Source organism: Lactuca virosa, chromosome 9, assembly GCF_052849685.1.
Source record: "Lactuca virosa cultivar CGN04683 chromosome 9, Lactuca_virosa_CGN04683_v6, whole genome shotgun sequence".
NCBI lineage: Eukaryota > Viridiplantae > Streptophyta > Magnoliopsida > Asterales > Asteraceae > Lactuca > Lactuca virosa.
The window spans coordinates 132,677,853-132,749,941 of NC_136434.1; the positions used below are offsets into that span (position 1 = coordinate 132,677,853).

General features: G+C 37.0%; 4 protein-coding genes across 8 annotated transcripts; all 4 read right to left on the bottom strand.

Moving 5' to 3' along the window:
- Positions 1-31,678: 31,678 nt before the first annotated feature.
- Positions 31,679-38,608, bottom strand: LOC145138490 (uncharacterized). Of its 3 annotated transcripts, none has more exons than XM_079072579.1 (10): positions 38,474-38,608; positions 33,856-33,942; positions 33,620-33,773; positions 33,258-33,342; positions 33,042-33,175; positions 32,856-32,937; positions 32,688-32,778; positions 32,455-32,610; positions 31,987-32,381; positions 31,679-31,918 (listed from the first exon to the last, which is right to left on the bottom strand). In XM_079072579.1, the coding sequence occupies exons 2-7, from the start codon at positions 33,937-33,939 to the stop codon at positions 32,688-32,690; spliced, it is 630 nt and encodes a 209-aa protein (XP_078928705.1). In that variant the 5' UTR covers positions 33,940-33,942; positions 38,474-38,608; the 3' UTR covers positions 31,679-31,918; positions 31,987-32,381; positions 32,455-32,610. The 3 variants fall into 3 exon arrangements, with proteins under 3 accessions (XP_078928705.1, XP_078928703.1, XP_078928704.1); XM_079072577.1 differs by having other exon boundaries at positions 33,856-33,988; XM_079072578.1 differs by lacking the exon at positions 38,474-38,608 and having other exon boundaries at positions 32,455-32,778; positions 33,856-33,939.
- LOC145138488 (uncharacterized) lies at positions 34,854-38,464 on the bottom strand. 2 transcript variants are annotated; one of them, XM_079072576.1, is made up of 3 exons: positions 36,852-38,464; positions 35,846-36,763; positions 34,854-35,773 (listed from the first exon to the last, which is right to left on the bottom strand). In XM_079072576.1, exons 1-3 carry the CDS (start codon positions 38,299-38,301, stop codon positions 34,854-34,856), a joined length of 3,288 nt encoding a protein of 1,095 aa, XP_078928702.1. In that variant the 5' UTR covers positions 38,302-38,464. The 2 variants fall into 2 exon arrangements, with proteins under 2 accessions (XP_078928702.1, XP_078928701.1); XM_079072575.1 differs by having other exon boundaries at positions 34,854-36,763.
- Positions 38,609-39,632: 1,024 nt separating the features above from the next.
- On the bottom strand, positions 39,633-40,370 carry LOC145139802 (uncharacterized). The gene has a single exon (XM_079073501.1). It carries the CDS (start codon positions 40,368-40,370, stop codon positions 39,633-39,635), a length of 738 nt encoding a protein of 245 aa, XP_078929627.1.
- Positions 40,371-42,098: 1,728 nt separating this feature from the next.
- LOC145137011 (tropinone reductase homolog At5g06060-like) lies at positions 42,099-43,446 on the bottom strand. 2 transcript variants are annotated; one of them, XM_079071150.1, is made up of 4 exons: positions 43,045-43,446; positions 42,728-42,944; positions 42,557-42,663; positions 42,099-42,461 (listed from the first exon to the last, which is right to left on the bottom strand). In XM_079071150.1, the coding sequence occupies exons 1-4, from the start codon at positions 43,354-43,356 to the stop codon at positions 42,285-42,287; spliced, it is 813 nt and encodes a 270-aa protein (XP_078927276.1). In that variant the 5' UTR covers positions 43,357-43,446; the 3' UTR covers positions 42,099-42,284. The 2 variants fall into 2 exon arrangements, with proteins under 2 accessions (XP_078927276.1, XP_078927275.1); XM_079071149.1 differs by having other exon boundaries at positions 42,099-42,470.
- Positions 43,447-72,089: the final 28,643 nt, after the last annotated feature.

A 72,089-nucleotide genomic window follows, 5' to 3' on the forward strand; every position in this document is an offset into this window, starting at 1 on the left:
TCCTTAGAGCCCAAGAAAAGCACTAGAAAATCTCTAGAAACCCTCTAGAAACCGTCACATCTATGGTAGGTTCTACAATTGGTCAATATTCAACTTTTGAACATTGTCATATTTAGTCATTCTACTTTTAATTAATCCAATTAATCCCAAAATTAATTCAAACTAATTTCTGATTACATTTTAATTAAACAATAATATTTCCAATTAATATATTATCTCATAATATATTAATAACTCATTTATTTTATTTCTAATTAACTTATTAATCATAAAATAAATTAATAAACCAGTCTCTCTCTCTCTCCAAAATTCATCCTATTTATTTACCAGGTTTGAGGGCGACCTAAAAGACTTTGTTAATAATTCAAGTATATACCAAATTAGTTATTGTCTTAGACACCTAATCCAACAAGATAATAATGTATAATAGAGGTGTTAAAAAAACAAAGCGAGAAAAACGACGTTTGGTGCCCGGAATCTCGAAAAATGGAAAATCCATCGGTAATTACCGACAGATTTTCCTTATTTTCGAGATTTCAGGCATATTGTTTTTTAACGTTGTTTTTTTCACACCTCTATTATACATGATTATCTATATTTTCCCAAAATTATACATAATATCTAAATGTATAAAGCGGTGTGCACCTTTTCGATCCGTTACTCCTTTCACATACATTCACACATACACACATATACATACATATACATACACAAATATTCACATATACCCATAGACACATACATACACATACATATATATACATACACATATATTCATATATACACACATTCACACATACACATACATTCACATATACATACACATCCATTGACACATACACACATATAAAAACATATACATTTGTTGGGTTTAGAAGTGTTGCGTCATTGGGCCTCTTGTCTAGGTCTATTGTGTTCTCGGTTATGGGCCTGTCCAGCCGTTTTACATTTATCAGGGTTTACTTTATATAGTGCATGCATGCACCTTAGTATGTACGCTTTTGATAGTTTTATTCTTTTGATCGTATTGTAACCCTAACACACCTTTACAGTAGCAATTCTTCATAGAGTTCTTTTGAGGTCGTGAGTGATTAATCATTCGACACAAGCATTGATTCATCTGGTGTTATTATTTTCATTGTGTTCTTGATTTATCTGTTTAAGAATCTTATCGATCTAAACGTTTTAATCTCATCAATTGGTATCAGAGCAGGAGACTGTGTAAATAATTCGCATCTCTTCTGTTTGAAGAATATTTGTAGGGTTTCCGCTTTTATTGAATCTGTTGAGCCGTCATCTCTTCATTGGCGTTGTTCAAAGATATCAATATTGCCCTAATACCTCTTTACAAGTCTGATTCTTGACAGGTAAACAGATCAAGTCATTATGTCTCACGACGAATCTCAAACCAATCCCATTAACATCTCCAACAGCATTGGATCGACTACAAGGATTCCAATCTTGTATACTCAAGAGTATGAAGTCTGGGATCTTCACTTTGAAGATTATGTCCTGGGTTCAGAGGACAACAGATATTTAATCTGGGAAGCAATTACTGTGGGTCCTTTTTCTCATACTGGAACCGAAAGAACCATCAAGACTCAAAAGGAGTATAATCAGCTGATGATTGACGTGAAAGATGTTACTCAAGACGAGAAGGACAAGTTGCTTAGCAACATAAAAGCAATGAGGATGATCAGATTCGCTTTACAATCTGACACCTTTCGTCTGGTGAGTGCATGTACCACTGCAAATGAGATTTGGGATCGACTTAAGGAGTTGTATTCCACCGATGAGGATCTCGAACACTCTACTCAAACTCTTCTGCTTTCAGAGTTCGATGAGTTCAAGCAAAAGCAAGATGAAAGTCTCATTCAAACATTCAATCGTTACAACCATCTTCTCAGCAAGATGATCAAGCATGGAATTGGCAGAGAGGTGATCGAGCAGAAAGTCACCTTTATGAATGGTCTAAGGCCAGAATGGATGGCTGTGGTTTCAACTGTTAAAGCTCATGAACAGTCTAAATCCTATTCGTTGGAGAAGCTCGTGGGAATTCTCAAATCTCATGAAAGTGTTGTGACCAAGGAAACGAAAGTGGTTTCCGGAATGGGATTATTGGCTCTTATCTCAAAGGGTAAGAATTTGATTGAAGTAGAAACTGAATCTAACCTTTCTGAATGTGATCTGACAAATGATGAATATGCACTGATGGTATCCAATCCCAAGCAGTTTGCAAGAAAGAAGTTCCCAGCCAAGAACCGAAACTGGCAGGGAAGCTATAGTTCGGAGAAGGCGAAAGAGGAGATTAAAAGTGCTCCTCAGAAAGAAGAGGAAGAGAAAGAGAGCAAACTTGTGGGTGATTCGGGCTATGACTGCAATTATTTTCATGGCAAAAACCATCTAGCAAAAGAGTTCATGTTAAGAAGAATGAATGAGAAGAAAGAGAATGAAGACGATGAAGGTTACCACACTCGTAAGCTTGAAGAAGCCAAGAAAAAGAAGTCTAACGATAAATCCATGCATGTGTTACTTGTGCAGGAAAATGTTGAAGAAAACGAGTTCAGGGGAGTAGAGATTTGGTCTACTGATTCGGAAGATGAGGAAGTACGCAAGCCCACTCATCGCAGGGCATTCGTAGCGAAAGAAGAAGGTTCTGGTTTGGCAGGAAAGTGTTTGATGGTGACGGCTGGGGTGTCACAAGTGAGAGGTTACACTACAGATGGCGGGGATGATGAAGCAAAAGAGAGGGGGGATAGATGCTTCACAGCGAAACCAGTTGGAGAACAGATCAACGAATGTGATCAGTTGATCAAGAAGGTAAATTCTATTCTCACAACACTCAAAATACCCGTTTCTATCTATGAAAAGGAATTAAATGATTTAAAATCTAAATTTTCTAATCTAAGTGGTAGCCTAAAACAAACTTGCCTCACAAATGCTAACCTAACTGATCAAATTAGCAGGGTGTCGTCCAAGAATGAGGAGCGAAGGATGTGGATAGAGCAGAAGGAGTTAGAGTTGGTTAGGGCAAGAGATGAATTGATATATTTGCAAAGAGACAATTTGAAATTATTGAAACAAAGGAATATTTTTTGTTTAATTGCTAAGCGTATTTATACAAATATTACTCAGTTGCATCTAGATTGCGATATAGGCAAAAAGATTCACCAAATGATTTTGCCTTTTCTTGAACTAAAGGAAGACGAAATAGATGCTGATTGTTATAATTGTGAATCAATTGTCTCATCAGAAGAAACCACTGTTGCCTATAGGATTGGTCTGGACAAAATTGAGTCCTTTATTAAGTCAAAAGACCACAAGGACATGCTTAAAAACGTATTGGATGAAAATGATAAGTTGAAAATTAAAACCGAAACCGTACAGATTTTTGATTCATTGACTACCAAGTTAAGTTCAGAGAACAAGATTGATGTCAACAATACTTCTGAATTTGACGAGGAAGATGATATGAGTGAAATTTCTGTATAAGACGTGGTTGACTGTACTGAATTTGTTAAAACCGAACCCGAACCAGCAAAAGTCCTTATATCTGAAAACTCTGTTGAGTTCGCTCGATCGTCTAAAGACCAGAACAAAGTCCTGAATGAAAAGGCTGTGGTATACCGAAAGGTACAAACTGTACCGAATCAAGTATACACCACCACTGGAGTTACCAAGAAGAAAACTGTTGAGCTAACTTCCTTGGTAGATGAAGATAATGCTGATGGCTGTGATGAGTACTTTTGGTCATCCCCGATTGATAATGCAGATGAAACGAAAGGATTATCGGAACGAACCTCTTGGATGGTGAAAGGTAGATACGTGGCTGAACCAATCAATAAGCCATCTAACTTCGCTAAAGCAAGTACAAGTGGTACAAAAGAAGCTCAAAGAGAGACCAAAAGGACAAGAGAATCTCAGTCAGTAAGGAGCGAAACTCATGCAAGGAAACCGAAACCGAATGTGAATATTCACAAATCTTCCAAGCAACTTGTAGAGCAAAAGCATCAACGAAACAGGAGATATCAGAAGAATCTCAACGAAAGGAAGCAGTTTTGGCAATCCCAGAACTCTAACTATGTGCATAAAGAAAAGTCTTCCTCTCAAAGAGTGAAACTAAATTCGCATGCGAAACCCAAGCAGTGTTCTCATTGTCATTCTTGTGCTTCACAGAAACAAAAGGGACAACTTGCTCACATGTCATTATCACCAAGAAAGTTCACCGCGAAAAACAACCATCCTCGCTCTCAACCGAATCAAACTCCTCTCAAGGATTTTAAAGGAAAGGGAAAGCTCGACTCCGATTCAGAAGGGCAAATAAAGAAGAAAACTACTAACCTAGGGAGGATACGAAAGGAGTTGTTAAGAATCAACATAGAGAAAAACAAAATGATTCAAACAAAGAAAATAACATCAAAGTTTTCACAATTAAAAGAAAAGACGAAACCACTTTAATAAAACAAATGTATATGGTTGATCTTTCTATTGCTTTTCCTTGTCCTGTAAAAGGCTCACTAGGACCCAAACAAATTTGGGTTCCTAAATCTGCTTAATTTTTGCAGATTATACGTGACGGGTAGTTCGACAACGAATGGTATATTGATAGTGGCTGCTCGCGTCACATGATAGGAAGGAAGGAAGAGCTGAGGGAGTTTCGTGCTCTCAAAGATGGTGGATGTGTCAAATACGGAAACAACTCTTATGGTACGATAAAAGGCTACGGGATGATTACAAATGGAGATTCTCAATCCGTAAAGTTGCCTATGCTGAGGGATTGCAAGACAACCTAATCAGTGTTTCACAATTGGTTGTGGGAACTGGTCTGAAGGTTTCGTTCGATGATGAAGGATCAGAAATCATAGAGAAGAAAACGAAAACGGTTCTACTGAAGTCGCAACGAAAAGGCGAGATGTATCCACTTAATCTAAATCCGATACGAGGGAAGCCTGCTGTATGTCTACTAACTAAGGCTCACTCTGATGAAAGCTGGTTATGGCACCGAAGACTCTCGCACCTCAACTTTAAAGATATCAACAAGCTCGTGCTTGGTGATCATGTGAGAGGTCTTCCCCTCTTGAAGTTTGATAAGGAGCATATATGCGCTGCATGCGAAATGGGAAAGCAAAGCAGAAAGAGTCATCCAACTCTTATAAATACAAAGATCATCAAGGCTCTTGAGCTTCTTCATATTGATCTATGTGGACCATCTGCAATTGAGAGTATCGGCGGTAGTAAGTTTATACTTGTTATTGTTGATGATTTTTCCCGTTTCACTTGGGTATATTTTCTTAAACAGAAATCAGAGGCTACTCCAAAGCTGAAGAACTTTATAAAGCAAGTGGAAGCTCAGTTGCAAAAGCTAGTTCGTAACATCAGAAGCGATAAAGAATTGGAATTCAAGAACAAAGAGTTTGAAGAATTTCTAGCCGAAAAGGGAGTCAGACACAATTTCTCTGCTCCTTACACTCCTCAGCAGAATGGAGTGGTTGAAGGACGCAACCGATCCTTGTGTGAAGCAGCCCGAACCATGCTCAGCTTCGCTTCTCTTCCTCTGTATTTCTAGGCTGATGCTATCGCTGCAGCTTGCTATAAACAGAACCGATCCTTTCTCAATAAGCGATTTTCTATCACTCCTTATGAAATTCTTAATAATCACAAACCTAACGTAAAGTTTTTTCATGTCTTCGGTTCCAGATGTTTCATCATCAACTCCAAAGAGAACCGAAACAAATTTGATGTGAAAGCTGATGAAGGGATTTTCTTGGGGTACTTTCTAACTTCCAAGGCATATAGGGTTCTCAACAAAAGATCAAAGAAGTTAGAAGAAACCTATGATGTCACATTTGATGAGATTTACATGAAGAAATTCCAATCAAGAGAAGGTTCCACGGAGGAAATCTTTCCTGTTACTGGTAAAGTCAGTGCACCGATATCCAACCTGTTTGAAGAGTACATGTTGCTTTTTGACGAACTAGAAAAGGCCATCCACTTTGAAGCGTATGCAGAAGATAGCAAAATCGATAACCTAAAGAAGATAATCAATGGCGCTGCAAAAGACATGGAAAGTGAACCCCAGAGTCCAATCGAACCTCATGCTTCAAGCTCGCCAAATGATAGCACTCCAAAAGACAGCACGCCACTGCAGGGGGAGGATTCGCCTTCATCAAGTGAACAAGCTTCGCCTCTCCAGGGGGAGAACTCATCTCCAACCAAGACCCATGAAAGTCTAATTGAGGGGGAGAACTCTGAACCTGATGTTGAAACCATCTCATCATTCGAGGGGGAGAATCAAAATACAAATGATAATTTGGACGTTCAGTCAGAATTTGAAGAATAAGTAAATGCTGAACTACATCCTACCTATGATCCAGATTACCCTCAACTCACTAAATGGACAAGAGATCATCCTAAAACACAAGTGATTGGTGAATCTTCTGAGAGAGTCCTCACACGCTCTCAAGTTAAAGCAAAACAAACTGCTTTATTCTCACAAGTGGAATATTGCATGTTTAATTCGTTTGTCTCCAAGATAGAACCGAAAATGGTCTACACTGTACTCGATCATTCTGATTGGGTACAGGCTATGCAAGACGAACTCAACGAGTTTGAGAGAAACCGAGTCTGGAGACTGATTCCTACTCCAAAGGATGCATCCGTAGTTGGTTTAAAATGGGTATTCCGTAACAAGATGGATAAAGAAGGGAATGTGATACGGAACAAAGTGAGACTTGTAGTGAAAGGATATTGTCAGGAAGAAGGGATCGATTATGAAGAAACCTTCGCTCCAGTTGCAAGGTTAGAATCCGTGCGTATCTTTCTGGCATACGCAACACATTAGAATTTTGAAGTTTTTCAAATGGACGTTAAGTGTGCTTTCCTGAATGGGGAATTGGAAGAAACTGTATATGTTGAACAACCACCGGGTTTCGTGAATGAAAAATATCCTGATCATTGCTACATTCTTGACAAAGCAGTTTATGGTCTAAAGCAAGCCCCTAGAGCTTGGTATGAAACTTTAACTCGCTTTCTAAAAATGTCTAAATTCAAGCAAGGTTCAGTTGACCCAACCTTCTTTCGCAAGAAAGAGGGTGACCACCTTATGATAGTCCAAGTTTATGTTGATGACATCATCTTCGGTTCCATGAATCCCAACTTAACAGTTGAATTCCAAAAATTGATGGAGACTAAATTTGATAAGATCTCAATGGGTCCGATTAACTTTTTCCTTGGCCTGAACATAAGACAGGGACCAGAAGGCATTTTTATCAATCAGGAGGCTTACACAAAGACTTTACTCGCAAAGTTCGACATGATGGGAGACTCAAGAGTGAAAGTTCCAATGGATTTCGGGACGAAGTTGACACCATCCTTGGAAAAACTGATTGCTTATATGACCCTCTATCGTCAAATGATAGGGTCACTAATGTATATTACAGCTAGAGCATAACTGGAGGTTGTCAATTTCTTGATGGTAAACTAGTCAGCTGGCAGTCCAAGAAACAAACTTGTGTATCCCTATCCACTGCCGAAGCTGAATATATTGCAGCAGCATCGTGTACCTCACATGTCGTCTGGATCCAAAGCCAACTCAGGGATTATGGCCTGAAGATGAAGAAAATTCCCCTGTATTGTGACTCAGAAAGTACAATCCATATTTGTCACAACCCAGTGCAGCATTCCAAGATGAAACATATTGCACTGCGATATCACTTTATCAAGGATCACGTAGAAGATGGTAATGTCGAAGTTCACTTTGTTCGATCTGCTGATCAATTGGCTGACATTTTCACGAAAGCTTTGCCTGAAGCAACCTTCAATAGAATTCTCCAAGGCTTAGGAATGATGGAAGCTGAATCAGTACTGAAACCATCTTCACTTCATTAAGTTTCACCTTCGCTTTCGCCTCTATAAAAACTAACAAGCGAAATAGAGCGAACGCTCGGTCTATTTCGGTTCTGATTTTTTCGGTAACCGAATTGAACCGAATGCTCGGTATATTTCGCCTCATCTATCCAAAAGGCGAACATTCGGTTGATACTTTCTGTATACTTTTGTAGATTTTCTTTTTTACTTTCTGTTTTTTCTTTCTTTTTTTCAGAAATATCTAAAAATACAAAAATATTTTTCCTTTCTGTTTTTATGTCTTTTTCAGAAATATTCAAAAATACAAAAATATTTTTCCTTTCTGTTTTTATGTCTTTTTCAGAAATATTCAAAAATACAAAAATATTCTTCCTTTCTGCTTTTATTTATTTTTCAGATATATCAAAAATACAAAAATATTTTCTTTTATTTTTCTACCAGTCTTGCTGCTTGTCTCAATCATGAATTATGGGGAAGGTATATATTCTTCCTCTGTATACTAGCTAAGTGTCCCTAGAAGCATGCTGCTGCATGTTGTCCAAAGCCTCACAAACTCTAAGTGAAGTCTTACTGATTCGATATATACAAATCGTTTCTTCCCAATAAGACTGCAAAATCACTTAAGTAATGATCTACCTTACTCTTCTCACACTGAGTTAAGAGTTATCTGCTCGGTCCTTATTGTATAGCAGAGGTACTTTCGGTTCCTTAACCACCTTTATATTTTTCTCCATCACATTACGCTTCATAATCGTAACCCTTGAGACTCTCAGCATTTACCACTGAGGTTTATGGTTACACAAAATCTGTGTTAATGATCTTAGTTTCGTTTCACCATGTACTAAGTGAAACCCACAATCCAATACCTTAACTGAATTGCCGGTGAACAATCAAATGTTCTAGCTTTCACCCACGTATTAACGAAACCACATTTGTGGTCGGTACCATGAAATCTTTTTCATTTCACTTTATGAGATCTTTATGAAATGCTCCAACACAAGGACATTTCTACCCAAAAGATCCAGTTTTAATTTTGTTTTGAGATTTTTAATCTATCACTAAGTCACTGAAAAATGAACCCACCTACTTGATGTTTTTGGCTACACTGGCCACACAAGTACTTCACTCGACTTTCGGTCTTATATCAAGGTTCGTAGTTCAGTTGAAGCAAAAGCCACCCTTATAACCGAATCTTGAAAAGATGCCTTTCATTGCTTCTTAACAAGCATTTGATCGTACTTGAACGGGAAACCACACAGACACTTCTTAGTCTCTCTTGACTTTGAAGGAAGAGATTCGTGCCCGGGATCCACAGTTTTGTGTCTTTAAAAGACATCACTAATATCACATATAAATAACTTGCATTATTTCTTTTTCTTTGACACACTCATGCACGAAGTTCTTTATGATCTTCCAAAGTCTGGTTCGTTGTTTCAATGGCAATTTTCTAAATTGTTGTTTCGCTGCTACAACACAACGATGGTCTTACTATTAAAGAAGTAACAGATGCTCAATCAATATTTTTGGCATATATGGCGGAATGGGAGAATTGGTTTCGAAAGGGAATTTGAAACGATTGGTTACTCTAAAAAGAATATGAATGGATAAGATTTTGAAAAGGGCGCGTGAATTTGAATCGTTAATCCTACCATCATGCCGCCTGACACACCTTTTGGGGAACGACAGTTGTCAAATCGCTACTTTTTAGGCGACGTTTCAGTACGTCACGCCATCATCATTAAGGGAACTTTCTCTCTCCTGGAAATCGTATAAAAGATTTTCCTGCATTCTGTTCTCATCTTTACAAACTTCACAAGGCGATTTCTTCTCTTCTACTGTTCATCTTCCTCACCAAGCTTCAACAATGGCAGACTCTTCTTCCATTCAAGACAACACCGCTCAATCCTCCCACCTTACAATCAAGCCCAACCAGAATCTGATTATCAACTTGGTGCCATACTCCTATGATCCCTACATGCTGCAGATTGTCGAATGTCTGAAATACTCACCGTTGGTGAATGCCCTTACCAAAGTCGACGTTGTTCCAATGTCTCTTCTTTCTCAGGTTTATTCTTCTGCAAAATACATCAAGGCCGATGAAAGAATTTTGTTTGAGATTTTTGATAAAAAGACTTCAGTCTCGAAGGCTTGATTCTGTTCACTTTTAGGGCTGCCCTCTGCAGACTCACTGGTGAACCCCGACTCGATTTCCACTGTACAACTCTTCAAGATGTTCTATAACATGGGGTATAACGGCATTCTCACTACAATTACCAAGGTTAAGAAGTCCTACCTTCCTCCTCAATGGAATGGATTGTTCACTCTTCTATCGAAGAGTTTTTCTGAACGTGTTGCAGGTTCTGATGGTGCTAGCAAGGGTTTCATGACCATTCTCTATGGTCTGTATCATGGAATCAACCTTGACTATGGGTCAGTTCTTTGGGCTCAGTTGATTCAAAGTTTGAATTCTTCATCTCGTCACACTGAGATTTCTTGTGGGAGATTCTGGACGATTATCACACAGCGAGCAATGGAGAAGTTCCAAGTTCCAGTTATGGCAGATTCCTTGATGTCTGCAATTGCTACGTTTCACACCACAAAAATCATTGTGGCTGATTTCACCAAATTTTCTTTTATCGGTTCAATTCTTGAGTCCATGTATCAGTGTGTTTCAAAGGCCAGCAAGCTAATCAATGAGTACAAAAACCTTCCAGCCGCAAGACCAAGAACGTTTGTAACGTCCGTGTTTTGGGGCTAAGCATTGATAGATGATGTAATAGTCTAGGTCAATTGTTGTAACTCTTTTTGAAGTATTAAAGATGAAATATTTGAGTATTATGTGAATTATGTGAATTTATGTGTTTTATACTTAATTATAAAGGTATAATTAATAAAGAACAAAAATAAGCGCCAAAATTAACGTGTGAGATAAGCCCGATATCTTTACATAAAGTTGTAGTGGTCGAAATAAGGATTCCGGGGATATAAAGAACGCCGAAATCCGAGTTATAACGAAGAAGTTATGACCCGTCAAAGTTTCGCGACGTAACCGGCACAGCACCGGGAAGCGTAAATAGTGAATTTACGATAGAGCGACTTTTCGCCGTAGTGATCTAAATGAAAGTTGTAGAATATGCTAAACCGAGAGCGTCCATAAAAAGAACGCGTAAATCTGACTTCGTATGAGGAAATTATGATTTTTCGAAGTTTCAGCTTAGCAATGTACAACCCGAAGTTCGAATATTAGATCGAGCAGTTTTTAACCGACACAACCTAAACGAGAATCGAAGATCTCGTTAATACTATCGTAACGATAAAAAGACAGACGAAAACAGACGTCGGATGAAGAAGTTATGGATTTTTAACAGACCAGCCCTGTCCCGGCCTGTTAAAAATATAACTTTTAAAATAAAGTCAAAATTAGCCGACAAAGACTAAACGAAAGTTGTAGAGTACGTTCCCGTCTACGCGTGGATATAAAGAACGTCGAAAACGGAGCTCGTATGCGAAAGATACGATTTTTTTAAGTCGGAGTATGAATTTACGAAGCCTGATGCGAACTCGATGACGTGGCCAAATCTCATCTGTTCCTTGTTGCCCACGCCTCGCTTCGGATGGTGACAGCTGGTGCGAGGACTACGCCTAGCGTAATCCGAGAATGCCCCGCGTAGTCCGAAGGTTGCCTTCAGATGCGAAGTATGCCCCGCGTCGGAAGGAGTTACGCCTCGCGTACAACAGCATTGATCGGTCCAGAAGAGTCCACGTCGCCCCACCCGAAGCTAGACACATGTCCCTACGCGCAGCGTACCACCGAGGGTACGCCCAACGTTCGTCCGAGGGTTGCGCCTATAAAAGGGAGTGCGAAGGCTGCCGAGTTCCTCACTCCAAAATCTCTTCTTTCTCTCATTACTTTCTCTCTCTAGACTATCTTAAGCCCCCCGTAAGTCTAGGTGAACCCCCTAGCACCCGAAGGAAGCCCCGAGGCTCCCGAAGCCCCGAGAAAAAGAGCCTTTCGGTTCAAAAACGCTGCTCCAAGCGAAGCCCGGTTTTCGAGAAAACCCGTTGTAAGTGAGCTACGCCTACGCTATTTTTAATATAGCTTCTAATTAATTATAGTAACATTATTAGGACCTTAAAATAATTATTTGGGCTATTATTATGAGTTATATAAGAGTGTTGCTTAACGCTTATATAATAGTAATAATGGCTAGACTATTAATTAGTCTCAGTGAATATTAGACTAAACCCTAGTGGTAATGATACTAGGTTTTGTCGAAGGAAATTGTTTTAAGAGTAACGAAGTGCTGTCCAAGTTCGGAATTACCACCTTAACAAGTGAGTGCATAGTTACTTTCATCTTACACATAGATATGAAGTATTTTATATAAATTACGTGCTATGTGTGCATATTATCTATATACTTGCTATCTATGCTGGATGAACGATTTTATACATGTTTTAAATGATTTAAATTGAATATGTATTTTATATCTACAAAATGTGTTGGGTAAAACATGGGTAGATGTAATAGTTGCTGTGTGACAAAATAAAATAATGAGAGGCCTCATTATAGATGTTATTGATGATCTAGTCATATAGCGGAGTATAGATGACGACCACGGACTATTCTAGACAGTCCAGTGGAACGCTAGCAGGCTAACAACCTGTAGGTGTTTATTTGAACTATGTGCTCACCGGCAGTACTCCATCCCCCACATGGTTGCCTTATATGACATGAATTGCTGAGGAACCCCCGAAGCATGTGTTGTCACCCCGATGAAAGTCCTTAGACTAGGTCCCTTGTGTTAGATGTTTTAGGGACGTAAAGTGAGGATAACGGGAAGGGGTAAGCGGGTTTGATTGGTTTGATAAAGTTAATAAACTTATTTATTGTGGGTTGAAAACCCTATGTGCTCACCAGGCTCCCAAGCCTGACCCACTCAGTTTCTTGTATTACAGGTAGTGGCGCATGAGCATAGATGTTTGGATGAGAGATAAGGGATTGTAGGCCTGTAAATATGAAATAATGTAGTAAGGCTTACATTGTACTGTTTATGCTTTTGATCTGTATCGAACATGACATCCCGAGGTTTTTAATGAAATACATTTCTTCGGAAATGCTTTGATAAATCTTTTTCATATTTTATTTTGGGAACAAATTCCGCAACACTTTTATTTAAAAAGTTACTCTGATTTTCAAACAAAGCATAAACAAAAATCGGTCTTTTCTGGCCGTGAAAATGGGGATGTCACAGTTGGTATCAGAGCATTAGTTTAAACGAACTAGGAGTTTGTAGGATTTCTAGACTTAAATTTAGAATGCTAAGCGATGATTGTGAGGTGTGAGCACTAGCTAAATGCTTTGTGCCTGATATGTTGTTATTTGTTCGGATCTATGGTCTATTGCCGACCGGATCTGGAAACCTTATGTGTTTAGGATTCTAAACGTACGGCTACGATATTAGAACTAACATGTAAACGTTTCGGAGTGATAAGGACGGTTTAAACGACTAACCTAAATAAAGATCTAAATTCGGTGTATAGATCAAAATGGCAAGAACCCGCAGTGGAGCCGGGAATGCAAATGGAAATAGAAACCAACCTCCAGTGATTGAGCAAATACCGGTTGTGGTAACCGCTCCTGAGCCAATAACGATGGCCGGTGTGCAAGCGATGATCCAGATGATGTTGGACCGTCAAATGGAGGAAACCAGACGTTTGCTCCAACAGAATCGAGAGGAAGCTACCTTACCGATCGAACAGCCCGAGTTGAACGAAGGGAAGTCTGAGGAGGGGAACTACAGGAGGACTGTCAGTCAAGTTGATCTGCCAGTGAATAGGAGGAACAACCAAGACGACAGAGTCGAAAGAAACGGATGCAAGTACAAGGATTTTCTGACTTGCAAGCCATCGACTTTCACTAGAAAGGAGGATCCGATTGGAGTTATGGACTGGATCTCGGAGATAGAACTAGCCTTCATGACGTGTGGTTGCAGAGGCAAGTTGCAGAGGCAAGTTGCAGACCATGTTTGCTTTACGCAAGTTCAGAGGAGGCGCGGTGCGTTGGTGGAACACCCTGGGGAAGACTTTGAGCCTCAATGAGCCCCTACAACTGACATGAGCAGAGTTTTTGGTGCAGTACAAACGTAAGTACTGCTCAGCCCAAAACTTGCTTGAGCTAGAGAACCAATTCCTGACCCTGAAGAAGGGAAGCATGTCGATTGATGAATACACCAACAACTTCACAGAGAAGATGGAGTTTGCCTTGCGTCTTGTCCCAGATGAACTAACAAAAATTGACAAGTAGGCTAAGGGACTGCCATGGGAGTATGCGGTGTCGGTACGTCAGGCACATACTCTGGAGGCAGCTATCTGGGCTGCCAAGTCTGTGGAGGAGATGATCAAGGGCAGAGCTGCCAGTAAGGTTGAGGTTGGGGAGAAAAGGAAGTTCGAGGGGTCTGCTAAACCCAATAAAAAGAGCAAGTTCAGTTCAAATAAGTTTGGAGGAGGAGGAAATGAAGCAAAATGGTGTGAGAAGTATAAGAAGAAGCACTTCGGGAAGTGTAGCGAAGAGGTGACCTGCTACAAGTGTGGGAAGACAGGGCATTATGCCAATGAGTGCACCGCCAAAAAAAGGATGTGGTACGAGTGTCGTTAAGAAGGGCACATTGCTAAGGATTTCCCGAAGAAGAAAGATGCGGCAAGGCCCAACATTCCACCGAAGCCGAAGGCGAGAGCCTTCCAGATGATGCTCGAGGCTGCGAAGGAGGCAGCAGACGTCGCTTCAGGTACCTTTCTTGTAAATGGTTTGCCTGCTAATATACTGTTTGATTCTGGAGCCAACTACTCCTTTGTATCACATAAGTTTGGTGGGAAACTAGCATTGCCCGTAGAAAAACTTGATAATGCCCTGATTGTAGAAGTTGCCAGTGGCAAGTTCGTACCTGTTAGTGATCGTATTAAGAACATAGTCAATGACTTAAACGGAAACGAATCCACGAAGAGCTGTTACCCATAGAGTTGAATGGTTTTGACATCGTTTTGGGAATGGATTGGCTTAGCGCCAACGATGCCGAGATATTATGCCGAAAGAAGATAGTAAGAGTAAACCCACCCGGAAAAGGGTCATTCATGGTGTACGAGGACAAACATAGAGTAAATTCGGGAATCATCTCCCTGATGAAAGCCAGAAAATGTTTGATGTGCATCATATTTGGCATTTGTGATCGATGCTGAGAAGGAAAAGAAGGAGGTGCAGAATATACCAGTAGTGTGTGACTATCCGAAAGTCTTTCCCAAATATCTTCCCGGATTACCACCGGATAGACAAGTGGAGTTCAGAATAGACTTGTTACCAGGGACAACACCAATAGCAAAAGCACCGTACCAACTAGCACCGACGGAGATGAAGGAGCTCATGATGCAACTTCAGGATCTGGTGTACAACGGTTTTATTAGACCTAGTTCATCACCCTGGGGAGCTCCGTGTTATTCGTAAAGAAGAAGGACGGAAGCATGAGAATGTGTATAGACTACAGAGAGCTGAACAAGGCAACGGTGAAGAACAAGTACCCTTTGCCGAGGATTGATGATCTTTTCGATTAGCTGCAAGGTTCGAGCTATTTCTCAAAGATCGATCTTAGGTCAGGATATCATCAACTGAAGGTGAGAGAGCAGGATATCGAGAAGACTACATTCAGAACAAGATATGGACACTATGAGTTCTTGGTTATGTCGTTTGGACTAACCAATGCTCCAGCAGCATTCATGGATTTGATGAACAGGGTTTGTAAACCATTCCTCGATAAATCCGTGATAGTGTTCATAGATGACATTCTGATTTACTCAAAGAGCCAGGAGGAGCATGGCCAGCATCTGCGAAAAGTCCTAGAAGTCTTGAAGAAGGAGAAGCTGTATGCAAATTTCTCCATATGTGGTTTTTGGATCCGAGAAGTCTAATTCTTGGGTCATGTGGTTAACCAGGAGGGAATAATGGTTGACCCAGCAAAAATCGAAGCTGTGATGAAGTGGGAACATCCGAAGAGTCCCACAGAGATTCGAAGCTTTCTGGGATTATCTGGATATTACCGAAGGTTTATCCAAGGCTTTTCTTCAATAGCTGCTCCACTGACAGCTTTGACCCACAAAGAAGCTACTTATACATGGAGCGAGAAGCACGAAGAAGCATTCGAGAAGCTAAAGAAGAAATTATGTGAAGCACCGATTCTTTCTCTACCCGATGGAGTTGAAGACTTCGCGGTATATAGCGATGCGTCGGGAGTAGGGTTGGGTTCTGTTCTGACCCAAAGAGAAAAGGTGATAGCATACGCGTCTCGACAATTGAAGGAGCATGAAAAGAACTACCCCACTCACGATTTGGAGTTGGCAGCGGTAGTTTTTGCTCTAAAGATATGGAGGCATTACCTCTATGGCATGAAGTGCAAACTTTTCACTGATCATAAGAGTCTCTAGTATCTCTTTAATCATAAAGAATTGAACATGAGACAACGATGCTGGCTAGAGTTACTCAAGGACTACGACTGTGAGATACTTTACCACCCCGGTAAAGCAAATGTTGTCGCTGATGCTCTCAGTTGGAAAGTAAACCTTGAAAGGAAAAGGCCAATGGCGTTGAGAATAGAAGTTGTCTCGACGATTGTGGAAAGTATCAGGAAAGCTCAAGAAGAAGCTTCAGAGAAGAATGACCGAAAGGAAGAACGTTTGGGCAAAACGTTAGTATTCGGTACAAACAGTCAAGGACTGAAGGTATTCCAAGATCGGATTTGGGTACCTAAGACGGGAGGAATAAGAGATCTTCTGATGGAAGAAGCCCACAAGACCATGTACTCGATTCATCCCGACAGCACTACAATGTATAGGGACCCAAAAACCCTGTTACTGGTGGCCGACAATGAAGCTCGATGTTGCGAAGTATGTAGCCGAGTGTGTAACTTGTGCGAGAGTTAAGGCACAACATCAGAAACCATATGGTAGTTTAGAACCTTTACCTGTACCTATGGGTAAATGGGAAGACATCACCATGGATTTTGTGACTAAACTGCCCAGGATGAAGAACGGTCACGACATGATTTGGGTAGTCGTGGATCGTTTTACTAAGAGTTCACACTTCATAGCAGCCAACGAGAGGTGGTCTATGGATAAGATTGCAAATGCTTACGTGAAGGAAGTGGTAAGACTTCACGGTGTTCCTATAACGATTGTATCAGATCGTGACAGTCGTTTCACGTCCAAATTTTGGAGAAGTCTACAAGAGGAATTGGGTACGAAGTTGTGTTTGAGTACAGCTTACCATCCGCAGACTGATGGTCAGAGCGAAAGAACGATTCAACCACTGGAAGATATGCTGAGAGCATGTACCCTGGAGTTCCAAGGTAACTGGGATGAGCACTTACCTCTGGTGGAGTTTTCCTACAATAACAGTTTCCACTCGAGCATCAAGATGGCACCCTATCAAGCCTTATATGGACAAAAGTGTCGTAGGCCGTCTTGTTGGCTTGAGGCTGGGGAAAAGCAGTTTATGGGCCCCGAGATAATCCATGAGACTGCTGAGAAGTTGAAGGTGATTAGAGAAAGAATGTTAGCAGCTCAGGATCGTCAGAAGAGCTATGTTGACAAGAAAAGACAACCGATGACCTTCGAAGTTTGGGATTCGGTTTTGCTTAAAGTCTCATCGTGGAAGGGACTTATAAGATTTGGGAAATGAGGAAAGTTGAGTCCAAGGTTTATTGGACCATTTAAAGTTCTTTAGAAGATTGGGAACCAAGCTTACAAGCTCAAATTGCCCGAAGAACTGGATGGTATTCATAATACCTTCCATGTGTGTTATCTGAGAAAGTTCACGGGAGAAGTTCCCGAAATAATTCCAATCTCAGAGTTAAGAATGGATGAGGATAAGAGGCTGATTGAAGTGCCCGAGGCAATTGTTGACCGTAAGACTAAGAAATTACGACGCAAGATGGTCGACTTAGTGCTAGTCTGTTGGAAACATTCGAATGGGCCGAATCTCACTTGGGAAATATGATGAGTCGCTATCCACATCTGTTTGCTGATGAGTCGCTATCCACATCTGTTTTCTGATGCATGATTCCAAGACGGAATCATCCTAAGGGGGAGAGAATTGTAACGCCCGTGTTTCGGGGCTAAGCATTGATAGATGATGTAATAGTCTGGGTCAACTATTGTAACTCTTTTTGAAGTAATAAAGATCAAATATTTGAGTATTATGTGAATTATGTGAATTTATGTGTTTTATACTTAATTATAAAGGTATAATTAATAAAGAACAAAAATAAGCGCCAAAATTAAAGTGTGAGACAAGCCCGATATCTTTACATAAAGTTGTAGTGGTCGAAACAAGGATTTCGGGGATATAACGAACGCCGAAATCCGAGTTATAACGAAGAAGTTATGACCCGTCAAAGTTTCACGACGTAACCGGGACGACACCGGGAAGCGTAAATAGTGAATTTACGAGAGAGCGAATTTTAGCCGTAGATATAAACGAAAGTCGTAGAATATGTTAAACCGAGAGCGTCCATAAAAGAACGTGTAAATCTGACTTCGTATGAGGAAGTTATGATTTTTCGAAGTTTCAGTGATAGCTTATTTTATTTCCTTATTTTTATTAGTTTATTTTAGATTTTTAGCTCTTTTTATTAGTATTGCATTGTATATTCTTTATTTTCTTTATCATGGATCGTATCGGGGACTTTTTATTTTGTATAAGGAATTTTGCAGGGTTTTGGAGCTCATTGTGGTTGCGGTTTGACTGGAGTTGGGCTTAGTGGGCTTTTCGATGCATTATTGGGCTTGGCGGATCCACCAAAGGAGATTTGGGCTTAAAAAGATAAAGGCTTGGATGAAGTGGGCTTGTGAAGATGGATCATGGATAATTAATTTTGGGCTTGGAGCATCCATTTTTGTAGCTAAATGATGATTGGTTGGTTTAAATCACATAGATATGGAGGGGACCAAAGGAATCTTTGGTAGTGGAAGGGTGGAGTGGAGGAGTGAAGGACCAATAGCATTACAACAACATTTGCGCATGTGAAATTTTCGTCACGCGGGTACCCGCACAACTGCCCAGTTTCGGCATTTTGGTCATTTGGCACACCATAACCTTGGGGGATCAGATATAGCAGCCATAATCTCGATTTTACACCATTGAAGAGCTGAAGAAGGCGATTTGGAAGCACAAGACTCATATCTTTTCATCTTTCCAAGTTATTTGGTAGTTTCTTTATGCAATTAGACTTTTGTGATTGTTGTTCTATTGCCATGAGTGGCTAAACTCTCTATATTGGTTAACTTTGGTTAAAACCTTTGAATGTTTGTGGGTTTTTGAAGGATTCATGCTAGATTATCAATTATCTTATGTTTATGGTTCTAGATCATATTTCTTGTTCTTGTTTAATGCTTTGATCATGAGCTTGGGACTTGAATGAGCTGTTGTTAGTTTATTTCTTTGGTTTTGCATTGAATTATTGAATTAACTTAGAACAAGGGCTTTATGATGGTAAAAATCATCTCTAGTTTATGAATCATAGCTCCTTTATGGATGTGTAAGCATTGACATCCTCTAGGACTTGGGGATTCCTTCTTTCTTAAGGCTAATTAACTTCTTGGGTTCAATTGCTTCAATTAAACCCTTGATCTTGATTAAGAAGGTGTGTTGTGGGCTTCCCCAACCTCCATACTACCTAAGAGGAATCTTGGCATATCATGCTTCATGATTGCTATAACCAATTTGGGATGAATTATAAGCTTCATGTTGAATCCTAATGATAAACACACAAATGTTCATTGTGTTGAATTGCCTTAGTTAACTAACTCTCTCCAATATTTGAGAATCTCACTATCTTGCTTAATTGCAAGTTTTTAGTTATTCAAGTCTTTTAGTTTTCAAGCAATCATAACACCCCCCATTTAGTTTAATTGTAGTTAGTTAGTTTATTTACAATAGTTCTTTTAGATTGCATTGGTGATTGAATACAACCATTTTCCCGAGGATCGATACCCCTTTTTACCATTATATTACGTTTTATTTGCAAACAAAGGGTGTAATTTGCTTGGTGGACTTGACATCCCACCATTCAGCTTAGCAGTGTACATCCCGAAGTTTGAATATTAGATCGATCGGTTTTTAACTGACACAACCTAAACGAGAATCAAAGATCTCGTTAATACTAGCGTAACGATAAAAAGACAGACGAAAACGGACGTCGGATGAAGAAGTTATAGATTTTTAACGGACCAACCCTGTCCCGGCCTATTAAAAATATAACTTTTAAAATAAAGTCAAAATTAGCAGACGGAGTCTAAACGAAAGTTGTAGAGTACATTCCCGCCTACGCGTGGATATAAAGAATGTCGGAAACGGAGCTCGTATGCGAAAGATACGAATTTTTGAAGTCGGAGTATGAATTTACGAAGCCTGATGCGAACTCGATGACGTGGCCAAATCTCAGCCGTTCCTTGTTGCCCACGCTTCGCTTCGGATGGTGACAGCTGGTGCGAGGACTACGCCCAGCGTAATCCGAGAACGCCCTACATAGTCTGAAGGTTTCCTTGAGATGCGAAGTACGCCCCGCGTCGGAAGGAGTTACGCGCCGCGTACAGCTGCATTGCTCGGTCCAGAAGAGTCCACGTAGCCCCACCCGAAGCGAGACACCTGCCCCTACGCACAGCGTACCACCGAGGGTACACCCAGCATTCTTCCGAGGGTTGCGCCTATAAAAGGGAGTGCGAAGGTTGCCGAGTTCCTCACTCCAAAATCTCTTCTTTCTCTCACTACTTTCTCTCTCTAGCCTATCTTAAGCCCCCCTAAGTCTGGGTAAACCCCCTAGAACCCGAAGGAAGCCCCGAGGCTCCCGAAGCCCCGAGAAAAAGAGCCTTTCGGTTCAGAAACGCTGCTTCAAGCGAAGCCCCGTTTTCGAGAAAACCCGATGTAAGTGAGCTACGCCTACGCTATTTTTAATATAGCTTCTAATTAATTATATTAACATTGTTATGACCTTAAAATAATTATATGGGCTATTATTATGAGTTATATAAGAGTGTTGCTTAACTCTTATATAATAGTAATAATGGCTAGACTATTAATTAGTCTCAGTGAATATTAGACTAAACCCTAGTGGTAATGATACTAGGTTTTGTCGAAGGAAATTGTTTTAAGAATAACGAAGTGTTGTCCAAGTTCGGAATCACCACCTTAACAAGTGAGTGCATAGTTACTTTCATCTTACACATAGATATGAAGTATTTTATATAAATTACGTGCTACGTGTGCATATTATCTGTATACTTGCTATCTATGTTGGATGAACGATTTTATTCAAGTTTTAAATGATTTAAACTGTATATGTATTTTATATCTACAAAGTGTGTTGGGTAAAACATGGGTAGATGTAATGGTTGTTGTGTGACAAAATAAAATAATGAGAGGCCTCGTTATAGATGTTATTGATGATCTAGTCATCTAGCGGAGTATAGATGACGACCACGAACTATTCTAGACAGTCCAGTGGAACGCTAGCAGGCTCGCAACCTGTAGGTGTTTATTTGAACTGTGTGCTCACCAGTAGTACTCCATCCGCCACATGGTTGCCTTATTTGACATGAATTGCTGAGGAACCCCCGAAGCATTTGTTGTCACCCCGATGAAAGTCCTTAGACTAGGTCCCTTGTGTTAGATGTTTTAGGGACATAAAGTGAGGATAATGGGAAGGGGTAATCGGGTTTGATTAGTTTGATAAAGTTAATAAATTTATTTATTGTGGGTTGAAAACCCTATGTGCTCACCAGGCTCCCAAGCCTGACCTACTCAGTTTCTTGTATTACAGGTAGTGGCGCATGAGGATAGTTGTTTAGACGAGAGATAAGGGATTGTAGGCCTGTAAATATGAAATAATGTAGTAAGGCTTACATTGTACTGTTTATGCTTTTAATCTGTATCGAACATGACATCCCGAGGTTTTTAATGAAATATATTTCTTCGGAAATGCTTTGATAAATCTTTATCAGATTTTATTTTGGGAACAAATTCCGCAACACTTTTATTTAAAATGTTACTCTGATTTTCAAACAAAGCATAAACAAAAATCGGTCTTTTCTGGCCGTGAAAATGGGGATGTCACACCGTTAACCCTAGAGATGCAACAATCACTTGATATGGTTGATAAACCAGCCAAACGGGGCAAGAAAGGGGATTCAAGGAAGGAAATTCAAGAAGGGCCTTCTTCTAAACCTTTCACACCAAAGAAGCGAAAGGGTTCCACGTCAGACCCTTCGGCTCCTAAGAAGCGAAATCTGAAAAAGATGGCAGACAAGGCGAGAGCTCCATCATCTAGTGACAGTGACTACGTTCCTTCAGATCAAGATGTTGAAGTTGAACAAGATCTGGAGCAAGATAAGTTTGATGATTCGGTCCGAGAACTCTCTCCAGAGGAAATCCTTACTAACACTATTCCATCTCCACCTCCTTCTCCTCAGCACACTACTGTTCCGATATCAATCGCTCCATGCCCTCCTCCAACTTCCACTCAAATTCCTACTTCTACACCTCTACCACCACCATTATTCACCGAATCAACCACCACCACCACTTATACTGTACCTACACCTCCTGTCAACGCATCTGATGCGAGGGCACAAACTTCAGGTTTTGAAACCCCCGTTACCTCAAAACCTTTATCACCAATCCACTCAGACGAATCCGATACTGTTCTCGGTGGCGCTGATATGGAGTTTGATACTTCTCACTACAGTCCCTACACTGTTCAAAGTGATGACGATGACGATGCTCCAGTAACCAAGAGGCATCTCAAGGAGTTAAATGAGAAGCTTGATACTTTGCTCGCCTCTTCATCTCAATCCTCTACTTCCGCATATTCTGATGCTGCTATCAAAGCTTTAGTAGCCACTTTGGTCCAACAGCATAAATCTTCAATTGAGAAAGCAACTAAAGTCGTCGATGAATCCACTAAGACAGCGACCGGAAAAGTCGAAAAACTAATTTCTGATGCTAAAGAAGTTTTGAAGTCTCTACAAGCTGAGTCCCAGCAAAATGCAAACACAGTTAATTCCACTATCGACAAGCTTGTTTCTTCTCTACAAGCCGAACAAGTGAAATTTGAAACTGTTCGCTCTGACATCCAAACTGATCACTCGGCGCCGCAACAGTCTATCAACTCTCGTCTTGACACACTCCAGGCTAATTTAGCTTTCGAAAATAAAGTGATGGATGAGCTAGCTCGACAGACTACTCTGATCAAAACTCAATCTGTCAAGCTTTCCCAAGCGAAGAAGGAGATTGATGATCTCAAGACCGAACGTGCAGTGGTGAAAACCTGTGTTGGTGATGTTCATGCTCTTCTGGTCGATCTCCTTGATGCCCATGATACGGTTCTCACCATCACCATCAGGAAACGTTTGGCTGAAAAATTGCGTCCAACTCTTGCACTTCTCTGCAGAATCGAGGGTGTTTCGGAGGCGGACGTCCTTCCAAAACAAGGGGGAGAAGCAAGTCAAGATCCACCAAGACAAAACCCCAAAAGCCAAACTCCAACAACCGAAAATCCTTCACCTTCTCCTGTTAAACCAAGTGTCACAACAGAACCGAAGAATAATGAAGCTTCGGGTTCAACTGTTCAAGATAAAGGAAAGAAAATTGTTGGTGAAAGTAGAGAAAAAGAAGATGTAAATCAAGATGAGTTGTTAAAGAAAACCCGTGAAACCGAAGAGAGGGAAAGGAAAGCTAAAGATGCCCATGAGATTTTGGAACGAAGTAAATCTCTCTTTCCATTATGGATAAAAGAAAATCTGCTGAAAGAAGCGATTGAATCCCCAAGTACTCATTGGCTTAAACCAGTCATTTCCTTTGACTTGGTTAATTCTAAAGACTTGCAATTCGATATGCCGATCACCCGAAGGGCATTCGTTTTTCACTGTTTTGAGCCAATTGCTGTTGTACCCTCACCTGACCCGAAGGTTGAAAGAGAACTGATTGATTATTATCCGGCTTTCTCGCAACCTCAATATCTGACCTGGAGTCCAAAGAAGATTACTACGGTCAAGGTTATGAAGCCGGTTGCCGCGGGGAAATTCATCAATGTGAAATTCTGGGTTGCTCATGGTTCTGAAGATTCGGTTCATGACATTTCTCTTGCAGATTTGCCGAATCTCAATCCTCATGACTGGATTCTGTTGACTAACATTTTGTTGTCAAATGAGCAGAAGTACGAACCCATTCTTGATCATATAAAGAGAATGTTGGTATCGTATATTCATGAAGTAGCAAAGCTTGATCAGGAGATTGCTTCTGCTCTGAGGAAGAAGCTCATTGTCAAACCCATTGGCAAAGCTAGTGATGTGAATAAGATGCGTATGGGCAAGATTGACACCGAACACTTGACAGTGATGTTTACTAAAGAAGTTGGAGGTTCGGCTGCTCCACTAAAGTGCCTGTTCGCCTTGTCTGACAAGCATCTGTTTTCTACTGTTGCTCTTGAACATATTCTGGATATAGTAAACAGATGTAAATCCAATGATGATGCTGCAAAGAAGGTTTTCAATGACATGCTTCGGTGGTATATCAACTTTCGAAGCACTATTCTTGCTATCATACTGAAGCTGTTCAAAACAGTAAAAAAGACCACATAGGTTCGGCAGCAGTAATCTCTCGCCTCAATTGACGCAAAGGGGGAGATTGTTGGGTTTAGAAGTGTTGCGTCATTGGGCCTCTTGTCTAGGTCTATTGTGTTCTCGGTTATGGGCCTGTCCAGCCGTTTTACATTTATTAGGGTTTACTTTATATAGTGCATGCATGCACCTTAGTATGTACGCTTTTGATAGTTTTATTCTTTTGATCGTATTGTAACCCTAGCACACCTCTACAGTAGCAATTCTTCATAGAGTTCTTCTGAGGTCGTGACTGATTAATCATTCGACACAAGCATTGATTCATCTGGTGTTATTATTTTCATTGTGTTCTTGATTTATCTGTTTAAGAATTTTATCGATCTAAACGTTTTAATCTCATCAACATTGATACATACACATACACATATATATATACACATACATATACATACAAATACATTTAGATACACACATATACATATATACACATTCATATACATACATACATGCATATACATTCACAGATACCTATAGACATATAAGCACACATATATACAAATAATAATGTGTGTATGTGTCTATGGGTATGAATGAATGTATGTGAATATGTAAATGTATGTGCATGTATGTATATGTGTTTATGTGTCTATCGGTATGTGTTAATATATATATATATATATATATATATATATATATATATATATATATATATATATATGTGTGTGTGTGTGTGTATGTGTGTGTGTGTATGTATGTATATGTGTGTATGTATGAATGTATGTCAAAGGAGTAACGAATCAAAAGGTGCACACCACTATACACATCTAGATATTAGGTATAAGTTGGGGAATGTATAAATAATCATGTATAGTGGCATGCACATTTTGATCCTCTATTATACATGATTATATATATTTTCCCCAACTTATACCTAATATATAGACGTGTATAGTGGCATGCACCTTTTGATCCATTACTCCTTTCACACTTTAACATTATAATCAGATTCACCAATGTACATATACGTACATACACATACACATTTACACATACATTCACATATACATACATACACATACATTCAGACATACATACATACATTCATATACACACATATACATACATTCATATACACATACACACATACACATAGATTCATATACACACACACACACACACACACATATATATATATATATATATATATATATATATATATATATACATACACAAACACACACATTCACACATAAATAATACATAAATATTCAAATGTAGACATACATTCACACATACTCATAGACACATACACAAATATATACATACATTCATATACACACATATACATTCATATATACATACATACATACATACATACATACATACGTACGTACATACACATACTTTCACAATACACAATACATATACATTCACATATAAAAATACATTAACACATACCTATAGACACATAGACACAAGTATACATACATATACATACACACATACATACACATACACCTACACAGACAGACAGACACATACATGTACACACATAAATAAATGCAATGATGGCTTCTCTTATTGGATATGCAATTATGTGGCTTTTGCCTATGGAAATAATAATAATAATAATAATAATAATAATAATAATAATAATAATAATAATATTAATAATAATAATAGTAACAACAACAACAACAACAACAACAACAATAATAATAATAATAATAATAATAATAATAATAATAATAATAATAATAATAATGGTAGTAGTAGTAATAATAATAATAATAATAATAATAATAATAATAATAATAATAATAATAATAAGAAGAAGAAGAAGAAAATCGGTATTGTATAAAAAAATATTAAGTATCCTTTATAAGTGGATGTGGCATGCCCGACCTGATGGTAAAGAGATTGAAATGTTACATGATAGGTGCGAGTTTGATCCCACCCCCTACTTTTTTTTTCATTTTTGAAGTTCTAATGTTTAGCGAAGGATTTCTGACGGAAAATAAATAAATTAATATTTTTCTTAGATCTGTAGCTATTCCATCGATATTTACCGACATATTTCCTACGGTTTCTATCTCCATCGGTATTGTGTAGGAATTCTTTAACAATCTCATCACTAATTTAGGGCATCTATTTCCGTCGGTATTCCATTGGTATTTTCGGACGAAACATTTTCGTAGGTATTTTGAGATTTCTAGTAGTGTACGAGACTAAACCCAACTCGTTCTTATCTCCTTTACCGATATGGTGGGGTGATGATTTTCATTAGAGGCGGGGGATTACATGAGCGAGAATGATGTGATGAGATGAGGACATGGATGTTAAAGCAGAACAACGAAAATATCGGGTAGAGATGGGTTTGCTGGTGACCATCATCCAAGTTGTAGTGGTAGTGATGAGAGGATTTTGGTGTTGAGGGGTTGTTGATAAAGAAGAGAGGAAGAAGAAGGTGTCATGGCTTTTGATATTTGATAGGAGTACATGGAGGAGGTGAAAGGTATAAATGGGAAAAGTGATGAAAATTTCCTCATATGCAATGCACATGGGTAGGGCAGTAAACGAACTAAATGTTTGACGAACTGTTCGTGAACCGTTCGGCAGAAAGTTTGTTTATTTAATAAATGAACGAACATGGACACAAATTCTCATTCGTTAAACTAAACGAACAACATGAACAATGGTCTCGTTCGTTCAATTATGTTTGTGAAATTTCGTTTATGTTGTTCGTTTACGTTCGTTTATGTTTGTTCATTTAAGTTCATTTTATTTTCATATATGTTCAATTATGTCTAATTACATTACTATTTTATATGTTTGTTTATGCTCATATATGTTCGACATTGTTTAATTATCTACGTTCGTTTATGTTCGTTTATCATGTTCACAAACATAAACGAACAAACATGAACAAGAAAACTCATTCGTTTATTTGTTCGTGTTCGTTCATTTGTTTGGTTAACTTAAACGAACGAACATGAACAAGTCTTTGTTCGTGTTCGTTCGGTTCGTATACAGCCCCACACATGAGACATGTAATAAAAAGTTTCATAACGACTATTTTAAAGAAAAAATAAAAACCATAATGATCATTTGTAAAATTTTGTCAAAAATATATCTTTTAAATATAAATACTAAATAACTAAATACTAAATAGTATCTGTTTCCTTTCTATCCATTTTACAATCACTATACGCTTTTTTATATCTTTCCTCTCTTTAGATATTTACATATCTAGGGTTTTGGCAAAAGTTGTGTAGTCTCGTCATTATATATTTATATTGCCCTTAAATAAGTAACAGTTTAGTTGATTTATAAACCCATTTATACTGTTTAACTAGTTAAACTCAATTAGCTACATTTATGCTTTTCATTGGGGATTGAAATAAACAATCTAAACAAACAACAAACGACCTCGCACTTTAAGAATGTAAGAGGTCCAGAGTGGCCTCTTTTAGGCATACGAGCTAAACCCAAGTCCGTTAGATCTTTCACGTGTTAGGAATCGGACCGGGTACACGCAGCGGAAACACACTATCACACACACAAACACACGAAGGAAATAAAGCAAGAAGGAACACAAGGATTTTACGTGGTTCGGATTCGGTGTAAATCCTACGTCCACGGGCGCAACTAGATTTTATATTAACTCACTATAAGATTACAAATGGTAATATCACTCAGCACTTTTGTTGTTCTACGCTACATCGCTCTTCTTACAATTCATATATATATATATATATATATATATATATATATATATATATATATATATATATATATATATATATATATATATATATATATATAGGAGAGAGCCGTAAGCCTTTTTATTTTGTTTACACAAATTGCCGCTATATTTGACTAGAATATATATATGCCGCAAAGTTTGAAAAAAAAGAATGCGTTGATTTCTTTAGCCGTCCAAAATAGAGCCGCCGTCCACTTCAATATTATTAAACAATTGATAGTGCGTCCAATTCAATATTCAATTGTTTTAATTTACAAGTTTCATTTATGGCCCTTGAACTCTTAGGAACTTTTCAATTTATTCAAGACTCCATAAATCTTAACAATCTCCCACTTGGAGGCTTGAACAACTTTAGCTTTTCTCCGCCATTCAACTCTCAATTACTCAAGTAATCTTAAAAAACAACCAAGTCCTTTTAGGCTTCCAGTTCCAAAGAACAAGCTAAAACTTAGTCTGATTTCTCTAGTTGCAGCCGCCCCTCATCATCAATTACTAGAAGGGCCAGTTGAAGCTCCCACTAGCTCCAACTCAGCCGTGGCTAATCCCGCCACCAACTCATCCTCTGTCTCAACCGGTTTGGACACTCCACCAGATCCAGAGATACACCGAGGACCACTAACACTCTCCCAACTTTGCAAACATTCAACAGGAGAGAATTTTTCAGTCTTAGTCTTTAAAACCCAACGGCTCTTTGTAACTGTACCCGAAACACGTCCCGTGCTCCCACTGTCACAGAATCCCCTGAATGGTTTAGACTTTCGAACTCGTTCAGCTAACATCTCTTTGGCTCCAGAATTCATGTTTGCAAAATGAACTCTCTTAGCCGTAGATTTAGCGAACCAGATTTTGTCTTGTTTAACAGGGACGGTCATACTTCCCTCAGCAGGTACCTCAACCATATACAATGACCCACGCTTCAAACCTTGAGCAATCACCGAATTACCATTGACCACCATCCATTTACCACCACCAAACCTTACTTCCAGTCCTTGTTTATCCAGCTGACCAACAGAAATCAATTTCTTTTTCAGCTCCGGAATCACCTTGACATTTTTCAGGTTCCATGTAGTTCCCAATGAAGTAACCAGATCAATATCTCCCATGCCCGTTACTTGAAGCATCTCGTCATTTGCTAACCGTACCTTTCCAAAATCTCCTTCTTTTAGATTCACCATCGTTTCCCCGTTGTCCATGGCGTGAAACGAAGCCCCTGAATCCATGACCCAAGAGTCTACAGAACTTTCCATACTGAGTATCAATGCATCATCCTCAGACACACTCTCAGCACCGGTAATGTTCAATTCTTTCTTTGGACATTGACTCTTAACATGTCCCACCTCCTGGCAGTTCCAGCACTTCACATTCTTCTTAGTTCTAGATGAACTTCTTCCCCGACTCCCACTGCTTCCACTATTCCTGCTATTCCCTCTCCCTCTTCCGATATTTAATAACTCAGAAGAAGAAGATCCACCTTGATTCTTACGTCTGATATCTTCGCCAAGAACCAAATCTCTAACCCCTTCAAAAGTCATACCACTGGTCCCCACGGAACTCGTAACAGCAGTAACTGTTCCGGACCAGCTATCAGGTAGAGAAGCTAGTAGCAGTGATGCTTGAGTCTCGTTATCAAATTTAATTCCCACAGATGATAATCTGGACAAAATTGAATTTAGATTGTTAATGTGAACCGTAACTGAGCCTTCCTCATTCATCCTTGTAGTGAACAACTCCTTCATCAAGAACACCTTGTTAGCCGCCGATGGTTTCTCATACATATTTGACAGAGCCTCCATCATACCACGTGCCGTGGTTTCATTCATGATGTTGAAAGCAACGCTCTTCGTCAACGACAATGTAATAACCGCCTTGGCTTTCTTGTCCTTTGAGTTCCACGCATCTTCAGCAGCTTTTTCCATTTTCTCCGGTTTGTCTCCGAGTACCATGTCCAAGTCTTTCTGACATAGCAATGCTTCTAATTGCATTTTCCACCAGCTAAAATCAGAACCATTGAACCTTTCGATTATAATCTTGTCTTCAGCCATTACGACAAACAAGATACAAATCAGGTACACTCGTGCGTGATAAAAAAAACGATCGTACCCTCCAAAACCTCGCTAACCAGGCTCTGATACCAGTTGTTAGGAATCGGACCGGGTACACGCAGCGGAAACACACTATCACACACACAAACACACGAAGGAAATAAAGCAAGAAGGAACACAAGGATTTTACGTGGTTCGAATTCGGTGTAAATCCTACGTCCACGGGCGCAACTAGATTTTATATTAACTCACTATAAGATTACAAATGGTAATATCACTCAGCACTTTTGTTGTTCTACGCTACATCGCTCTTCTTACAATTCATATATATATATATATATATATATATATATATATATATATATATATATATATATATATATAGGAGAGAGCCGTAAGCCTTTTTCTTTTGTTTACACAAATTGCCGCTATATTTGACTAGAATATATATATGCCGCAAAGTTTGAAAAAAAAAGAATGCGTTGATTTCTTTAGCCGTCCAAAATAGAGCCGCCGTCCACTTCAATATTATTAAACAATTGATAGTGCGTCCAATTCAATATTCAATTGTTTTAATTTACAAGTTTCATTTATGGCCCTTGAACTCTTAGGAACTTGTCAATTTATTCAAGACTTCATAAATCTTAACATCACGAGCAGAGCTTTAACTTAAAAAATAAGGCTTAAAACAAGTTGATGTCAGTGCTCGTGCAGTCGTGCCCTAAAAATTTAAATAGTCTGATCTGCAGAGTTAATTGTTAGGGTAGCACAACCCCACCTCTACTAGTTTACAAACACTAGATGTATTAGAGTAAATGTTTTATTTTCTGAGAAATACACACACACACACACACACACACACACATATATATATATATATATATATATATATATATATAATTTTAAGTACAGCATTTCTATATTCTATAAGAGGCAAAGGGGGAATTCCAAAGACACCATGGTTGAAAACCATTTACAACTAGTGAAGGAACCCCCGCATTGCGCGGGGGTCAGATGTTGTTACTTTAAGTTTTTGAATGGAAACAGTGACGTATGAATTTTGTTTGCTACTTTATCTTTACATTTTATTGTTAACATTTGTCATATGATGCATGATAAAAGGTTAAATAAAAGCCATTTACTAAAATAAGAATGTAAGTTTCAGTATGTGAAGACAAATGCCGTTTTTTTTCGTTTTTTTTGTGTTGTTCGATTAATATTCTATTTCAAAGCACGAACGACTATGGATATTATGTAAGTTGTCAAACATGTTTTATAGTAAATGAATGTTATCTGTCACATGTGCTAATGGATGTTTGGAATGGAAATGGGTAAGCAAAGTAGATAGTGTCATGACATTTTGTGATATACATTCTAACATTCATATACATATAATCAAAAGCGACAATATTGTTTGTAGTCTTTGTTACTCATATTGTTCGTAGGACTAAAAGCATTTCGCATGAAAATTAGCCGTTCAACAGTAGCAAAAAAGAATGGACTTTTGTATTAGTGCTTTCGGATGATGTTGGAATTCATAGTCACTGTTGCCCTCGTTTTTGATGTTTTATAGATCGGGATTTGTCTGTATAGTAAGGAAATCATGTTAGAAGCAATTTCGTATTATTGGTAAGGGAAAACATGTGTAAGTACCTGAGGTTTCGAATGATAAAGCTTTCGACACATTAGATGATTCTGAAGGTGGTGATGAAGTTCGTATGTTGTGGGTAGGTTCAGAGGACTTGTTGTCTGTAGTAGCCATTGGGGTTGTTGGAATTGCTTGTTGAGTGAGGGTGTTGATGTTTCCTATGTCTACAATCACGTATCGGATGTTTTCTGCATTTGAGGTTTTCAACATTTGAATTGACAATGCCTTTAATAACCCTTTGCACTCTTCGATGATGGACGGTATAATTCCTCTACTGATTTGGGTGTTATTGGACATCAACTTTTCTGAGGTAATTCCAATCAATCTCTGGGTTGCACTGTCAGATATAGATGCAGTAATGGAGCCAGTTGGGTCGGTTACTGTTGCGGTAAACCTATACCTGTATTCATATATGGTGTATCATTGTATAGCAGATGTGAATATTTTATGTATTCAGAAGTAGTAACACGTACAGGAATATTGGTGCTTCAGTTAATCCATGGGCAATGCAGAACCAATCCTTTGCTTTTTTAAATATTGGGTCTCTGCACTGGGGGCATATCACTTGGCACCAGTTGTCCTTGAAGGCAAAGTCCACCAGTGACGCTTTTCACAGTGAAGGTTTTATCCTATAGTTGTTATAGGTTGGATATACATAATGTTCTGAAAGAGCAATTCTGTAACATAACAAAGTTATATCTTATACCTAAAGTTGTGTATGTGTTTTAGTAATGAGCTCACACAATGTTGTTGGTATTCCAGTTGCCATAAAAGGTGGTCTTGAAGGGCCACTGAACCTGTTAATAAGTTTAACATATAGGAGTATACTGTTTGTAGGTATTAATCTCAATTTTTTCTGTAAAATGTTGTGTACCTGTTGGTTACTAGTGTTGCTTCTGGAATAGGTGGATTAACATACACATGTGTAGCAGTTGACGATCCAAACCTAAGTATTCCTGGAGGAAATGCAAAACAACTGTTAGAATATGTATAAGTAGATCTAACAGTTTAAACATAGATATAAATTTTTGTAATATTTAGTTAATTTTGAGAGTATTACCATCGTTTGATGAGGTCCTCAAATTTGTAACAGCAAAAATTGTTGTTGCAGGAGGCGGCATTAGTTGCTGACGATTAAATTTCTCGGGGACGTCGATACATTCTTTCCACAAGTTTACTGCTAACTCACTTCCACTGGTTTTAATGTATAGGTAACAAATTAGTAATCTGTCAGAATGAGGGTAAAAAAGGATAAATGTAATGGTATTTTATATACCCTTCATCGGTAAGTACTATAAGGACAAAGGACTCCCCATTGCGTTTCTTGCAATCTCTCACTTTTGTAAGGATACCAATAAAATCTATTGCATGGTAAACAGTGAAGGCATTGATAATTTGTAAGTACATAACAAACATTTTTCTATAAATATGTGCACTGTAGTGATGAGTAAAACACATATGTTAATGGTATAGATGGTTATATTGCAATTTCATTTCCTTTGTAACAGTAAGTGTGTGTAGCTGGACAGAATGGTGGATTTTCACCAAATTCCATAAGCTGGGTTTTTGAAACAAACCTAAACCAAGCTGAAGGAATTGTAATTGTATCTGGAATAGGTTGGATAACAGAAGCAATACCAACGTCCATGTAGATATCGTTTTCTAAAACCTTTTGGTAATCATCTAATCGTGGACAAGTATATTCTGATATCGTGTAGAAATTGGAAAGATTAAGAACAGACTCTATATAGCCTTGATTTGTCCTTTGTCCCAAGATCTGTATAGCATCTCCCTGGCATATTTTAAATAAAAGAATGTGAATAATTGACAATGAAGACATTGTTATAGTAACAGTTTACTGTATGTATACTTACAAACTTGTCTACAACAATGAACCATGTTTCGTGGCGTCGGGTACTGTGGCTTCCACCTACGCAATATCCGTACCTGTATAGCATCGCCTGCACATGCGTACTTCAACTCTGATATGGAAGTCATGATTTAGAACTGTCTCTTTCAATAATATCACAACAATAGTTGTCAGTATGTGCATATTATCAGTGTGATGTAACATATATTGGAAGAGAAAGCATGTTTAAGCAATGTCATATAAGAAGGATAAATAGTTGTTTAATGTTGTTAGTACAACCTCATTGATATTCACCATGTGCAACAAATCTTTAAAAACAACATTTTTGGTTTTATTGTGCAAGCACTGTTGATTCAACTCTATAAGAACTCTAAGGGCGGCGGGAGATGTTGCTCTAGATAACGCTACGTAAACCTGACCATGTGTAAAAACGGGTTGAGGCAAGTAAATTCCGATTTTTTTCAAAGACTGCCCTTGACTTTTGTTTATGGTCATATCATAACACACCTTGACAGGGAACTGCTTTCGTGAGAATGAAAAGGGTAGATCTGTTGGGTTATGGATAAATTTTATCCGAGGTATGTACACTCGTCTCCCGATACATGTTCCCGTGATTATTGTTGCCTCAATTACAGTAGGAAGTAACTGAGAAACAATTAAGTGTGTGCCATTACATAAACCCTCTCGCTGGTTGATGTTTCTTAATAACATTATGGGACTATTCACTTTTAATTTGAGCGTATGAGGTGGTAGCCCTGCAAAATTTAATTCATTTAAATATTCAATTGGATATAACCCCTCTAGTTCTGATGTATTCTTGCCGTTGGATTGCATGGCGTCCGTACTTCTATAAAGCCTTTCGTTACCGTTAGCCATTTCTATAATTAGGTTGTCAACCTTATCAGCGGCTTCATTAGTTGGACAAACTATTGCTCTAACAGAGAGATCAGAAGGTGATGGGGTGTGCAACATTTCGTTTTCATACACAAAATGTATTAAAAGTTACAGTGAGTTTTGTCCAGGAGGTATTAAAAGTGAGTCTGGTATATGTACCCAACTTGAGGTTTGTGGATCATTTACATATGTGTCCCCTAACTCTCCATTACCAACCGCTAAAATCCAATCTGCAAAGCCTTGCATCGACAACCCATCAATTAGATCAATATTAGAAGTAAATAATCTCATATTATGATGTAGTCTAACAACGTGAAAATGCGGCCACAAATATGAATTTGGTAAGCTCAAACGAACAATCTCAGCTCGTGTACTTTTTGATGCTATTCCAGACGCAGCAACAGCCAGGACAACCTTTCCAACCGATCTGAAGTACGAAAGCAATGTCGTCCACAAAAAAGTCTTTCCAGTTCCACCGTGTCCATAGACAAAAAGCAACAGTTGTTTCTTTTGCAATTCCGAACTGATAACAGTGTCATAAACAGTTAGCTGGTCATTATTGAGTTGTTGAACCATATCAGTATGTTGTCTAGTCGAGGCTTTCCTGTCATAACTTATTTCTTCTAAAAGCAGGCGATTTTGCAAAACAGCAAGACCAGCAGCAGACGGCAAGGGTAGGTTGAAATCAGCCAAAGATTTACAAGGTGTAGAAGACTGCAACGTATTTTGTAAATCAAAAAGCAAGTGCTGCTGCAGTATATCATCATTAATGTGAAAGCGTTCATCCGAAAGTCCAAACTTCAGCTTGTGTACATAATCATCCGTCATTTTTCGCCACCCTATTTCCCATAAAGACCGAGGAGTGTTAACTTCACAAAATAATAACAGGTGACAGAAAAGAGATCTTAATTGGGAAGACGTAGCCCAAAGAGAAGCTTCGGTAAAGGCGGTCATCCACTCCACATCATCGCCTATTAATCCTAGAGCATTGCATGCACTTCGGAATGTTGGATGAACATGACCGCGAACTGTACGGACATTTTCATAAGAAGTGCATCCTTTTTGATGGCTAAGTAACATACGAAAGTAAAATAACTCACCGGAAGACGGATGAACAAATACAAGACGACCAAGTGTTTTTGAAGACTCTAAAACCCTGCGTCCCCATACTTTAGATGTCTTGTCCCACTTATAGTTGTTTGGATAATCGATATAAGTAAGATCACGACCTTTTGGATCTGCTACATTATTATCAAACCATCCCATAAGTGGTGTCTTAGCAAAACCTGGATTTGCAAGAACTTGATCTAATCTGCTGTCTTCTCTAAACAGTACATGCTGCATGTGCTCCAAATGAACAGGTAACACCTGTACTGGCGAGTGGCGACGATGAATGAAAAAATTCAGAATTCTCCATGCAGCCTCATGGGGACAAATGTATCGGCCATCGAGAAAGTTTTGTATTTCATTTAAAGGCGGAACTTTGTCACCTAAATCAGGGGAATCGGGCGATTCAGATTTCCGGATGACAAATCTAACACGTTCAACACCTTTGGAGATATACTTAAACAAATACTTAATCATCATGTTCCATCCACAATACTCTACATTTATATGGTGAGCAAACCGAGAACATAACCTTCTATTATAGGGAACAACGTATCCATTGTCAACAACAACTCCATTTTGCATCGTATGACGCATAACAAAATTTCTTTTGTAATGCGCGTAACCATCTTTATCAAAAAGTGTGACCTCATGGAAAGGTTTGGGGAAATGCTTGGAACAATTACCGTCTTTCATACATGGAGCCTGCCTATTTAGTAATCCACAAGGACCATGAATCATAGTACTCGTGACTATCTGATAAAGAAGTGGGTCAAGCGTTGGATCAGGAAGCTCTGCAGATATGTATTTATCAATATCAGAAGCATCTTTAATCCTATCAGGCTTCGCGACCCACAATAAAGTATGACAATGTGGTAGACCTCTTTTCTGGAACTCTATGGTATACATGTCTGCATATTAAAGAAAAAATATGACATATTAGTATAAAATATAGACAGGAACAGAAATAAATCTAACATATATGAGAACAATACATACATGCTGCAACGTCACCAAAAGTTTTATCGTCCTTCAGAAAGTTGATGAAAGCGCCCACTTTAATTTCAAAGACCCTAGCTATAATATCAGCCCTACTATGAGTATCTCGCTGGCCATGATCATCCATATAGCGACGTATTTCGGGCCACTTGACATTACACGTAAATGTAATAAAGTATTGTGGATTCCCAAAAACTCTACAAATCGATAATGCATCCTGATAATGGCTATACATATAGCGCGGACCACCAACAAATGATGCAGGTAAGAACATACGTTTCCCCACATGACGGCTCTCTCTATCTCCTTTGGAAAGCGCATCATAAAGACCACTAACATAATCACAACGCAACTGGTTCTGATGATTTATATAGTAATTCAAACGATCTTGTTCGATACATGTATAAGCATCGACAAGATACTGTTGGAAAAGACGACATGAATTCAATACAAGGGAATATATGTCACGACGGGCATGAATCTGACAGCTATAATACATGTTAACAGTTAAAGCCCGTGTAACGGTACCTGTTATATCACGTAATTTCAAGCGCGGAGACCAACCTTCCTCTCCAAAGGGAAAAAGTAACGGGTATTGTAAAGGCATATAGCTTGGATGGAGTTTGCTAATTCGTTGAGGCTGGCCTGACCGGGAATGGATTATAATATCAAACTTACCACAATTAACATCATCACCGGTGACTATACATCCTAAACTACCGGGAGCCGGCAATCCATATCTTCGATCAGGTATATTACTATACAAACGAACCGCATAAGACTCTAAATTCATAGCCATAGCAACCTCTTTTGCCATTTTGAAGGTAAGAACATATTCATTATGGGCAGTTAACGTGTCCATCAAGACCTGAACAATAGCAACATCTAATTCACTTTTCTTAGGAGAAGTAAACGCCTTTAACCTATTACAAACTTCATTCTCAGTATCAAAAATATACAACTGTAAGAACCTAGGAGCATTAGTGTCCTGTGGATACATTGAACCTATGCGATGGTAAATCTGACCCGATATCTTAAACACATAAGGACCACGGCCATTATTAATATCGTCATCAACATTAGCTCCAAAGGAAGTCATCGAAAACATGCTATTATATGCCCTGATATCACCCAAAAAACGTGCAGTCATATAAAGTTCAAGAATTTGGGGAGGAGGTCGGTTAGGATAAGATAGGACAACTGAGCCCGACTTACAACACTGATTATACCTTGGATGGTTAACACGAGATAGATTAAGTATCCTCTCCACATGCCAAAATAAAGCCCCACAGAATTCACACACACAAACACAATCCCCACAGTCATAATAAACAGGAAGAACAGAAGGGTTTGTAGCAATAAGCGGCTGCAAACGACGTGATTTATACACAAATGTTCCAGAAGAAGAGGAAACGTCGTCAGCCAATTTTCGCTTGGAAGCTTTAGTCATAATGAAAGGTTTTAAAAAAGGCGAAACATAAATTAAACATAGGCGAAAATAAAGCAACCAAAAATTGCACACACATACGTAAAATTGAAAGGCGTAGACCGGGAAGAAGAAACAAAGCCTAAACAACAAAGGGCATAAGAAACAAATTAAAAAAGAAAAAAAGGAAATATACCAGTAAGCAAAGGAATTCGGTAGAAGAACAATAGAGACGGAAGAGAAGGCAAGAAAGAAGGAAGGTCAGCGAATGGTCAAAAGGCAGGACAACAACACACGTGTGAAGGACAGCACATCAGCACAGGCAAATAGGGGTTACAGCAAAAAAAAAGGAAAAAAGAAAAGATAATGGGCAAACATAAAATGCGGAACAAATGAAAAGTAGACATTGGAATTAACAAAAAAATGGTCATCCGTAATTGAAAGAAAATACTGTTGATCCAGATACTTAGAATTACTATGTATATATAATGGTCAAAACCACCAGCAATCAAATCAAATAAAAAAATATAAAAAATGCAATAGTCATCCATCCTGACGTCAACTTTTCTATTCATTTTGACACAATTAAATATTTTTTATTTTATTTTTGATTTAGATTAAATAACTTCTATATCAATGTTTATACCCGTAATAAAATAATTGCAATTTTAGTTTTAATAATTATTACAAGTATTTTCCTCTCTATTTTTTTATGTCATAATCTTAAAAAAAAAATTGTATGGTATTTTCTGTTATGGTCATACTATTTGTATGATTTTTTTTTATCATGGTAGTAATATTTTTTATTATTAATATTTGGCTATGTATTTTTTTTGAAAGAGTATTTTGCTATGTATTTATGTCATGGTCTTATTATTTGCATGATATTTTCAAGACTTTTAAAATTACACTATTTAAACTGTTTATATTATTATTATGATTCGAAACTTCTAAAAAACACTTTTAAGTATTTTAAATTTTTGATAGAAAAACTTCATATTCATTTACTAACTTAGATAAGAACCGAAATGTCTTTGTCTTTAGCAACAGCAAATAACATGGGATAACACATACTATTTTCTATTTTTTCTTTTATTTTTTTTTGATGTTTTTAATCTATATTATTCTAATTTGTTTTATGTTTTTTTATTTACTTCATATATTTCTAATTTGTTTTATTTTTTTTATTTATGTCAAAAACATATAAATTAATAAAACATAATTTCATTAACTAGTAAATTAAAAATACCATACTAACTTAAAAAAAGCCATTACAAAGCAAAAAAAAAAAAAAAAAAACATTGAACAAAAAACACACGATAGTCCTAATAATTAAAAAAAAACACCGACAAACATTATTCATCCAAGTATTTGCTCTCGATCTTTGCCTTCATCCTCCGTATCACTTCAGCTCGTCTCGGTGGCAAATTTTCTTCGTTTGTCGTAAGAATTGTCAAATCATTCGATATGCGATCTTCTTCGGCTTCTTGACGAAGGAAATCCAAATGCTCCCGTTGCAATTCATATATTTTATTTGCGATTTCCGTGTGGGCGTCGAATTTTTTTTTCATTTCCTCGTGCTCTCGAAGCCGACTTTCATTCTCCTGCGCATGTCGTTGCGCGCGCTTCGCTTTGTCGCGCCCCATCGTTTGTCGTGGCGGAGAGATTTCCTTGATGTCGTCAAACTCGTTCGGGATCTCATCGGTGTCCGCGTTGAGGTCGATGTTTGTGTGTCCGTCGGAAACGTCAACCGAACCCGAACCACGAGACCTCTTTGATTGTTGTTCCGATGATGTTGTTGTTTTTATCCATTTTGGATCTTTCCTCACTATCTCCCATACTTTTTCATACTCAAATATGTGACCCATTTGCACGTGATATTCCTCCCTCGCCGCTCTAAACACATCGAAATCATTGGCACCACTTTGAAGTTGTGAAGAAAGTTTGTTGTATATGAAATTGAATTTGGTGCACTTCCGGCTAATTTGAGTCCATTTGCCACTAAGCATATCATTATTGCGATATGTGTCACCCTTGTTCAAAATTGTGCGGAATTTTACAATTATGGCATCCCAAAAAGCAACTTTCTTCATATCGTTCCCCAAACTTGGTTGTTTTGAAGTACCGCACCAAGCCACCGCCAACGTATGCTCTTCCTCCGGTGTCCACCATGTTGGAGGTGCTTCCGTTTCTTCCGCCCCGACCACGACCTCTTTCCCTTTCTTTTTTGATCTCCCTTTTTTCCCGATGCTTTCCGACTACCCGACTTGCGTCTCAATAACCGTTTCTTGCGTGGGTGGGGGTTGTGTGGTTGTTTGTCGTATAAAAGGCGATGTAGAGAATTGTAGTGGGGGTGAGGCGAGATTGAAAAAATTGACGTTATATGGATTTGTGGTGAGTTTTGCGAGTTGAGGAGGTTTATGTAGCCCTCGTATGCCGCAAAACCTATTGGAGTGGATGTGTTTGTGTTTGGAGGAGGAGTATTCGGGTTTTGATCTATAGTTGGTTGATTTTTGTGTTTGTGTTTTGAGTGATTTAGTAAATAGATATAGAGAAATATATGTGTAGTAAAAAGAATGAAGCATATATAATATATGTAACGAAAATGTTATTACTAAGTTTTTTTTTATTAAAGTTACCGTTTTTAAACGGTTGAATTTTGAAATTGTACCGTTTTTAAACGGTTTAATTTTGCAACGTTCGAATTCATCCGCGTTACGATACGTTACCACAATAGCGAGATATAACACAACATGTAATAACGGGAGGGTGGGGCGGTGTTCGCTCGTTATGGCGCTGCCACATCGGATAACGCAATACGGGCGTTGCCCACACCCGTCCCTATTAATAAGTATACCTGTCATGCATTAATTTTTTGATTTTAGATAACTGTTGTAAATTGTTTAAAGCAACACAAACGAACATATTTTTATTGTTTTATCTTCTAATTTACGTTTTTATCAAATATAGTAGTTATTTAGAAATAAATAAGGAGGATAATAGTTAGAACGTTATATATATAAATTTACCCCTGATCCTATTTTTATTCATATCACCTGTGCTTCTTTTTCATTTAATTCTTATTTTTTCTTCTCAATAATTCAATATATACATATCAATATTTACTGGGTATTCTAAAATTTTAAATTAATTAAAGAAAATGGGAGCATTACAAAGAAAAGCACGTGACTAATAGGGACAAGGTTGGAAGGGGAGATGTCCTTTCAATTTGGGTTTTAAAATTTTAATTAATTTATAGGTGGTTTTGACTTTACAAAAATGGTTTTTGACTATATAAATCGAGGCAAAGCCTAGTGAAGTAAGTAGTTTTAATCTAGTGCTTAATATATTTATTGCATTATTGATAGTGCTGCATACTTGAGAAATTTTTAACTTCCCCTGTAACCACAAAGCTTAAAAGTGAAATTGAAAAGCCAAATATCCTTTTGAACTTGTTAAACCTCTAAAACCGAGCTAGGAAACCGAGTTATAACCAATGTTCTAAATAACGTAAGGCGTGACTTGGCGGTAATGTCAAGCCTCGAGTTTTTCCGAGCCTTGGCGAGTCACGTCGTTTGTAAGGCGTGATTTAAGGCGGCAAATTTGTATATAATTCATATTTTTATATGTATTTTCTACTATTATTCATTTTTATACACATATATAAGTCAAGACGGCGTTTTGGTAAAGTTTGACGGCACATACAAGCCTTGGAGTCATGGCGCGCCATGGCGGGGCGGAGCCATGGCGATCTTTTTAGAACCTTGTTTATAACACACAGGTACTGTATAGCGATTGTGAGAGCAAGAAAAAAGATGAAATGATGAAAACAATGACATATATAAAGATCTTAATTAAACAAGAACATACTGTAAAGTGAAACACAGATATATTATTTCAATTCATTTTACTTGATAGAGAAGATCATATAAAAAACGATAATACACACTTCAATCGTGAAAAACAATAGCTCATACTGTTGATAGGCTAAAGACGGCATGTTGCATTCATGCGAAAGCATTGACCGAAAACCCCCCATCAATAGCTATGGTTTGCCCAGTGATGTAAGAAGCACCAGGCAGGCAAAGGAAGGCCACGAGAGAGGAAACTTCATTGGCTTCCGCAAGGCGTTTCAGAGGAGTTCTAGATGCCACAGCATCCTCAAACTCCTTAGGACCAACAAGCTGCATATACTAAACAAAGGAACAACGGGATTATTAGTCACTAAAGAAAAAAAGAACCGAAGATGAAGAAGTTAATTATAATATTAGTATATTACCTGTTCAACAAGGGAGGTTTTAGTGAACCATGGTGCTACACAATTTGTCCGAATCTTGTCTGTTGCCCATTCACATGCTAAATTTTTTGTAAGCTGATTTATTGCACCTGATGTAAAACACACATTAAATCTCACCCTTTTTTCCTCAGATTCGCGCCAAAGCAACCATACCTTTGGTGGCACTGTAAATAGACCCAACGGAAGCGTGGACCAACCCTGCAACAGATGAAATGAATACAATATTTCCAACTCCAGAAGCCTTTAAAAGAGGATGAGCAAGTTGCGACATATGGTAACAAGATTCCAAATTGGTAGACATGAGAAAGGAATACTCTTCTGCTGTATAATCTAAAGTAGGCTTCACGATATTCGTCCCGACATTGTTTATCTGCAGGAAAAAAGCTCGATGGAAGTGAATAATCTGATAAATTCGCAAAAATTCTGAAAGAAGAAGACAAGAGTTTAGGGTAACAAATGGAAGAACTTACAAGGATGTTGAGTTTGCCACCAAAAAGTGAGGAAACTTTTTCCACAAACTGCTCCCGTTGGGGACGAGAAGATAAGTCGCAGACGGATCCAGTGACGGTGAAGCCCTTGCTGGACCATTCTTGTAAGCGTTCATTAAGTTCAGACTCGTTACGTGAGCAGGTGTGCACTTCTGCCCCTAACGCCGCCAGTTCCTCCACCACAGCGTAGCCGATTCCACGTGTACCTCCGGTGACCAAAGCAGTCATTCCGGCTAGTGACCATCTTGAATTTCCAATAAGACCAGAAAAGTTTCCGGCAGCCGTGGAAGTCATGCTCCGAGTATGTTGATTATTATATCTTCGATATCAATTTTGGTTCTTAAGCCGTAAAGCATTGGTCCTTTATATATCGCTCTTTCTCATTTTTTTTTGCTTTTAATATCTTCTTTCTTCAATAAGCATGTGACCTTATATACAACGATATTGATTTATTCGTGGCCAACCTCCAAAAAAAAAAAAAGATAGAGACGCTTTTACCAAAAATTTCTCATTCCCTAATGCAATTACAAAAAATTTAAACAGTAAATGAAATATTGAAAATAAGTAACTAGTGATGCTGTCATTTAACCATGATCCTAACTAAAGAAAAGATGCAACCGTATTAAAGGATAGCGGGGAGTTAAAATCCATGCAAATGCGACAAATGATCTAATGACCATCACAAACAATGTTGCAAAATGTTTGTCCATTTACTGCATCGTATCTTTAATAGATACTGCAACGAAGGCTGCAACGAAGGCGGTCAGGTACATGACAAGACTCGTATCAACTCATTCGCCCGCCTTTAAATTGGACCCCATCCTCGGGGACGAGGCTCGATCAGTTAGTTTGGAGAGTAATAAAAATGGAATTTTTTTGGTCAAATGATGAGACAACTGTGAGCTTACACAAAATTTATTTGTAAGTATTTGTCGGTTGTGGTACATAACATTCATCCCCGATTTTAGTGTAATCCGTAATTAACTAAAAGCAAACACAAAACCAAACTCATGCATTAATGAAAATATCTTGAAGCTTGAATTTTTACATCAGTATAATATCATGTCAGATACTCAAGAATCACAAGAATCAGGTTGTCCTAATGATTGAACCCTTCAACCCATTTGAATAATGAAGATACTATACACATAAGTTAAACACAATATCTAATGTTTCATACTTGACACTATTACAAACATGTGTCCCTATCCATTCATGAGTGCATAAAAGCTTAGCCCAAACTTTCAGAAGCGACAACTCACACTCATATAGATAATCCTTCAATATTCTGCAGTTATTAATGCACCTTTTCAAAAGAACTATTAAGAACTTAATCAACCTACTTTAACTCTACATGTTATAAACACATACTTTGGGATGTAGTGACCAAAATGTGCTCTAATCTCCATAAGTAATCTTTCCACATTGAATTCTACTTCTAACATTATATTAAAATGGAATTGGGTATCTCACCCATAGAGATATTAATTGGGCCTTAAACCCATCCCTATAACAAACTTCCTTACCGAGTATCTAGCCAACCCCTTCGTTAAATGATCAACTAAATTTTGTTGAGATCGAACAAACTCTACATAAATGATACTATGAGTAATGAGCTGAAGTACCATATTGTGCTTAATACCCAAATGTTGTGGCATTCCATTATAAACTTGATTGTATGCTTTTTCCAAGGTGGCAGCACTATCACATTGCATTATGATTGGTGATATAGGCTTTGGCTTCAAAGGAATTTCATAGATTAAATTCCTTAACCATTCTGCTTCTTTTCCAGTGTTACACCCCAAAACCGGAACGGCGGAAACGTTCTGGGGTGGAGGACGTCATGTTTAGTATCACAAGATATGCATTATAGTAAGCAAAGTAATGAACAACCATTTCATTAGAAAGAAAGTGTTTACAAGGTGTGTGTTCACAAAACATGGAATACATAAACAAATAGCAAACAAGACTTGAAGCTATACTGCTCCATCTTCTGAATTCCCAGCATGAGTACCTGTCTACTAGGCTCCTGAGAATACAAGTTATTTGAAAGAGTTGATCAGCAATTAAGCTGGTGAGTTCATAAGATTTTAGTGATGTAAGTAAGTTGTAGAAAGTTGTTGGAAAATGTAGTAAGTTGTAAGTTCTGTTTAGAAAAGTTCGCCTGTTCCTCTTAGAAAATCCTATATTTTCTACTTTGATGAAAGATACGTAAAAATGAATCCGCAATCCTTTCTATGAGTACTAAATGGATACAAGTGATATAAAACTCAGAGTAAACAAACAATCGATTGTGCGCATCAGCCCTAAGGCGGAAGGCACACATCCCATTGTTTGTTTGATCATTGTGGTATATAACTCTGGTGTATTCACTCGTTACTCATGGAGTTAATTGTAATGGTTCCTTTATATTTAATGAAAAGATTCTTTAAGAAAATCCTTATTTCTTATAATAAAATGGTGACCACAGTGATTACTTCTATAATCTCTTAGTTTATACTAACTATATATGATCTAATATCGGATAGAAAGTTAATTGGGTGAATCTGCCCTAAGCCCACAACCAAACAAGGAACAAGAAGTAAGGCGGAAAGCACACATCCAACTACCTATTGGGTATTAATGATATATAACTGTGATATGTAAACTAAAGCATTATAGAGTTAATCACCTAAGGTCCTTTAAGTTTATCCTGGTTTAATAAAATGGATTAAACCCTTAACTGGTAAGTTTCTAGTTTTGTGTACCAAACGTTCTGATTTGGAAAGTATGTTTTGTACTAGAAAACTGTGCATTGACTATGTTTCCTATGACTTGACCCATACCTAGTACCCTTATGATGACTTAATGTATACTGAACATATATATCTAGAATCGAATAGATAATAGACTGGGTGAATCCGTTCCAAGCCCACAACCAAACAAGGAACAGGAAATGAAGCGGAGAGCACACATCCTATTATCTGTCGGATCCTATTAATATATATATATATATATATATATATATATATATATATATATATATATATATATATCCATTGATGTATGCATTAAGGAGTCATAAGGTTAGCCTTATGGTCCTTTCTACTAAACGTAGCCTTCTACCAAGGCATCTAATGTTATGTATGTTTGTTTCGTGTATGAGTGTGTATTTTCCCAAGTGAGACTATCATTAACTATATAGTTTGTACATTAGTGAATATGTGAAAGGATCACAAAGTAGATGTAATAGGGAAAATAATGTTTTACCTCAGCAGTGACACTGCTGGCTATAAAGTAATAAAATACAGACTCCAGGTGGTATTAAATGTACGATACACCTCTGGGAGTCTTTTTGCCTTTAATCTTTAGTTGGTTAATTAAATGTTTAAATGTGAACTCGTATGTAAGCGGAAGGATATATTGTTATATTTTATCACCTCGTGCCTGCTAGTCCTAGTACATGAAATCGTACCAGTGTCAACGCCAAGCCGGAAAGATATATTATTAAGTTTATCACCTCGTACCTGCTAGTCCTAGCACGTGAAATCGTACCAGTGTCAATGCAAATCCGGAAAGATATATTATTAAGTTTATCACCTCGTACCTGCTAGTCCTAGCACGTGAAATCGTACCAGTGTCAATGCAATGCCGGAAAGATATATTATTAAGTTTATGACCTCGTGCCTGCTAGTCCTAGTACGTGAAATCGTACCAGTGTCAATGCAAAACCGGAAAGATATATTATTAAGTTTATCACCTCGTGTCTGCTAACCCAGATACGTGAAATCAGACTAAAGTTAACGCAAACCGGAAAGATATATTAACGTTTTTCCCGGTACTTAGTGGGGTGTGTTTCTCCATGTACTTGTTATAGTATGTTCCTCTATGTACTTGCTATAGTATGTTCATCTATGTACTTGTTATAGTATGTACTGAACTCTTAAACTATACCTATTATAGTTTACTAGTAACGTGATTGAACTATTGTTGAAAATACTTATTTTACTACTAAGTTATGCTTGTACTTTAAAAACGGAGTTTTGTTAAACTATAAAGTAACATAACTTTAACAGAGTTTTTGAAATTTTTGATAACTTATAAATGACATAAGTAATCCTTTTGAAAATGTTTATAAAAAACAATTACACAATTAACATTGTGTTCAACTTGTATCCCCCCCTTAAAACATTTAAAACAGTTAAAAGATTCGTTACGGGGTATGAACTCACCTTGAGTGGGTGATTCAACGAATATGCGCGTAAGGAAGAGAAGTTCCACGAATGAACTCCCGAGACTTAACGAGTCCTAAATGACATATAATGACATAAATATAGTGTTTAGAAGCAACCAAATGCAAGGAAACACCTTACGGGACTAGGAAACACTTTGTCCAAGTGTTGGAATCACATGTGATTCACTAAAAGGGAGTGTATGGCCACTTTGAGGAGTGTGCGGCCAGGGAGTGTGTGGCCGCACACTCATGGTAAAGAGTGCACAAAACGTTTTCCAAATGGTAGGGAGGCTTGTAGGACTGATGCTCATCAAGTGTTGAAGGTAGAAAGGCACTTTGGAGGCCCTTAAGCACTAAAAAAAGGGGTGTACGGCCACATGGAGTGTGTGCGGTCGCACACTCCTTGAGGAACATGGTTTGGACGTTTTCTAAGGCTTATATCTAGTAAGTAACAAGCTTGGGGAATGGTACTTACAGTATAGAAGCCTTTAGGGGTGTTTTGATGGTGTTTGAGGGGTGTACGGCCACATGAGTGTGTGCGGCCGCACACACCATATGTTCTTGAGTTCTGGGCAGTTTGAAGGACTTAAACTAGTGTTCTAAACAAGATTCAAGTGTAGGGAAGAAGTACTTACGATCCGGAAGCTTGAGAAAGCCCAAAATCGCCAAGAACAAGTGTGTGTTCTTGGTGTTCTTGGTGTTCTTGGTGAATGGATGAAGATTTGAAGATCTAGTCAAAACAAGATTTCCAATGGATGAAATCAAAGGATGTAACTAGTTTATGAATATTAACAACAAATCTATGGAAGAACACTTACCAACTCGAAGATCTAGGCTGCAAATCGGATGATAGTTGAGAGAGAAATCGAGTTCTAGGCTATGGAGAGTGAAAAGGGATGAATGAAGGCTAAACCCCTCTTTTGTACACGTGAGTGTGCTGCCAGGAGAGGGGTGTGCGGCCGTACACTCCTCCTGTTGGAGTGTAAGGTCTGGTTTTTATGCCAGAAGTGTATGCGATCCATTCCTATACTCGAGGCTTGAATGTACCGAGCTTTGAACCTTTAAACAGACTCTAAACAAGGCTAAATGATAGCAGAAATGAGTCTTACACTCATTTGAGTTGACTGGCTGAGCTTTACAAGGAAAAAATTTAAAAAATTTCGGGTTGTCACATCCAGCAATTGCAAAGGCTATAATATTCAGATTAATAGTTGAATTTGTGATGCATATTTGTTTCTTAGAAGCCCATGAAATGGAAACTCCACTATGAAGAAACACCCAACCACTTGTAGAAGAATGATCCTCAATATTTGTAATCCAAATAGCATTTGAATATCCTTCAAGGACTAAAGGAAACCCTACATAAGTCAAACCTAAGTCCATGGTCTTCTTAATATACTTCAGCACCCTCCTTACTGGTTGCCAATGATGAGTACTTGGATTCCTAGTAAACATATTTAGCTTTCCTACAACAAATGCAATATTAAGCCTGTGGTGGTCATAGCATACATCAAACACCCAATGACCTTTGAATACTCAAGTTGTGAAACTGCTTCACCAGTATTTGGCATAAGTTTCAAACTTGGAATACAAGGAGTAATCACAGGAGAACAATCTGAACAGTTAAACTTCTTAAGTACTTTATCAGTGTAATGAGACTGTGAAATTGAGATTCCTTAATGTTCATGCTTGATTCTTATCCCAAGAATCACTTATGCCTCCCCCATATCCTTCATGGAGAACTGAGATGATAAAAACTCTTTGGTCATGTCAACTTGCCTTTGATCATTACCAAAGATCAACATATTATCTACATATAAGGATATGATCAATCCTTTACTAGACTTGTCAAAATTACTATATACACACTTGTTTGATTGATTCAACTTAAAACCAAGTGAGAAGACAACATCATCAAACTTTTGATGCCACTATTTAGGTGATTGTTTCAGCCCATACAACAATTTAACCAACTTGCACACCTTATGCTCGTTTCCAGACATAACAAATTCCTCAGGTTGTTTTATATATACCGCTTCCTCCAAATCACCATTCAAGAATGATATTTTAACATCCATTTGGTGAATAACCAGATTATGAATTGCTTGTAAGGAAATTAACAATCTAATGGTAGAAATACGAGCAAGTGGAGCATATGTACCAAAGTAGTCAATGCCAATTTTTGTCTAAAGCCTTGATTAACCAACCAAACTTTAAACTTACAAATTGATCCATCAACTTTCATTTTCCTTTTGAATATCCACTTACAACCCAAGGGATTGCATCCAGGAGGAAGGTCAGGCAATACCCAAGTATTATTTACAATAATAGAATTCATCTCATCATTTATTGCTTCATTCCAAAAGTAAGATCTTGAGATTTCAATGCATCATCATATGTTTGAGATTTCAAAAAGATGAAAATTATTACCAAATGATTTAGTTTTTCTTTTTATGTTTCCTCTTCTAAGCTAAAGTGATTCAATTGAATCTTATAAAACTTCCTTGGTAATTCCACTGGAACTACGAACCATATCCTTTGGTGTAGTTATGGATTCAAAACGATTTTCATCAAATATTGCATCTCTTGATTCTATAATAATGTTTACTGAAAAGGATTCATTAGGTTCTACAACATAAAACCTATAAGCCTTGGAATACTTAGCATATCCAATAAAAATACCATCAATAATTCTTTGATCCAAAGACTTCATCTTTGGTTCAGTCAGCCTGATAACCCCAAACTTTAAGATATCATAAGTTTGGTTTTCTTTTGTACCAAAGTTCACATGGAGTTTTTTTCTTTTGTTTGGAACTCTATTTAGAAGACACCAAGTAGTTAACATAGCTTCTCCCCATAATCCTGTTGGGTTTTGAGCACTATGACACTCCTATGGTGCACATTCAACCCTAAATGCTTTGGATCTATGTTTCTCTAATTATACATGCATATATTCAATTTTCCAAATGATTGTCCTAACTAGCATACATTTGAACAATTGAATGATACAACTAGTTAGATGACTTACCTCTTAGAAGGACTTGTAGTTCTTGACCTTTGAAAGCTTGAGCACCTCAAGTGTGATGCCTCTATTGGTTCACAAACACTAAAATGCAAGAGGAGGCTTGAGAGAATAGGCTACTAGCACAAAATCAACTTCACCCTCTTGAAAGTAAGTGGCTACCGATTTTGGCTCTAGGGGGGCTTATTTATAGTGTTGCGCATGCTAGGGTCACACTTTGTAAACCCTAATGACCCATGACTTTCCACATTCTCATGCTCCATGGATTTAACCTCCATGGACTATCCATGGATTAGTTTAGCCCATCTATATAATCATGGATCATTGACCCACACTACAAGAATCACGAATTTACATAATCAGTCCCCATATATTTAATTAGTCTCTTTTGACCACAAAATTAATTCCAAATTAATTCTTGATCAATACTAATTAAATAATATGATTTCATATTAATATATTATTCTTGTAATATATTAATAAACAACAAATAACCTTATTCTCAAGATCCATCTTATCAAATTGCACTGGTGAAGGTAACCCAAAAAGGACTATGCTACAATCGGGTCAAGTACATCCCAGTTATAGTTATAGGCTTAGACACCAAATCCAATAGTCTCCCACTTGGATAAGTCTAATAACTATAGCTGGCAATGCGACTTTAGGATCTGACTTAACAATCGTAAGCTTTCAAAAGCCGCTGTCGAACTCTGACCTAGTCAGTGACGCGTCCTTCAGATAAAGGATCATATATTCCTCTGTTCTTAAGATATCTATGCGGACAAATACATGGAACATAGTCATACTTATAGTCCTGCAATTTGTTTCCCGATTTCCGATTCGTCTGACATAGAACATAACTGAATACATCAATTTAGTTCTGACAGGTCCCGACACAAAGTCAAAACAGAATCATCGAGGGGCCCAAGATATCGCTTTTAATCCTCTTAGGATAAAAGGAACAGATAAACTTCGACATTATATGCTTGTACTAACTACTCATTAAGTCGTGCACAACGATACGTTTTATGACATCAAGTTACTGATGCGTTTTCGTATCATCAATGCACAACCAACTCGTAGTCAACAACTCATATATCTTAGTTTGAAGATTATATGAGATTATCGTCTCACAATTACCCATGATAAATTCCATGAAGTAATTTAGGTGAGCGCGGGTTGAATCCAATACTCAAATCATATTTTAGGAGCACTCATGAATGATGTAGCAAACTTTTGCTATGTCTAACACCTTAGACAATCTACTAGCCAACTCATGACAATCTTCTTTCATATTTACTTCCAACATATGATCGACTGTGGATAGTTTGAATAACCTAGTTATTCGGGAAGGCAAAACATGCAAAGTGAAACACAAGAATAATACTAATCCTATATGGCCCCAAAACTTCTGAGTGTAAATAAAACACCTTTTATTTAATCACCATATTGATTACACATTATTCATTGTATAATGTTCCAATTTATCAACTTAATACTTGAATTAACACAATAGTTATCCCATGCTCCAAGCATGCATGCTATGTTTGCCTATGGTCCTTACTTTGTGAAATAGATCAATTGTAAACATTTACAACAAATCTCATTTCAGAATTCCAAATCCTTATCGTAAGTGTAAGAATACCAAGTTCTTGCCACTTACTGTAATTTGTTAGATTCTAAATTTATATGCAGTGATCCTTTTGTAATGACCATGTACACAAGTTACAGAGACTTTGTCAATTACAAAACTTTCCATTGGAGATTGTTACAAGACAATCCCATAGATCCGAAGTCTCATATTCAAAGCACAACCCTTTGAACATCCTTCTTGCATAAAAGTTTCTAAATTTCTCATAGATTTTTGATATCCATCTCCCATTATGGAAAAATTTCCATATTTTCCATATGACAACTCATTGTTAATAGAATCTTGTCTGTTCATAATAATGTCAATATGGTCCATCCATTACTATACTTCCAACTATCCATAAGCAACCAATCTTTGGCGAACCTTGGATTGTTCTTAACAGTTGTTTAATAACTTTAGTCATATCCAGTTCTAGTCCTTTTTCCCTCTTAATGCCCTAGGCATTTAGAAAATTGGAACACATGAATATTATAGCATATGCAATCGATCCTATACCCGAAGCATATGGGATACGATTCATAATGTCTTACATAAAGACATGATACTTGACCAGTCTCTTGCTATAATATTTCCATATATAAAATTTCCAATGTTGAAGCATTTCAACATGGTATTCCTATAAATCCTTGACTAAATTTGATTAAAATCTCAATCTAAAGTTTTAGAATTGAAATGAAGTATAAGTTCCTCTCCCTTAATTATAGCAAAATAACTTTTCAACCCTGCAACTTTGCGGATTGAAAACTTTGTTTTCTATAATTAACATTGCTAACTTGCAACACTTACCATAATAATTATGCTCCCACTAGCATAACAATTATTTTGTTACTTGCATAACATTTATGCTCCCACTAGCTGTGACATAAATCCAAATATCACCTGAACTTCTAAAAATCAATACTTTATTGACTTTGTTACAAAAGTTCATATTTCTGACACGAGATGCTTCGATAAGCCTTTATCTAATCTTCTCAAACTCATACAACTTTCGTTAGATAGCTGACATGTGTGTCTAAACAATTTTAGAACTTACAGCAATAAGTCTCAAATGTTTAGACCTTTTGCCATTCCTCACAATTCGAACTATGAAGATGGATGTCGTAGTCATAATCGAATTTGAGAATGCAAATACCACAATTGCTAAATCTTTAAAATCTACTTAGTGGAAGCGTTTCTTCACAATCATTTTCATGAATTGGAGAGAAACCTTATGACACTTAGATTTTTTTATGGTGTATGTGTTCCTATCCATGGGAATTTATCATAACCATAATCTTAAGACAAGGTTAGTGACAAATCCAAACTCATATGGACTGAACCTTCTAATCTCAATTTCTTACCACTCGGTAGCACAAGGGCCTACCATGTCTTCCAAGTTGTTATGCAAACAATTGAGAACTCATAGAACTCACATGCATAGTCAACTTTAACTAGAATGGGCATGAAACAAGAGTATGTCAACACGATAGGTTACAAACCTCAAGTCGTGTGCTAGTGATTAACAATAAGTTTACTCTTGATTAGTTCTTGAACCTTTTCAAGACCTTTAAGACTCCCACTAACCTCTTGAAATATAAGATTGTCTTTGTCAATAAGTTTACTCTTGTTAGTGCGGTTTCTTATCAAGACAAACACTTCAGACAATTGGTCTTAGTTAGTCTTTGTTTTATCCAAAACATCACAACATACCAATTTAAAATGTACAAGAGTAAGAAACATTTTACTCTACATTTGATAAGTGTTATAAATCTTTCTTAATATTATGTCACTTAAGTTACAATCTTGGAGTATGACTCTAAGATTTTGTTTTGGAACGAAGTATGATTTATCTTTTTGATTTGACCATTTCAACAATTCCTGATTCCTCTTGGAAGCCAAACTAATGCACTAAGGTGTCCTTATAGGATCAAATTGTGATATAGTTTTCATGATCATTAATATGATCATAAAACACGATACTCAAGTACTCTCCCATCTTTTCAGATTGGAGAAACTTTTATCTTTCTGCCGACTTTGATTCTTCTAATTCGTTCTGCTATACATTGAGACTTTTTAATGACTCGGAATTATACTTAATCTTGTAAGCATAACCATATTTACTAACTTTAGTAAACCATAACGAATAGTCTTATCGTTCTTTGTGGTGGACCTGACCAACGCAAAACCAAGTGTACCTGATCCCCTAGTCCTTCACTTAACTCACCTGTGTATGTGAATAAGGAATTAGTGCTAATTTCCCAAAGATGAAGGTTCTCATTCATCATACAAATCAAGTTGCATGATTCCAAGTTTCTGTCCAATTGAAACTTGGGTGATGAGAATCTTTCCTTATTTAGTAAATTTAGACACTACCACAAATGAACGAATCAAATCCATATTGCAAAAAATACAAACATCAATTTTCACATATGCCATTGCAAGGAAATATCAAATAAGATAAAAAATCAGAATTTTATTTATTTAGAAAAGGTGCGGAAAGACTTTTCGTTACAATGCAATTACAAATGAAAACTATGTTACTACAAATTTCTAAGCAATCTATCATAACTCTTAAGCAGCAGCTCAAGAATCCGATCTGCGACCAAATTTAGCTTACTCTTCCTTTCAGCTTCCTTTCTTTTCTTCGATCCTGCAAAACATCAAAATGTAATATTATCACATCATGTATTAAGAATCTACAACCAGAAACTTAACAGAGTTAGATAGTGGATTTACTTGAAGTAGAGTCAATCCTTTTTGACTTTACATTCTCTTAGATCTTTCAGGTATTTAGGGAAGTTTCGCTTCCAATGTCCCTTCAAATGGTAGTAGAATCAAGTGGACTCTTTGGCATTTGCACATGGAACTATCTCAGAACTGACTTTTCTCTTATGGTAAAATCTTTTGACCATAGCCAATTCCCTTCCCATAGGAGAAGGAATCTTTTCTGAACTATCTATGTCATTGCCTATGTACATGGCATCTTGGGAAGTAGATCTTGAAAATCAAAATTTCTTGACCATTGCGCCAAATCATTGTTGAATCAGAAGCAATAAGAAAATAGGTAAGATCAATAAGGGTCACGTTGCGGTCTGTCATATAGTAGTCTTTAACAAAATGACTATACGACTCTGGAAGTGACTAAAAAACCAAATCAACAGCCAACTTCCTCGGGAAAACGACACCCAACATTCCCAACTTGTCAATGTGTAACTTCATATCCAATACATGTGCACACACAGACCTTCCATGTTGGTGTTTACTAGCCAATAGGGCTTGAGTGACCTTGAACTTTTCAAGTCTTCGAACTTGTGGGTCAAGGAGAATAATTGGAGGAGGTGGAGGAAGTGAAGTATGATATTGCGGAATATCATCTTCATTTGGAAAGATTTTTCCAAAAGATTCGGGAAGACCATAGTTATCTGAACTAGACATCTACAAGGGAGAAATTCAAGTTAGTTTATTTAAGTCCTTAATATAACACTCAAAAAGAAATATTAAGGCTAGGACCCAACACAATATTTTAGAATTGCGAAGAGGGATGCCGTAATCCAATTGTAAAATATTTGAAGGTAGGTAAATGACGATTTGCAAATTTCCACAATGAAAAACGAAATAAATTATTAAGTTTTAATTGGTTTGAAATTCCTAGATCTTTTAAGATTCATTGAACTTTTCAATGGCATGTTTAAATCTCGATTGTTCCCTTCAAGTTTGTGACTGGGATGCCGAGGATCACAAAAAAGGTGTAAATAACCATGCAAATTAGCTTGGTACACCCAATGTTACAAATCACCCAATCAATGTGCCGGTTAACCACACACGCTTCATTGATCTATGATTAACATCAAGCTACCCTTTGCCACACATTGTCAGTCCCAGATTAGTGTGCCGGTTAACCACACAGACTCCCCTAACGACTTAACAAGGTGCAAAGTGTAATTTCATGGATTAGCACCATTTCATATTTTCCTAAAGTAACTAGGATTGAGAATTTTAATAAAAGTTTAGTTACTTTATATTTATCATTATACTTTTAATGAGGGAGAACTAATGTCCTATCCTACCCGTTCAGCTAACGACCCTCCACTAGTCAAGGAAGCGGTGGGTGAGAGTGGACACCCATTAAACCACCCTTTTATAGGCAATAACCTTATACCTCCTTATAGACCGGCTTCGTGAATGAGGCCTACTAATGGTAAGACTGACTTGTATTATACATACATACATATATATATATATATATATATATATATATATATATATATATATATATATTAAAGTTATAATATTAGTGAGACTTTACAAATTTCAAAACTTGAGGGCAAGTTTTGAAACTTGTCAAAACTCTTCATATCTATAACTTATGAGTTAATGTTGGTTTTTATGAAAAGACTCTCGACATTCCATTACTTGAGGACAAGTTATGGAGTTTATTAAAACATTTATGATAAGACTTTTCATGTTCCATCACTTGAGGACAAGTTATGGAACCCATTAAAGAACAATTATATCAACTCTAACAAGGAAAATTATCACATAATTTTAATCATGATCTAAACTAACTCATATAGCAAGGCAATTCATATCAAACAATACAAATAATTAACCTATTATCTTAATATTTTACAATTGTCCTCTCATTTTCCATAACTTATGAGTTTAAAATCATTTTAATGTATGAGACTTTTCATTGTCCATAACTTGAGGACAAGTTATGGAGGTCATTAAAGGCATTTAGATCATTATTTTAATTAACACAATAATCAAATAATTCATCCATGATCTAGTTAAACTCATAAGAACAAGATAATTCATATCAACAATTTTCAAGAAATTAGCCTAAACATATAAACTAATAAAAATCTTGAAATTATGACATCTATCTTTTAATTGGATAAGCATGATCACTACCATATTAAAAACAAATTTATGGTTCAAAAAAGAGTTTGGGGTAATGATCCTAATCCAATTCTGGCCAAAAACTCGAAATTCTGCATATAGGAGCACCAACTCGGCGAGTACATGAACTAGACTCGTCGAGTTGGTCTGTTTCTGAGTGGACTCGGCGAGTCCATCATTCAGATGCAAAGAATTTCGATTTTTTCAACTTGAAAAACTAGTAAGCATCAAATATTATAGAAAACCATCCTAGGCCCTGATACCACTGTTGGGTTTTGAGCACTATAACACTCCTATGGTGCACATACAACCCTAAATGCTTTGGATCTATGTTTTCTATAATTATACATGCATATTTTCAATTTTCCAAAGCATTGTCCTAACTAGCATACATATGAGCAATTGAATGATACAACTAGTTAGATGACTTACCTTTTAGAAGGACTTTTAGTTCTTTACCTTTGAAATCTGGAGCACCTCAAGTGTGATGCCTCTATTGGTTCACAGACACCAAAATGCAAGAGGAGGCTTGAGAGAATAGGCTACTAGCACAAGATCAACTTCACCCTCTTGAAAGTATGTGGCCATCGATTTTGGCTCTAAGGGGGCTTATTTATAGTGTTGCACATGGTAGGGTTACACTTTATAAACCCTAATGACCGGACTTTCCACATTCTCATGCTCCATGGATTTAACCTCCATGGACTATCCATGGATTAGTTTAGCCCATCTACGTAATCATGGATCATTGGCCCACACTACAAGAATCATTGATTTACATAATCAATCCCCATATATTTAATTAGTCTCTTTTGACCATAAAATTAATTCCAAATTAATTCTTGATCAAAACGAATTAAATAATATGATTTCATGTTAATATATTATACTTGTAATATATTAATAAAACACAAATAAGCTTATCCTCAAAATCCATCCTATCAAATTGCACTGGTGAAGGCAACCCAAAAAGGACCATGCTACAATCGGGTCAAGTACATCCCAGTTATAGTTATGGGTTTAGACACCAAATCCAACAAATCCATCACTTAAACATGAGTATGACAACATAGAGTTCACCATTTCTTTAAGAACTCTATTTTTACTTTCAGAAATACCATTATGTAGAGGCGTATATGGAGAAGTTATTTCATGTATAATTCCAACAGATTGGAAATAACTAGGATAAAAATACTCACCACCTCGATCAATGCAAAGTCTTTTAATTAAATCATTTTGTTGCTATTCAACTTCCTTTTTATAAATTTTGAATTTATCAAGGGCTTCCTCCTTGGAATATAACAAGTTACATAAAAAACGAGAATAATCATCAATAAACTTAACTATGTGTTTTTTATTTCCTAAGGATTGAGTTGAATGCAAATCAGATAGTTCACTATGAATTGATTCAAGCATAACAAAATTCATATTAACATTAGGAAAAGTTTGCCAAGGAGTCTTAGTTAACATCCATGTTTTACATTTCTCTATGTTAACATGAAAAGATGGTATTAATCCATTTTTAGATATTTCAAGTATTATTTTATAATTTATATGTCCTAAACAAGCATCCCATAAAGAAAAATCATCAATACTAGAACAAGCCATATATATGAAATCTGCAACCTTGTCATTTACATTTAATATAAACATATTATTACAATAATATCCAAACCCAACAAATGTACAACATTTAGATAATTCATACTTATTAGATTCATAGCCTTGCTTATAACCATACTTTTTTATTACACCACCAGAAACCAACTTCTTCCTAATTTTAAGAGCATGAATAACATTCTTAAGGATAAGACTTTTTCCAGAACTAAGATATAAATACACACAACCACTACCAAAAGAAGGTGCTTTATTATGGTATCCCATGTACAATATTGATCCATCATTTACTACTTCACAATCCTTGAACCAAGAGCAATTTTTACACACATGACTTGTTGCCCCTTAGTCTATCCACCCTGCATGGTCATCATCCTGAACATAAAATGATTCAAGAATAAGTGTTACACAATATATATACCATCCGTAGTATTTAAAAAAAATTATAAACTTGTGGTTTTGGACCTTGATTATTAGATCCTTTTTCAGAAGTGCTTGCACCATTTTTGTTCTTACTCAAACAACAATCCCGTCTCATGTGACTAGGTTTGTTGTTATTCTATCATACAAGTTTTTCTTTATTGTTTGAACCTTTATGATGGTAATTTTTCTTCTTCCTTTTTCCTTTGTTATTTTTCTGATGTTTATCATCTTCCACCATGTTCACAGAAAATTCAGGAACTTCTTTCTCCTTTCCTTTGCCACTTTCTTGAGCCCGAAGACCCTTTCCAATTCTCAGGTGACTACCAAGCTGTACCAGAGACAACTCTTCTTTTTGGTATTTAAAAGTGTGCTTAAAGTCTTTCCTGGATGGGGGAAATTTGTCAATCACACTTGAGACAAAATTGGATTCATCCATTTACATATTGTGTTGTTTAAATTATCCCAAAATCCTCATGAGTACATTGTATTGCTCCATGACAGGTATTGAATCCATTATTTTGTAATTATTGAAATTACTCACAAGGAGCTTCTTATTAGAAGCATCCTCTGCCATGTATTTGGATTCAAGTCCATCCTACAAATCCTTTGCAGATTCATGATTTTGATAGAGATCAAAGAAAGAGTAAGACATACCATTTAGAATGTGCCCACGACATATGTAATAATCATTTTCTTTGCATCTTCTTCGGGTATGTTCAAGGGTTTTATCCTCCCTTGGTTCTTGTGTAAGAGTGCTTAAAACGAGAACAACCTTCAGAGTAGTGAGAAGGAAATGCATCTTCTTTTGCCAACGACGAAAACCATTACCCTTAAAGTTCTTTAGATTCTTGAATTTGGAACTCGTGTCCCTGGTAGATTCTTCCATTGATATTCTTCACAAAATTACAAATTTTGAATTTTAGATTTTGGGGTCTAAGAATATCAATATTCACTTGGATAATGTCTAGGATCACGATTGCAATCACTTTCCAAAATATGTGATTTCGAACCTTATGCGTGGGGTATCACAAAATTTGATTTGGGATAATCCAGGAGAGACAATCTAGAAATTAGGCAACTTCTAAATCCGAAACACAGAATAATACCTTGTTGTTTTGTGATCTTGATGAGATAGAGAGAATCGGATGAGTGATTTTCATATATATATATATATATATATATATATATATATATATATATATATATATATATATATATATATATATGAAATGTAACCCCTTTTCTGGAATAATCACAATATTCTTATACAAGGAGGAATGTATTCTTATACAAGGAGGAATGTAGTTAATGGTGGTTACATGAATTTTTGCACCAAAATGATGGTTAAAAATATAGTTATTTAGGCATAACCAACTCTTACGTCATAGTGATGTCATAACTTATCTTTGGCGGGACAATGCATGGTTGGACTCTTTCCTGTTATAGAAATCGATTTAGGTTTTGGGGAAAATGCATGGTTGGACTATTTCCTGATGTCACAACTTATCTTTGGCGGAACCACTGCCATGGGTTTTACCGCTTGGACCCCACTAGGGGCGCTGACCCTTGGAACCCTGTACCCAGGGACGTTTCCCTTGGACCCTTGTATCCAGAGTTCTCATTTATCATTCTGAGTGTGCACCCTTCACCTCCAATATCGTTAAGTAAATAGAACTCAACCTATCTCAATATTAATAATAACTACACTAAAATATGTTGATAATACTAAAATCACCAACAAAAGATAGTACTCGCTAGGTTCGTTCTATGATAACCAAGGAGAAACGTGAGGACAGTCCGTTGAAGAAATCCATAGATGATTTCTTGTTAGTGGGATTGGATATTAAACAGGCCTCATTTTAAATGCAAGGTTCTTGACTCAAAATTTGGAGGATTCCAAATTAGCAGGTTTGGATGCTGAACAAGCCTAACATTATGTAACATCCCAAAATTCGAACCATAAAATTTTGAAATCAGAGTGTAAATGTTTCAAAAAAGGTTTTATTCATAATTATTAACATCTAATTATATCATCCTTTTACATCATATCAACATAATCATAGTAAGAATGCGGAAATTGAGTATTGTTTTGAAAACCATTACTTAATATAGAATGGATACATTGGAAGCCATGTCCCTCCATGAATGTTCACATATCCTAATCATGCCAGCTCCTTGCCCTTCGAACCTGAAGGAGCTGCAACTAAAAACATAGGGTAGCAACTGTAAGCCTAAGGCTTAGTGAGTAATCACAACCCTCACCCATTATATAGGTCATATGGAATACACATAATAGAACATAATGACACATACTTCAAGTAATAAGTTGCATATTACTTACAATCTACCACATAATATGTACTATCACATTCTAACCATTTTGAAACTAGAACTTCCCTATGAGAGGCAACTCTTTAGAAGCACAGATCATCTGATCACACTTCCATCAGAGAGGCTTTTCGTGATCATCTATACTGCCACGGCAACACTAGAACTTCCCTATGAGAGGCTATTATCTATTTGGACTAATCATCCTGACCACCTACCCATACTAGGACCTTCAGGGGTCGAACACCTACCCATACTAGGACGTTCAATGGCCTTCACCATTACACCCCTACCCACACTATGACCTTCAATGTTGTAACATACACATAACATCACATAGTCCACATAATAAGTGCATTAGTGAAAACTCACCTGAATACAAGACAAGCTGATTCTTAACCACTATACACGCATGAGCTAGGTGAACTTCTCCCTCTCTGAACACCTACATCCCATACTAATAACTCAACTTAGGTCGTATCTGGAATCATGACTTGATAACATGTATTTTTGTAGTTTATTTATACTTTTCTTTCACATTTGACATCAAACACCATTGTTTACATATTTAAGTTTATATAACCATTTAATGTTTTGAGCTTACACATTTTCACTTTATTACATATTTGCATCCTTTTAACTTAGTTATTTAACCATGTGTTTACTTCGTTAAATGTTAAGTTCTCTTTTACAAATTTTTACACATAATGTATCAATTTAATAATCTTTAGAATTTTAGTGATCATTCACATGGTTGATATTATATCACTTAACACCTTTATTAAATTTACAACCCGTAAGCTCATTTTTAACATCTCTTTACCATTTTATACACACCTGTATTAGTATTGGTCATTAGTTTAACATACTTCACACCCATACATTTATACTTATACACACATATATCCATTAATTGACACACACACATACAGACACTCTTTTATTCATAATTTAATAAACATATTCTTAGTTGCACACACCAAACACCCACCTTCTTCTACATTTAGCCTTTTTCATCTAATCCAACATGATTATTAAGTTAAAAAGGATTTATGCTTTGATTATAACATTATGAATTTAGTTAGTGACATTTAAACACGATTTAGGATTAAGGAAACACATTTAAATGGTTTGCATATCCTAGAAATCAACTCACAATGATCATTGTGGTGAATGATTATTTATGGTAATTTAGAGCTCATTATGGCTTGATCCAAGATTCTTAAAAGGATCATACACATCATCGACATCCGAAGGAAGTTCATGGAAAAGGTTTAAGGATCTAAACCTTGTTCTTTATATCTGAAACAGTTTGAAACAATATATCTCGCTACAATTGTGTATAAGAAACTTTGAGAGAATTTTAAGATGATTTTTTGAGATTATAGAAGACCACATTTGTTCTTGGGTATTAAACGGACAAGCTAGCATCTTTAGAAAGATATATAGAGGCCAAGAACCCATTCAACTCAACTAAAAACAACCTGTAGAGGTGTTGATTATGATGGCATGTGCGGAATTAGAAAGATCTAGTGAATCATCATGTAAAATCAAGAACACAAGGAGTAAATAAATCTGTGTAAGCTCATATTAGATCTAGAAAGAATATACAAATGGGTTTGTACAAAGTTTCTCTCTCTAGTCTAACAATCCAAATGGTTCCTTACATAATGGGAGTCACTCACTTCCTATTTATAGGAAAGACTCAACCCATTTACACATACAAAGGGGAAAGCCTAAAACACTACATCCAAGAGTGAGTTTGCACCCTAACATTCTCCCCCTTAAAGTTTGGATTGGATGTCCGGCTTCAATCTCCAACGAGCTAGCGCGATCAAGATCAAACTCCCCCTCGAAGTAACACCGGTCTTCAAATCCGCAAATGAATATTCGACAAACCCGAGAAGCTTCGAATACCCATCATTCTCCCCCTTTTTATAATAAAAAAATGATTATAAAACCCACTAAGGGTGAGAAGCGCCCGAGGAATAGTCTTCACGATACTCCCCCCTGATGTGTACCAAAAATGAATCACCAAAAATCTTGCACGGAAAAACAATCACGAAAAAGCCACAAAAAATTTCCAATTTATGAAATTTTTTGACTTTTCGGGTGAAAGTTGCAAGATTTTTCAAAAACCGGGTAAAAATCGTCACTTTCTGAATTCTGCAGGGACCCGTTGCGCCCAAAACAGCCAAATATGCAAAACTCTCCCCCTTTTTCAAAGCTGGGTAGACAGCGTCAATTTGCACAAACTGCAGGGGCCTGAAATGCATTTTCTTCAATTTTCAGCAAAAACAATCCTTTTTCGAAAATGAGTATGAACCGCCAAACATTCGAAGCCTCAGGGACTATTTTCGAAAATTCTGCCATTTGTGTTCCAAACATACGAAGAGTTGTCCCAAACATTCGAAAATTCAGAAAATTTTCGAATTTGGGTGAAAAGTGTCAAACATTCGAAACTTCAATTAATTGTGGAGATTGCCAAATATGCGAAAGTTCAGGGGCTGAATTCGAAAATTCTGCTTTTTGATCAAAACATACGAAATTTTGATCATTCATACGAAGCTTTTTTCCATTTGTCAACCATTCGAAATTTGAGGGACTACATTCGAAAATTTTACTTCTCCTTTCCAAACATACGAAAATTTTGCATCCAAACATACGAAAATTTTTCCTTCTCTCTCCCCTTCGTACGAAAATCATCTTCCCCAAAAAAATTTTCTCCTCTTCTTATGATCATAGCACCAAATCCATAACCATATTCACGAATTCGAAGCATTCGAAGCCTCTTAATGAACAATAACCTCTTAATCATCCAACCTCTGAATCGAATTTTCGTTCTTACAGTTCTTCCAAAATCATTAACAACAAACTCAATCTTCATCACCTATCGATTTTGACTTCAAGTAAGGGACTTTAGTTCCCAACAACAGTCGATCGATTCTCGATTTCAACTGTAAACCATGGCTTCGCTTTTTGAAAAAAAAATCGTCGATATCAAAATCAACAATCCGTGACCATCGAATTTTCAACATCCAAACACAGTTCTTCGTTCCTTACAGTTCTTCCCAAACTATTACTTTTGAATCACATCCCCAGATCTATTACTTTTCCAGGACATTCGAACAATCCCAAAATCAAATTTTCGTTAATCAATTTTCGCTTCGTTCTTCATTCAGCCAAAAACACGAGTTTGATATATCGACTCCAAATCGAGTTCGATTTCAATCTATCTCGATCACAAACCAACAAACCCAGACTCAAACTTTCGAAATCCATAAACGTCAAAATCTTTGCCTTTTGAGTTTCATTCCAAAGCATCAACAGCAAACATTCGCTTTTTCATCACAAATCGTCGAACTTAACCAGCATAATGAAATCAAAATCAACTTCCTTTAATCCTTGACTTCGCATAATCGATTTCAATATCTACTTAGACTTCGCATCGACCATTTGTTCGTCAATGGATCCAAGTTTCCATCACCTCAAAATTTTATGACCCTAAAATCGAATTCCCAAACACACAGTATTCGCTTCATCATCCTTTGAAAAGCGATAATTGACCTCTCCAAATATTCGAAATTAACCATTTGCTTGCATTCGATTCTTCCAAAAGATTTTGACCAATAAAGTGTCAACTGTGACTTTGATACTCAAAGCTTCGTTCAACATCTAACATCAACCTTTAATAGCAAAAATCGAAACGAATCTACATCCTCAACCCTCTTCTCAAACGAAATCACACAGACTTATACTTTACTGTTAACAGATAGAAATTGACTGTTCGTTGATAGACGTCGTACCCTCGACCATTGATTTAGAATCAAAATTCATCCAAATAAGAACCCTCGATTTCATTTAACAAGCCCACATCGACCTTCCCATTCGTTATCAATCACGAAAATGATGCTCTGGTTTCGAAATCAAAATCAATTTCATCGATTGCAGCTCTAAGTTCTCAAGAACACTGATTTTGACTTCATAAAGTCAACGCACACCAAATCAACAATATCGATCTCAGATTTGATTTCAATCATGAGCTTTCTTGACATGAATCAAATCATCACCATTGAATTTGATCATGTCGATTCAAACTTAAATCGATGTTCAATTCCAAATTGTATAGAATCAAAATCGACATTCGTTGAAATCAAAATCAAGTTTCCAGTTGCACATTCACAAACATCAACCATCGATTATTAGAAAAATTGACGAGAAACCGAGAGAATGAGAACAAAAACGCAATCCGATCATGAACTGATGAATCAATCGAGAAAAAAAAATCATTAATAATTGAGTCCAATAGTACAATCAGATGCAGCATATGTACAAGTCAATTGGCAAGCAATACTTGTAGAGAATCATACAAAATTTGGACTTAATGAATGAACTGATTGACATATTTTTGGGCTAAAACAAATCATGAATAGTAACAAGCATTGGATTGAAGATTGGGCTCAAATCGGACTTATGAACAGTGAAATTAAACAAAAATGAGTTTAATTTGGTTTTGATCTAGACAAAAATCTTTCCTATAAATAGGAAGTGAGTGACTCCCATTATGTAAGGAACCATTTGGAGTGTTAGATTAGAGAGAGAAATTGTGTACAAACCCATTTGTATATGCTTTCTAGATCTAATATGAGCTTACACAGATTTATTTACTCCTTGTGTTCTTGATTTTACATGATGATTCACTAGATCTTTCTAATTCCGCACATGCCATCATAATCAACACCACTACAATCGAATGACTGTATGCTTCGGAAGAAGGATGAGAGGAAGAATAAAGTCAATGATGAGGCATACTATGCAGAGAAGCTTGAGGTGGTTCGTACTAAAGCCAAGAATTTGTCATTGGTTGCAAAGGGTGAGCATGAGGATGAAGATGGAACTTATCAAATCTGGTCTTCCGGATCAGACGATGAAGAAATGAGGAATCCAACGCATGGAGCGATGTATGCGAAAATGGAGGAGGATTCAGATGACGAGGAATTTGAAGTGAAAGGACGATGCTTCGTATCCAAAACGGCAGACAAATCTCCAATGACAACAAATAGAAAGTAAAAATCACTTGAATTCTAGTGAAGAAAATCGAATTATGAATAGAATCAAAGATGAATTCGATTTCTAGAATCCAAAAACTCTCTAAAACATGAAGATCAAAGATCAAAAAATGAATCACCAAATCAAGATTGCCACCATGGATCAATTCTTGATGAAATCAAGAACACCCAATCTGATACCAATTGTAGAGGTGTTGATTATGATGGCATGTGCGGAATTAGAAAGATCTAGTGAATCATCATGTAAAATCAAGAACACAAGGAGTAAATAAATCTGTGTAAGCTCATATTAGATCTAGAAAGAATATACAAATGGGTTTGTACAAAGTTTCTCTCTCTAGTCTAACACTCCAAATGGTTCCTTACATAATGGGAGTCACTCACTTCCTATTTATAGGAAAGACTCAACCCATTTACACATACAAAGGGGAAAGCCTAAAATACTACATCCAAGAGTGACTTTGCACCCTAACACAACCCAAAAATCCTAATTCAACTGAGACGAATTAAATATGAAAATCCTGCAACACACATTTTCCCAGCGATTTAGAGGCTGTCAGAGGCTGCTCAGGACTCCACAGTGGCAGAGAAAGTCAAGGGTGATACTAATGAGGGAATGCGAGGAAAACATACCTTAGGGTGGCCGAAGTCGATCTGAACAATCGATTCTTCTTCTAAAAACCCTACTTTAGACTTCTTCCTTCTTTTTTGTTTTCTGTCGGATCAGAGTCATAAGGGAGGATGGTGATCAGTTTCAAAGGTCAAGAGGGAAGTAATTTAGGGTAGGGATCAAGTTTCTTTCTAAAGAATCAAGGTTTGCAGGTTTAAAATTGGAGAACAAGACATGCACGTAGGCTACAATTTTGAGGTTTTTTCATTGGTTCTAGTTGTCCACACGTGATCTTAAGTATTAAGGGAACTAGGAGACAAGTTTAACAAGAGATATTAAGGTATAGGACTTGCTAAAACTCAACTGAGATGAATTAAAACTGAAAGTCCTGTAACACACATTTTTCCGTTGATTTAGAGGTTGTTAGAGGCTCCTACGGCCTCCATAGTGGTGGAGAAAGTCGGATGGTACTAGGGAGGGAATGGGAGGAAAACATACATTGGGGATGGCCGAAATCGATCTCAACAACCAATTCTTCTTCTACAAACCCTAATTCGGACTTCTTCCTTCTTTTTTGTTTTCTGTCGGATCGGAGTCATAAGGGAGGATTGATCGGTTTAAAAGGGCAAGAGAGAAGTAATTTAGGGAAGGTATCAAGTTTCTTTCTAAATGATCGAGGTTTTCAGGTTGAAAATGGGGGTGGGGGAAATACATGCTTGTAGTATGCGACGCTGGGAGGAAGAAGAAACGCAAAAGTTTATGAAATTTGAAGATTTGGTCCCTTGAGTATTGGCGTGCTGACATCTTACACCCCATATCAAAATTGTCTTACATACCTGATTTCTAAAAATTACCATTTAGACTTGGTACTTATATATCTTATTTATTTTAAATATAATGATTTGACTTAATTATTTTAATTATTATTATTATTATTATTATTATTATTATTATTATTACTACTACTACTAGTACTATTATTCTTATTCTTATTATTACTCTTATTATTATTATTATTAAACACATTTCTTTTTTTTTTTAATAAATTTTAAGATTGATCTAATTCCTTCTTTTAATCATTTACCTTTTATTTTACTCATGTTAAATTATTAAGTCACATAAACTAACAAATTCACATTTATTTACTTCTCTAATTATTTATTTACTTCACTTATATCTCTAATTCTATAATCACCATTTTATTTGCTAAACCCTTTTTAAAATAATAAAATGAAAAACAGGATGTTACAACTCTCCCTTACTTAGAATAATTTCATCCTACAAATTGTTGATCTTGATATTTGATGTTTTACTAATACTAAGTCACCAAGCTACAACTCTTACTGGCTCTTAGGTCCACGAGATAATGCTTACAGTATGCCCTTGAACCGTTCTATTACGTTTCCATAAATCTATAAGTGGTTTACTTTTGGATCGAGCGACATACCCACACATTCTAATATCCACCCATACTCTTCATACGATTTTTATGGTCTGACAATATCCTTCAATATCATTTCCATATCTACCACAAGAGAAACTATTAACATTACCAAAAATAATCCACAAAGAGGACACATTAACCACTAAAGATCCTCTACATTCCCTGCCATACAATACTACTCGAAGAGTGAAATACCTTTCAATATGATACCTGACTATATCCATACAAATCTTTATCCTTCTTGCAACATCCAGCTGGAGTCTGATATGATATTACCATCAGACCTACATAACTGATGAACATCAAACCACTAACGCCTGCACTCTTATCAATAACTTAAATAAGATTCCAAACCTTGGAAAAATCTAGACTGATTTTAGACAATGGCCAATTAACTCAAAGAAATCCTAAACTTACCCATGATAATGCTGACTAAACCCAAGTAGGATCAACGCAGTCTACCATCTCTATCGATGTGACATCCAAAAGTTGAACTTTACTCATACACCATGTCACACATAAAGAATTGATCGAGTGTTACTCTAATATCTGAACTTCCAACAATCCAAAACAACATTCAAACTCTAACTTATTGGAAGCAACATTCCCATAGACAAACAAACCAATGGAACACTCCATTATAATCTTGTATATACAACTGACAAAACCTAGCAAGAATCTGTCACTTTACCTGAACCCTCAATAATTCCTGCTAAATACCTTTGAACGCCCTCAGTTAATGGTGATCACTTTAACAACCATATCCTTTCTCGAAGGTTGTCTTCTCAGTAACCTTTTTCTTACTCTTATTAGCGATAACATGAATGAAGCTCATATGAACATAGCACAAATACTTTAATCTAAAACTTATCAACAACTATCAATTCCAAGATACTACCTGAATGGTCCAATCGCTTTCTCCTAAACATATATGATGCTCCCAATGGAACTACTTGCCACCTTAAATTCCTTGTCCATCAGCTCCCTACTACGAGGACAACTCATTATTTCCTGAAGATGTAATCATGATAGCTACCCATGTCGTGCTCGCGACTTGACCAACCCTTGAATTCTTTGAGAAACATAACAATAAAACTTTGTAATCTTGGGAAATCTGACAATAGTCTGCGACCGTTCCCTTCTTGCAATAATAAAGTTCAACCAATAACCCCGCATGCTCGAGCTGTAGATTCTTATGACCCGTGACGTAGAAACCAAAGTTAGAAATGTTCCATGAACCTCTATTCAGAATACTCGGCACCTCCCCCCCCCCCACTTAGGGTTCGAACTAAGATCGATCATCGTCTACAATAATCATAGCCCAAATCCAATCCAACTAATACATACCATTCTTAATTTACAAAGTACATAATTTGGAAAAGATAAAACTTAAAATAATAAGCAGCCGGCCCCAAGGAAACTCTGAATCTCAGACGGAGACCTCATAATCTCCCCATGTACCATCGCCTCAATCTTATTCAGGTTGACCAAGATATTGATTCGGTTGATAAGGTATCCTAAGAAACTAACTTTACGCAATCAAAACTTGCATTTAAATAATTTTGCATACAACCCCTCTCTCCTCACAACCTCAAGAACATCCTGTTGATGCTCATGTAATAGTTCCGACAGACCCATCATAATGACTCTTCATACCAATAACCATCGATCTAGTCGTACAAATTGCTTGCGAGTTCGAACCAACCCATTCAATATCAACATCAAAAAAATCCAAAGGATGTAAAAACTCAACCAAAACATACCAGTGACAATGGTGGTTACTAGATCTAATACTAGCCTTCATCGCAAGACGAGACACCTTTCACAAAAAAGTTAGACTCTACCTCCCGGGGAAGAAACTAGTGTGGACAACACCTTCCCTTTATCTTTCAATCCACTAATGAAAGTCCAATCTCTTCTTCTCTCAAACAAAGGAGGATGAAATATAACCTTATCGTAGCAAATAACTCAAGCCATCAGCTAACCAACACTAACAAAGGTTGCAACCCCCATGTCAATTTCCATTATTGTTTCTTCCTTAAGTCCCATGACTCAAATTTATAGTACCCATAACACTCTCTTGACTTCATAATCAACAAGCTCGAGCAAGTCTACAACAATCAGACTCAAACCATCATTACCACCAAGGTCGAGTCATAGCCAAGGTCATCCTCATCATGACTAACCACAATCATGTAACTGATAGAGAGATAAATGGACTATGGTGAATCATAGTGAAAACCTACTATCTAGCTTCAATCAGCTCCTTGGTAACTTCTTGACTCTTCCTAATCAATGTATGGATCATCTTCTTTCGGTAGTAAGATCCCATACTACCTTTCACACCTATCCATACTCGACTCAAAGTTCCCAAGTTACTCTATAATTTCTACTAAACGTTCTAATCGCATATACATGTGCTTGCACGAGCACACACCACTAACCATCCTAGATTCTTTTTCTATGATTCTTCCTGTGTGTATGCTTGTACTATCATATTCTAATACTTATCCCTAGATCACTGGGAATCTCACCCCACTCTTCTATCAGCCATGTGAGAAACTTCTAGCAATGAAAACTAATTATTTTACAAATACAATTACATGCAACAAAAATTAAATAATCCATCAACTGAAAAATCCTACACTACAACAATTGGACTCAAACAAGAGCTGCATAATAGAGCCAAAGCAAGCATTCTAAAAATATTTAATCTTGTGACAAGTAACGTAACACTTTTGCCTAATAGTTAATTAATATCAGTATTGGATTCAAGTACCACCAAGCATAACATTAGGCTAGCGGTTAATCTAACAGGCAGATCTTGCACACAATCCATGAATATATTTTAACATATAAGAATGTAATTATTTGTATATAATCATAAAATAAGGCATCTAATTCAGTTTCATCACATAAATATTCATATATCATATTACATATACATACTGACTAACCATGAAGCTCGGATGATTGGTCGATCTACATTCTATTCTTCGAGGCATATGACATTTTCTCCACTTATATTTTTCAAAACTTCTCCCATTACTTAGTTTAATTTATAAAAACAATTTAAATTAGAACATGCAGTTGCTTGAGTCTAAACAATTTGAATTAGAACTAATGCTCTGATACCAACTTGTAACATCCGAAAATTTGAAACTTGGGTTGTGGTGACTTGGTAAGACATGTGGAAGATATGGTGGATAAACTATTAAACCATGTTCATATCCTAGCACTACTCAACCGTTATGGACATGGAGGTTCACCTGCAGTGACTCTAGGGGTGAGTCATAACCTCATGTTTGCAGCGGGGGATTAGTTGGTGCGCAGAAGTTGGCTTGAAACCCTCGTTAGGGAAGTTCCCTTTCCAAAAAAACATCCCAAAATTCAAACCATAAAATTTTGAAATCAAAGTGTAAATTTTTTTAAAAGGTTTTATTCATAATTATTAACGACTCATAATATCATACTTTTATGTCGTATCTACAAAATCATAGTAAGGATGTGAAAGTTGAGTCTTGTTTTGAAAACCAATATTTAATATAGAATGGATACACCCGAAGCCATGCGCCTCCTAGAATGTCCAAATAACCCAATCATGCTAGCCCCTAACCACACTGGGGCCTTTAGTGGTGTAACGTACACACAACATCACATAGTCCACATGATAAGTCAGTTCATGAAAACTTTCCTGAATGAAAGAGAAGAAAATTCTTAACCACTTTACTATCATGAGTTAAATGAACTTCTCTCTCTCTTATCACTT

Bases quoted from the DNA above. Each gene is read 5' to 3' on its own strand.
- LOC145138488 (XM_079072575.1), bottom strand. From the start codon at position 38,301: ATGACTAAAGCTTCCAAGCGAAAATTGGCTGACGACGTTTCCTCTTCT. The intron at 36,764-36,851 runs GTATGTATTGTT...TTTAATATGCAG, and splicing joins TTTTGGTGACGTTGCAGCAT to ACATGTATACCATAGAGTTC.
- LOC145139802 (XM_079073501.1), bottom strand. From the start codon at position 40,370: ATGAAGAAAGTTGCTTTTTGGGATGCCATAATTGTAAAATTCCGCACA.
- LOC145138490 (XM_079072579.1), bottom strand. From the start codon at position 33,939: ATGCTATACAGGTACGGATATTGCGTAGGTGGAAGCCACAGTACCCGA. The intron at 32,938-33,041 runs GTAATACTCTCA...CATTTCCTCCAG, and splicing joins GAGGACCTCATCAAACGATG to GAATACTTAGGTTTGGATCG. The intron at 32,779-32,855 runs GTACACAACATT...ACTTATTAACAG, and splicing joins GCAACACTAGTAACCAACAG to GTTCAGTGGCCCTTCAAGAC.
- LOC145137011 (XM_079071149.1), bottom strand. From the start codon at position 43,356: ATGACTTCCACGGCTGCCGGAAACTTTTCTGGTCTTATTGGAAATTCA. The intron at 42,945-43,044 runs GTAAGTTCTTCC...TTTTTCCTGCAG, and splicing joins GTGGCAAACTCAACATCCTT to ATAAACAATGTCGGGACGAA. The intron at 42,664-42,727 runs GTATGGTTGCTT...GTTTTACATCAG, and splicing joins TATTTACAGTGCCACCAAAG to GTGCAATAAATCAGCTTACA.